Consider the following 72,089-nt stretch of genomic DNA (forward strand, 5'->3'; position numbering starts at 1 on the left):
CAAAAAACATGCAAAGCATTTTAGCCCTGTCCCCTCACAATTCTGGCTAAAATATAAATGACCTTTTGGACTAGTATTACCCAACGGTTTCCAAGATGAACATTGTGCTGATAACTCACTTCTCTATTAACCCCAGTGCTCCAATGGCATACTTTTTTTTTTTTTAAGTTACTTCTTGCTACCTCCAGCTGCTTTTTCTCACTTTAACCCCCTCAAGTAAACAACACATTTTCCCACTTTTTCTTGCTTTGACGGACTTATTCAGCTTAGGAGGGATTTTCCAACTTGAGGAATTAAACACACCATTTACACACCCTCTCAATGAATGATATCTCCCATAATCTGAATGAAATCACCTGTTGTTAGCCTGACGAGAATAAAAATTACTGTGTTTCATTAGATGCAAGGGGTTAAGGAAGACTTCTTGTTATGATGAGGTTAATGAAGAGTCTACCTGACCCCTCCAGTTCAGATGTCTATCTAAAGGTGAATAAATGCATCTGGAGATAGCACGAATAAAACACAAAATATGTCACCAGACTGAAGGGGATATGTGCAAGATAATAAGAAATCTGAGCACTTAATAGCACAGTACTTGAGCAAACATTTGCTGCTGCCCATTGAATACAATGACTTCTTTTTATTTCATGCTGGTGGCATTTCAGACAATTTTCTACAGCTTAGGAGAGGCTTTTCCAACTGAAAGGGCTCAATATAACTTTCAACAGTCCCTTCACAACCAGAGGTCCTTCCAAAGTTGAATAAAAATCATTTGGTGGTGACCAAGCCACAATATGAAACATGTCATCAGAGTGAAATTAATAACAGGGGTTATATAGAGAGATTAAAACTTCCATGCATAGTATCTCAAGTGATGTGTGTAGGTAGATAATGACTTGTTTTATGATGGTTAACTGTGTTGCCCCATGAGGAGTGTAGGAGTGTAGGAACCTGGGGCTAGCAAGTTGGTCCTGGCATTTAAGAGTGACCAGCCTCACTCATCCCTGGGTGGCATTAGGTGAGCAATAAACCCCAATCACCCCTTGGATATAAACCTGCCCAGGCTCAATCCGATTGGAGCACCTTAATTACTCACTACATCACAAGGCGCCATAATTTGGTTACCAGTATATGACTACCACCCAGCATAGTAAATGGTTTCCTGGTGTACAGGAAACCATTTGGCTTGTCACTCAGTGTAGATCACAGAAGAATGAGGAAATAATGAAGGAAAGAAAGACAAACGTGGAAGGAAGGAAAGAAGGAAGGAAGAGAGGAAAGGGCAGTTGCCTGAGAGCAGCCCTACAATTATCATCTTCTCAAATCAAAACTGTGTGGCACCAAAGATAACCTAAATAACTAATCCTGAAAACACACAGTCCTTAGAATGCAGACTCAACATATACATCAAGAAAAAAACAGCATACAATAGTTTGTTTCTGTCCATTCTGATCTTACAGACTAAACAAAGCAAAAACTTACAAAAATACCTGGATAAAGCATATTAATGAAATACTGCAACTGTACACTGATTTCCCCTCCAAAGTTCACCTAACTTTACATGTGAATTAAAATTCCTACCACAATTACTCTATGAAATTTTGACATCTTGGAGGTGTGTTTTGTGGTAGAAGGCGCAGGAGTTGTATTAAGTGTTGTGGAGGTTGAAGCATTGGTAAGGCAGACCACAGGAGTTAAGGGGTGGTTGTAGCACACTACCAATGTTTCTAAAATGGCATGTTACTTTTAACAAAGAGTACTTAACTGAGTCACTGTATAGACCAGTGCTTTTCAACCCGGTGACTCGGTCTAGCTCCAAGGTTAACTCAGTTGGCTGGGATGACCAAGATATGTATGATGATATAGCAGCAAACCTATACCTTCTTTATTCACTTCTTTTTCTTTCAGCCATTACCCAAATGGTGAACACTGATGTTCACATGTGTTTATATTTTACTATGCAAGAAGTGCTTGAAAGGGTACAACAAGGAAGAAAAGCCGCTGGTTCTTTGACAGCAGTGATAAGAAATGGGGATGTGAGCATGGAAGTTAAAAAGTTACCGCATGATAGTATTGTGATACCACCTCTAACATACAGATGTGAAGCGTGGACCTTCTTGGAGCAACACAAGTCAGACAAGAAAGCAGTGGAAATGAGTTATTTGAGAAGGCATGTGGAGTTACATGGAGGGACAGACTGGCAAATAAGGAAGTGATGGAGCATTGTGGTGTGGATTTGGATGTGACAGAAAGCATTAGGAGAAGTACATTGTGGTGGTTTGGCCATGTGGAGAGAATGGAGAGCGAGAGACTAGTGAGGTGAGTGCATGTAAGTGAGGTGGAGTGGGGGGAAAGGGAGGGGGAGGTCAAGGATAAGATGGAGGGATGGAAGGGAGAGGTATATGAGAGGGAGAAGGGTGAACTAGGGGGAGGGCAGTGAAATGGCGAGGAACAGGGCGACATGGAGGCGATTTGTTTGTGGCCACACCTTACAGGATTTAGGCGTCTGGCAACAGATAGATAGATACAGCAGAGAGACAGATGATCTGCTGAGAGAAACAATTCATTTATACAATGTGTGTTAATACTGTACGCTTCAAATAATTAATGCAGTAATACTTTATATAACTATTTATGCTACCGGTAGGTTGTGATTCTATTCTTCAGTATTTCTCACAAGTGACACCAGTGCATCACACTGTACTAAACCATCCCCTACTAAAACAGTAGTAGGCATGCCAATCAAATATTATAAATGGGGATTGTTGTATCAAATTCTTTTCCAAAATAATCAGAAACAAAGACAATATGCGAAAATGTGACACCTTCAAACTGACTATCAAGTATATGAGTGTTATCAAATTATGGGACGCAGCCTAGGTATATAGACAGACAGACAGACACACATATATATATATATATATATATATATATATATATATATATATATATAACTCTTGCTTCATGGAAGATAATGGACTGGTTAAAAGGTACACGCAGTCCTCAGTGTATATGAAGGAAATGCTATTTCCTACAAATTATTGGGGGGGGGGGGGGAATGAAGCTTATATCAAAGACTTCCTCTACAATCAAAGTTCAGTTAAAGGTATGAAACAGAATATGTGAATGATACACAACAAGAATGGATGGAGGCATTTCAGTGGCAGGGAAAAATATGGATATTAGTGTCAGGGTGGGCTGAAATGATACTAGCACAGTATAAATAAACACTTGTCTGTTTCAATGAAGGTGTCCATTCAACCACAACTTAAATATGGATGAAAGTATCTACTCAACCAACTTTACCATCATTTAACATCTCATTATCCCGTTGATATGATGACATGAATGATGAACTCCTGACAGTAATCAATTACAAGAACCAGGCCTTCAAATTATGGGTGAATATACGGACACAGGCTTCTAACATGCATACTGGGTATATTGTAGTATATGCAAAAATGTGATATGATTCCTTTCAATAGTTTTTGCACCAGTTGGTAGTACATATCCCTAACTCCTTCATTAAGGCGACATCATAGTTCTGACAATTTTTTTCAAGTTTGATGAGACTTTTTGAATTTCAGAGGTTAAAAGTCCTTTACCCTTTCAATACATGAGGTATCACCACAGCTGAACCTGGAGTTACTAAGAATAATGATTATTTTATATTAAAAAAAAAAAAAAAAAAAAAAAAAAAAAAAAGTACAAACAGAGGGGGAGCAGAGAAATAATAGTGTAAATCTGAAATCATACTGAAGTCCATCCCAACTAACAAAATTTCCAGCAAATGCAATTAAGCTAAATATTTCAATTCTAACTTCCTAAACCTACACTATTCCAAAATGTTTAACAAACATTTGTCACTGCTTACCATACCCAATATTGCACCTTCAATATCACAAGGTAAACATTTGACTTCCACTCCATACCTCCTTTTAGGTGTAGGGGGTTCAGTACATTTAAAAGTCGACGACCAGCCTAGTTCCCCTGATGATATTACATGAAACCTCCAGCCCTCCCTTGAGAACTGAACCTATGCAAAGCCACCACTTGGACTGGGGTTTTCTAATCACTAGCTCATGAGGTACCAACAGTAATATGATTTCCTGTACAGCCACACCTCCACAAAATGGTAGCCTGAAATGACACTTAATCCCTTCCACCTGATGACATATTTTCTTTAATTCCATGAATCCAGTGATGTATTTTTCATGCTATTCTTGCAATCTTTGGATGAATCTTTAATGCCTGGAAGATACCTCTGTGACTGCTAGGGTCAGATATACCCTTGATAAACCTGTTCAATATGAGATGCCATTTTTAAAGAGGGTACATTTAAATTATTCAAGAAGGGGGAAAAAAAATTGGATTCACAAGGTCATTCTTGCTACCACTCAAAAATTTTATTCAGTTTAGGAAAGTACTTTTCACCCAAATAAGTAAATATAAGCAGCCATTTCTAATCTGAATATAACTGTCCGGAAGAAAAAAAAAAATGTCACCTGGATCAAGGGGTTAATGAAACTTGGATATATTTGTACACAGGAACTAAACAGAGCCTACAAATTGATACAGTTGGTGTTTCTTCTCTATCATTATACTGTATTATGATTTTGAGTCTGGAGACATTCTAACCCCTTCAGCCTGAGGACATTCTTCTTCTTTCATATTTACTCATCCAAGGCAATTTCATTCAAATTATGAAGAATTACAGTAGTAGTGGGGGTTAAGTATGGCTATATCTTACCTGTCTAGTTCAAAAAGCCTCCCTTCAACCTACTAAATTTGCCTGGTTGTTGCAAGAATAAAGTAAGAAAAAAATCACTGGATTCAAAAGGCTGATGCAGAAGAAAAATTTTCATTTTTTTTTGCATTCTTGTATAGTACCTTTAACACCTTTACAGTATAGTATTACACATTTAACCCAACTTGTAAAACAGGCAGATACTTAAACAGTTTCACAACGAACACAGAACTCATCATTCTAAAACTGAGAAAAATGTATAATTACAAAATAAACAAGACTAGGAAGGGAGGCACAAGCCACATAAAACTATCATACAAAGTACCATATGCATATTCCTCAATTCAGAAGATGTATACATTTAATATGAAAATACATATAGAGTTACTGCAAATATTTACTTGAAAACCAATCACGTGCCTGCACAATCTAAAATCAATAAAAATTTCTCATAAAAATGTGGGTCACTTAATTCAATGCTAAATTTTGCAGACCTGCCCTGACATCCAGATACAAACATAATGACCAACTCCTTTTCATAACTTAAGATTTATTTCTGCAGCAAGGGTGAGAAAAGAGAGTAGAATCTTCCTATATCTCCTGATCCTTTCCACAAAAATAAATCTAACTTATGAAAGGAAAATTAACATGAGCTATTTTTGTTGCTACTGCAGGGAAGACATGGAAAGAAGAATGCATGAACTTCCCATGTCTGGTGATCTTCCTGCAAATAAGTGCAAGTAATGACAGGGACTTGATTGTAGGTCTGTTTGTGAATTCAGACCCTGTACAGTGAGTGGATGGATTTAACCTACAACATTATACCAGTATAGCTAATAAATAATTTCCTTTTTGTTTCCCTTTTCCTAGGCAGTAAATAATTTCTTTTTTGTTTCCCTTTTCCAAGTCCTTTAAAATCCAACCATAAAAATAGTAAACTGGATAAGGATCATGATAAACATAACAATAATGAAGTTTTCATAAACACTAAATTATTGGATATTAGATACTCTTCATAAAACAATACACTATTATCTCCACTGGCAAATGGGGCATACTTTAGATATATACCATGTGTATATACAGGCAACCCCCAAATTCATGGATCCAAAATTCACGGTCCCTTATATTACATGGATTTTCCCCCAGTAAAAATTTTTCCTGCGATCCAAGTACTGTATATGGAAAGCACTGGAAGGTATTCGCGGCATTGGTTATTTCCCGCACTCAGCCAGCTGTGTGGTGTTTCATGAGGGAAGACGCACCCATACAAACCCCGCACCTGGGCCCACGCCACTCTCCCTCTCTCCTGGGTGTACTGGATTACTGGAAGGGGTTCACCATCGCAGACTGCCTCTCGGTGATGCAGGAGAGCATGCAAGATTTGCGGCCTGAAACTGTGAATGGCTACTGGAAGTTGCTGTGGCTGGAGTGTGTCAGTGATTTTAAGGGGGTTTCCTCTTAGTGACCAGGTGGACCATGTCCTTGGGAGAACAGTGGAGCCGGCATGGCTCGTTGGGGGTGAAAGCTTCAACGACATGGAGGAGCAGGAGGTGAGGGAACTCATGGAGGCCATTAGGTGGGGCTCACAGACAATGAACTCATCAAACTGGTTTAAGTCAGTGAGTGACGAGGAGGAGGAACAGCACCCAGACAAACCCTGACAGGAGCAAGCCCTCACCCTGAAGACACTGGCGGAGGGAATAAGGATGATCACCCAGGTCAAGGACTTCTTGTACAGGAAGGACCCATCAATAGTGAGGGTGTTGAAAGTAAATAGTGCCATAGACGATGCTATTTCCCCCTATAAGAAGGTGTTCTCAGAGATGAGGCAGTCAAGGTCGCAGCTCCCAAAAACGATGTTCCTGACAAGGTGACTGCAGCCACCTGCTCCTGAGTCTTTGTTACCCTCCCCTGAGCCTGTACCTGTCCCTGTGCCTGTCTCTGTCCCAGACCATGATGACTCACCATCACCCGCATCTGTGCTTGACATGGACAACCCACCACCACTCGGCGCCAATGAAAGCAATGGAGATGATGGGGAGTCTATGCTAATGTAGACCCCTCATGCCATGTAGTTACACTTCTGATCATCTCATTGAGTCATCCGTCATCAGTAACTGTGTAGCTAATCATCTCCATGTTCATCACTGTCATAATCATCATCATAATCACTGAACAAGCTGTCAGGGTTCATCCACCACATCATCAGAGTCAATGGTTAGTTAACTCTGAATTTAATGGGTATGGTTACTGTATAAGAAACTGGGGTAAAATATTTACATGATGACTTCCCCAGTCCTGCGCTGTCTGATGTGCACACGTGATGCACACTGTCTTGGGAGGTGGAAGAGGTCATCAGGTAAATAATTTGTCTTAAATATTAGCCATACCCATTAAATGCTTATTTCTTATTAAAGTTTTTATACTGTACTGTACTTCAGTATATATTTATGATATTTTACGGTGTTTTCTGGTCCCAGATATGGTTTTTTAGGTCTGTGCACACTGCTGCAGTGCTGGTGGCTGTCAGCAACAACAAAATTGGCCTAATTCTTATTATCATACCCATTCACAGGTTAATTCTTATTGAAGAAATTGTATACTGCACTGTACAGTAGAACAATATACATTTGTGTTGTTTTAAGCTAGTTTTAGGTTCCTGTGATGGTTTCTAGGGGCTTCCGGGGGTTATAGGCTACCATACGGGCATTTTGGGGGGGTGCATCAAAATTACACAGAAATTCCAAATCCATGGGGGTCGTGTCCCCTTACCGCTGCGAAATTGGGGGGGTTGCCTGTGTATTATGGTTATTTCCTCTAATTCATGTCCTTTTTTAACACATTACACTTGTACTCCATACCAGCTGTGTCTATCAACTACACTACATACACTGCTTGTACTAGCTACAATTAACAATTAACAAAGAGAACTACCATGAAAATATCCATTAAATCTTTTTTTTTTCTCTCTGGCAGTACAGTGGCTAAGTTAGGGTTGGACAAAGAGAGTGAAGGGTGAGGAAACTGATGATGACAGAAATATAAATGGGGACATGGGACTAAATAAACCAATTAAAACATGACAATGAAAGGAACAGGCTTACTTACCAGGGCCCATATTCACGTCAGTTAAGAAGCTTCTCTGGCACCTCTTCCTTATCAATTTACTTCTGTATATGGCACATTAATGCTCTCTTGTACGGTATGTTATTCAGTGTAAGCTCTGTGGATATTATAAAGACAAATAACATACAAGGGCAGTGAGAAGATGTAGTATGCAATTAAACTGTTAAGGAAGAGCTGACAGAAAGCCACCTAAGCCACAGGGAATACACACCTAGGATATCAGGGTGGGTTGGGTGGAGCAAAAGGGAGGTAGAGTGAAGAGAGCTAGGGCAGGGGCCAAGGTAAATGTGAGAAGTCAACTGGGCCACCCAGACCAGCATCTGCTTCAAGGAGACTCATAATGACCGCCATGGCCGCCTCATCGGAGTCACTGGTTCCGTCCGTCTCAAGGTCACGTCCACTCACCACATCCATCAAGTCACCCTCATTAGACACTGTGGGCAGGATAATGTGTATAGAATAAGATGTAACATTTCTGATCTTATAATTATTCTTACTGCTTACAGACAGGGTTCAATAGGCCTGTACCACACCACCTTCTTGGATTCTGTTGGAGGACCAAAGGAGAACACTGTAACATTTCTGATCCTGTAATTCTTCTTACTCCCAAAAAACATGTTACAATAGATTCAATCCTCACACAAAGCCTTGGATGGATGTTACTGCTGCTTAACCCCAGTCATGCCTGACCCAGCAGATCTGTTGAGTGCAGGTAAGAAACTACCTCTACAGGGTCATCCCACAAGTTCCTTACATTGTCAATGTTGTGTCTACACCTTAGTGTGGCACTTGTTCTGTATTTGCCCATAATGTGGGCCTGTTCTACAAGAGAGGCACATTGTCACATGTGATTCCACCCAACCCAAGTCTAATGTGGTAACTGAGGAGGGCCAGATGGTGTCCTGATCTAAGCCTAGTTACAGCAGGTGAATTCCATCACCTCTATTAAGGATACCTCTGATGTGTGTTTGTTTGGAGATGGGTTTATGCTATGGTGTTCTGACTGAAGTGATGTTTTGCTCTGTCCGTGAAATGGGTATGTAGGTGTTTCTTCATTGCTATAGTCGCGGCACACGACTCTGAGGTTGTCATTATTGTACCCTGGCAACCTACCATTCAAAAGTGCATCCAATTTCATATCATATTATACACGAATCATATTATTATGCACGAATATATTATACACGAATATTATTACACACGAATCACATGCGTCTCATATTACACATGAAATCAGACACACTTTTGAATGGTAGGTTGCCAGGGCATGATAATAACAGCCTCAGAGTCGCGTGCTGTGACTATAGTGTTGGAGAGTCTGGAGACAGGATGTTGTTGAAGAGGGTCTGGTAATGGTTGCATTGTGACTGTTTTGTGTGTCTAGCTGTATTGTGTGGCTCTGTCATATAATGACAGGGGTGTTCTGTGTTAGCACAAGCTGCCATGTAGAACTGTGTGCCTCTCACATCAAGATATACTTTCTCAAAGTGTGAATGAGCTGTGGGAGTGGTAATGATGCAGGCAGTGATGAAACAACATAAGAGCATTGCTCTGCATGGTCTACATGATGTTGTACTGGGAATCAGACAGAATGGGGGCCCATGCTGGGGAGGCATAGGTCTTCACTGTATGTGGTCCCTGAAGGTAAATCCAGAGCCATGTCACTCCAAGTATCTTAGTGAGGGGTATCTGTGGCAGGTAGAATTTTATTAAATGTTTTTAACTCGTTAACTGCTCTATACAACCTGGGCTGTTCCAAGTGCGATTGCTCAATACAGCCCTGGCTGCACAGGTGAATTTCGAATATAGTGTCATGGTGACCAAGGCCAACCCATGCAAGCATGTTTGAGCCTTCAAAATTGAAACCAAATCCAAAAAAGAAAACGAAAACCATACATTCCAATAGAGAATCAGACACTTCGATTTCCATCCATGGCTTTACCAAGGTAAATATTGAGCTAATATTTTGTTACTATATACAGTACTTTGGCATGTGTTCTCTCAATTACTATGACAAAATATGGCCTTTGGGAAATTTCATTTTTACCCCTATCTCTGCGCACCACGGACACTGCCAAAAAAACCGCCATGCGCAGTTAACGGGTTATGTAAAACATATTTCTGGTTCTTATTTTCTGGATAAGAAATAATGTGATTTGTAGGATGTGGAGTAAAGAAATCCATGGACTACAGAACTCAAAATAAAGAAGTCTGTGGACAACAGATTTGAAGATGACATTTTTAGATGATACAGTCATATGAAGAGTCTATCTATCTATCTACTGCCAGATGCCATAATCCTGTATGGGGTGGCCATTTGACTTTGAGTTAATTGTTTTACGGGAAGGGGCACTAACCCTCCACCAACCCACTTGCTGACACGTAGGGAGCACATTTGGTTTGGTTATATGGTTACCACCCAGCGTTGTAAATGGTTTCTTGGCTTACAGGAAACCATTTGGCTTGTCACTCAATGTAAAGCCACCTGTAAAGGAAAGAAAAGCAATATGATGTGACAGGAAAGATGGGAAACTGGATAAAAAACAAGATGGAGAAAGATTATATATGTGAGTTAATTTGAAGGTGGGAGATGTGACAGGCTGTGAGGACGGTGGTTGGATGTGGTCAATGAGTGTGTAAGAGAGGTCTGGAAGCTAATAAAGCTAGGGAACTGACAAGGAATTGAGCTGGTTGGATGTGTTTTGTATGGACGAATGCATGACAAGGGTTTGCCATCCCCCCCGCCAACCCCCTTTTTTTTATGGGACAGTTGTTGGGTTGACTGTGTTTGATGGGTGGTTGTGAAGCTACGTGTGAAACATATGCCTGAGGTGTGGCCAGGATTCTGGGAGGGTGGTGTGCGAATGGGTGTGTGGCTCATTACATGGGGCAAGCTTGTTGACTAGCTCTCCCAATCCCATTCTTTTTTTTCCTTTTTTTGCTTTCTGGACCTACCTTACCCCACCTTCAGGTGGGAAAAAAGAAGGCAGCATGCTTATTATGATGATGAAGTTTCTGCTTCATAGCTGAGGGACTAAACATACAAAAAAACTGATACTGTATATGGCTCTACAACAATTTTATGATGAATGACATAAAACACTGAATGATGAATAGGTGGCAATTCATCTGCAGCTTAATAGTGAAACAAACTAGAGGTGAAACTACTTTTATACAGTATCTTATCAACTTATCAGCTCATACTTTAGTGATATATTTCTTTTCACAAAACAAAATATGGGGAAAAATATCTATCTGTTCTGTCTACTTAACACTCCTATAGCTGTCTCCCTCAAATATATTTTTCTTCCCTTTATACCATAAACATTCATAATCACACTCTGCAGGTGTTCCCTGCAAATACCGTTTTGTGGTGTCACATTCCCTATTCGATATTCAGCAATTTCATTAGTGCAGTAAAAGTCTTCTCTTTTGGCATCTTTGGGACCAAGCAAGTGCTGAAAGAGCAGAAACTGCCTGATGACCGGGAAAGCCTGCCAAAACATTTCTAGCAATCATGGTCGGTTACCCCAATGCAATCAGTGTCTAGCAAGTATTACTGGTCAACCCTATGTACTAAATATTCAATAATCAACTTATATTTAATGTACAGTATTTAATGATACAATACACATGAACTTACTTTAACCTAGGTGTATCTACATACGTACATCATAAAATACCACAAAAAAGTTTTCAAACTTTCGGAAGGTCCCTCTCACAAAGCCAGACACTCACGAGTCATGATGGCCGATGGCACACCACGCACAGGTACCAGTGGCGAGTCACCGACCCCGTTGCATGTGCCGATTGACTCAGCATATGTGCCGGAAGAGCAGAGAACTTTCATAATGCGACTATTTATGAAAGACCGGAAATACCCTAAGACCCAATGCCCAATAAGAGGACTTTTACTGTATAGATTATTCTTGTAATTGTAATGAAGACAGTGATGATGGTAAATATTAACAGACAGAATGACTAAAAAGCTTAAGAACATAAACTAAACACATTCTGACTCACCTGTCATTCTTATCCTAATGTTTTCTTAGCTGATATAAAACTGTGATTTACATTTACTGTTGTAATCTACATGATTTTATTACTGATGTTATTTACTGTGGTACGGTATTATGCTAGGTAAATAAGATAATGATGATAAAATATCAACAAGTGGAACAATTACAAGATTTAAGAAGGATGCCGGTGCTGGAGAGCGGTGTCTTCATGTGGTGACACTGACACAGTTGGACGGCTCTGCTGCCTTGTTATGTAACTGCCCTCTCAAATCCCTCCCTCTCCCATAACAGGGTGATAGTGGACTGAAGGGTGGGGTAAGCTCCAGCCTGCAATCTACTGGGCTCACATTCAGAAGAATCTAGAGTTAACACTACTACTACTAGCAAGGATGTGAGACTGTCTAGTGGGAAAGCCAAAACCATATTCACGTACCTGGCTGTCTGTGGTTGTTGTTGTGATTGAACTGTGGCTGCTGTGGAGTGGATGACGGGAGGCGGTGGTTGTTGGTGGTATTGTTAGGGGGTGTGGTGCTGGTGGTGGTGCTTGTGGTGTTGGCAGAGGGCTGTCCAGCACCTCGGCTAGTGTCACTGCCAGAGCACGTGCTGGTGTTGCTACTCAGGAGCACATTGTTTTTTGCTGTACTCTGATGGAACAAAGACAACATCATATCAAACTCAGTTGGATCTTTTTGCAAATCAGTTACTTCATTCAGTCAATCCAATCCATTCTTTGTGGAAAATTACTTCAGTCAATCCAATCCATTCTTTGTGGAAAATTACTGTGATACAAAGTTTTAATATGCCTGCCTTTCTTTCACTATATGATAAGATACATATTTTCCTGGGAGGTGGTACCATGAAAATGAAATGTGGATACAAGCTTGGTGATTTCTCACACACTCATCATTCTTAGGGAGGAAAATTACCAAGTCACCGGAGTCAAAATCCAAGCTGACATTCTCATGCTGTAATAAATCTTACTCCAGAAAGATTCCTTTTATTTTTATTTTTTTTAAAATAAGTTTCCAGTGGGTGCTGTGAAATAATTAGCTGGTTCTGGCAATGCTCTGGCTCCCTGTCCACAGAAAACATCTGATGTACCGTAGTCAACCTCAATATTTTGGGGATGATGCAAGGTATGATATGATTTTATTTAAACCCTAGGAAACCCCCCAAAAAATGCTCATTTTACAACACTATTTTCTGTAGAATGACAGAACAGCTGACTTCCAATTCGCTGCTACTCTGCTCTTAAAGCCTGGATTTTCTGACTGCATATATATATATATATATATATATATATATATATATATATATATATATATATATATATATATATACATACATATATATATATATATATATATATATATATATATATATATATATATATATATATATATATATATATATATAGGTGGGGGCACCCATCATCCACTCACTCAATGTAGAGTGATGCCATATGAGTGCTACACTGAGTGACAAGCCAAATGGTTTCCTGTACCCAGGAAACCATTTACTATGCTGGGTGGTAACCATATAACTGGGGTTTCAGGCAGGGTTAAGTGTCCCCCAGATTCCCCTATCCAAAATCACTTAATCATGGCAGTCATTTCAGAGAGCCTCGGAGGGCCCAATACTTGCCCAGGGCCCCAACCAAATGGGCAGACTCACGTGGCCATGTGGAATGTGAGCGGTGTGAATGAGGAAAGCAAGAGGGTGGAAGTGGTGAATGTGTTCAAGAGTGCGAGATATGCTGTGATGGCACTGTGTGAAACGAAGATGAAAGGGTGCAAAGTGGAGGAATGGGAGGGTGTGAAATGTGTAAGATAGGGAATGAATGGGAGAGGAAGATGTAAAGAAGGAGTTGCTTTGTTGATGAATAAGGTGTGGCAGAGTGGAATGACAGACTACAAATGTGTCAGCTTGAGGTGTATGTATGTCAAGTTCAAGTTTGAGAAGGTGAAAGTGGGAGTGATTGTAGCGTATGCACCATGTGAGGACAGGAGTGAGAGAAAGACAGGTTTTGGGATGAGCTGGGTGTAGTGGGAGAAATGCCCAGGAGCTATAAAGTGATAGTGATGGGGGATATGAATGGAAGAGTAGGCACTGGTCCTAAGGATGACAAAATGGGTTGTTATGGAGTACCAGGAGAAAATGATAATGGGAATCGACTAAAGGATTTGTGTCTGGAGAGGAGGCTGTGCATTTGTAATTCGTATTTCAAACACAAAGATGCACATAAATATACATGGTATAGAGGGAACGGGGATCGGGCTGAAAGAAGCCTGATTGATTACGTGCTCGTAGAGAGGTCGATGATGGGAATGGCTGCTGACACGAGGGCTGTGAAAGGATGATCATATGATTGTGGTATGCAAGATCAAGCTGAGAGGAGTGAGGTGGATCAAGAGAGAGAAGAGCAGTCTGGGTGAAAGACTGAAAGTTGAGAAGCTGAGGATCAAAGAAGTGGCAGATGATTACATGACCAAAGTAGAAGACGGGTTTGAATCAGTGAACTGGAATGAATTGGATCTGGACAGCCTGTGGAATGCATACAGGGACTGCTTAGTTAAGAATGCTATAGAAGTGTGTGGTGTGGCAAGAGTATTAACACAAAAGAAGGGTACGGCATGGTGGGATGAGGAGGTTAAGAGAGCGGTGGAGGAAAAGTGGAAGAAGTGGCTAAAGTGGTTACAGGATAGGGGTTCAGTTGAAATAAGAACTGAGTATATCGAGAGCAAGAAGCACGTAAAGAGACTAGTGAAGAAGAAAAAGAAGGAGGTAAATGATGATCTGGGAAGAAAAATGAATGCAAACTACTCTGAAAATAGGAAGTTATTCTGGAAAGAGGTGCAGAAATGTGGAAGTGAAAGCAGAAAGAAATGTGATAGTGTCAAGGATGCAGGTGGTAGGTTACTAACCCATGGAGATGAAGTAAGGACCAGATGGAAAGAATATATTGAAAGCCTGATGAATGGGAATAGAGAGAGCAGAGCAGCTGTAAACATGATTGGTTTTGGGGGTGTGCAGAGAAGGAATGCAGTGCCAGGAGACGTGACACTCGCACAGGTGAAGAGCGCTGTGAAACGGCTGAAACATGGGAAAGTAGCTGGAGTTGATGAGGTGTATGCACAGATGCTTAAATGTAGTGGAGAGATTGGAATGAAGTGCTTGTTGGAGATATGTAAGAAGGCATGGATGAGTGAAACTGTGCCTGCAGAGTGGAAAAAGGCTGTGATTGTACCCCTGTACAAAAATAAAGGTGAGTGAAGTGAGTGCAAGAATTATTGTGGCATTAGTTTACTGAGTGTGGTAGGGAAGGTATATGGAAGAATTGTTATAGGGAAAGTAAGAGAGATATCAGAAGTCCTAGTAAGTGATGAACAGGGTGCCTTTAGGAGTGGCAAAGGATGTGTGGATCAAGTACTTGCAGTGAGACAGATAGTAGAGAAGGCTTGTGAGATGAAGCATAAGGCATTTATGGCATTCATGGATCTGGAAAACGCATACGACAAAGTAGACAGAGAAGGATTGTGGAAAGTTTTGCACATGTATGGCGTAGATGGTAAGCTTCTAGGTGCTGTCAAAAGTTTTTATGATGGTAGCGAAGCATGTGTAAGGGTTAATGGGCATCTAAGTGAATGGTTCACGATCGGTGTGGGCATGCGACAAGGTTGTGTGATGTCCCCAAGGTTGTTCAATATATATATGGATGGGGTGATGAGAGAAGGAAAAACATGAGTAATGGAGAAAGGGATGGCGTTGGTAATGAATGATGACAGATGGAATATCTCAAATTTGTTGTATGCTGATGATGCAGTACTGCTTGCAAGTACTGGACAAGAACTTGGTAAGCTAGCGCAGAGTTTTGCTGATGTCTGTGAGTGTCGTGCCTTGAGAGTAAATGTAGAGAAGAGTAAAGCGATGGTTACTGAGAGAGAAGGTGACTCACAATATGATGTCACAGTGAATGGAGAGAGACTGGAATTGGTGAGAGAGCTCAAATACTTGGGTACAGTGACAGAAAAGAGAGGAAAATGTACAAAAGAAGTTGAAAGAAGAGTGACACAAGAAAGAAAAGTAGCTGGTGAAATGAAGGCCCTGATAAGGAACAGAGGCTTGAGTGCTGCAGCTGCATGAGGCTTACATGAGGGAGTGTTAGTGCCACCTCTAACATATGGATGTGAGACTATGGTGTGGCATGAAAATGAAAAGTCAAGAGTAAGAGCAGTGGAGATGGGACTGCTGAGGAATGTATGTGGAGTACAGAAAGTGGATAGGATACGAAATAATGTGATTCGTGAAAGGTGTGGAGTGAGGAAGTTGGTGGACACCAGAATCGAAGAGAGTGTCCTGAAATGGCATGGTCATGTGGAAAGAAGGGATAACAATAGAGTGGTGAAAAAGGTATACCTGAGCGAATTTGAAGAAGGAAGGAGGCGAAGTAGGCCAAGGAGAAGGTGGAGTGATATGGTCGATGAGTATTTGAGGAAGAGAGGTTTGGAAGTCGGTGAGGCTACGGAACTGACAAGAGATCGAGTTGGCTGGATGAATGTTGTGAGGACAAGTGCATGATCAGGGATTTTGGCACCCCTTGTGAGCATGGTAGCATCCAGATTGACTCAATCGGATACATTTGTGTGAAGTTGCAGAATGTATGGTGAATGTTTCTGGCATATCCGGTAAAGACAGGATTCCGGGGGCGAGAATGAGGAGTGAATGGAAGTGTGGCCTATTTGGATAAGTTTGTGGTGTCTATACTTTGCTACTCCTCATCCTGCCCTTGGGTGGGAAAGGAGGTCCGGATGATGATGATGATGTTATACTGTACGTATATATATATATATATATATATATATATATATATATATATATATATATATATATATATAAAAGTGTTCTATTCACAGGTAGTTTTAAAGACCTGTGCTTTGTTCCCTTAAGCCAACATGGCAGAGGTAAAAATGACACCATACTTCCCTTCTCACACTGGCAAATTATCATCGCCCAATGCCTTGCTCTCTCTTCGGAACCCTCTGACAGGGGACAGCCCTGACAGAACCACCATTAGGCTACTCTGTCCTGACATAAGTCTCTCATTCTCTATGACACTCCTCTTCCTCTTCCTTCACTCTCACTAAGATACTGATTCACTTTCCTCCATGCCATATATAGTCTGCCTGTTCCAACTCATGATCTCCTTCTCCAGGAAACAATATGCATACACAGTAGAACCAAACAGCTTACCCTGTGTGTGGTGATGTCTGGACGCAGGAGGGCAGCAAAGGATCTGTCTGATGCCCCTGATCCCAAGATGCCTTCAAAGGGAGAGACAGGACTGTTGGATTCTGAGTCACCTCGTCGCTGACTGTCCAGCACCTCGTCTGCAATCTGACGCCCAATCTTCCCTGCCTGCATGCCACTGCCACCACCCAGCAGCTGACTCCCACTGCTGGATGATGCTGCTCCACCTCAAAGGGAAGCCAGAGTATTATTGTTAATGCAGTGATTAACCAAAAATGCAATCACAGTTATTCTCTTCAATTCAATCATGTATTCTTTATTTCATTCTTGCTACCTCTTTTTAATAACCTGATGCAGTTAAGGAGAATTTTTTCAAACTGGGGATTTAATGCAACTTTTATTGCTACTGCACAATACATCTACTGACTGCTTCACTTTTCCCTATGATGAAATAAACAGTCTAGTAGAGGCGAGAATATGCCAAAACAATCACCATCATCCTGACATTTTTTTCCCCACCTCAGGATGGATGGGGTGAAGTAGGATCCAAAAACAAGGAGAATATGTATGAAAGTGGAAGAGATATCAACAGAATTTCCAGTAAAAGTGACCACAAAATCATTAACTAACACATTAATCATGTCCACAGAACTCTGACTATGCCTCACAAACCAGTTATAAGACCAAAGAAAACCTATGTAAGGATTAATATGGCTATACAGGAAAAACACTGGCACATAACACCACTAATACACACAGCAAACTCTCCTTCATAATTTTAGATTAGATATGATGTACAGGAAAAATTACAGTCTAATGCAAGCGTATTAGTAACAGGAGGAAAAATGTGAAGTGCAAACTGCCATAAAGGAAGTGTATGGCAAAGAGTGACCTGCAATAGTATGACTTAGAAAATAAGTAGATACTGGAGAAATATGACCTGCAAACATTGGTATAAAGGAAAACTAAGAAAAAACTTAAAAGTTCATGGAAAACTGTCACCAGCAGCTAAACAGTGGTAAACAGGATAACTATAAGAAAAAAAGAAAAAAAAAAGTGTGACCTACAAAGGGTGTTATGTGTGAGAAGTTGGAAGTTGGGGGGGGGAGGGAGAAAGCAAAGGGGAGTAATATACAGGAACACAGGGAAAAAGGCAAAAAGCAAACACACACACACACAAACACACAAAAATAAGCAAAATGATACATTATAAATGAAGACTGGGAAAAATATTTGAAGCAAACATTGGCATGATGGAACAATCAGGAAAAATTTGGAAAACCAAGTAAAAACAAAGTCTAAATATACCAAGTCAGTCCGCACGCAGGAAGGCGAGGCTTACATGTAATGTCACAACGCCCCTCTGTTTTCTGTGATATCGGAGCCTGGCTCCGATATCACAGAAAACAAATCAAGGGGAAGCTTGTATATGGATGTGACCCCAAAGTTCTACGTAATTCTCTTTTCTTTTCCCCCTTATTTTCTGTACCCCTACCACACCATTTTTCTTTATTAACTGTAAGTATACCACCCTTACTTAAAAATTTATATAAACAGTACCAACAGTCAAATCAGGTTATAGGGATATGTGCAACCTGAACTGTCTCAATGAAGACTGACTCTAGCCCCCGTAATGAACCCAGCAACTGAAGGCACTGTGACATCATGTGCGACTCCAACTAAATTCTTGCCGAAAGTGGACTGACTTTGTATATTTTGACTTTGAGTAAAAACATGCCCTGCATACAGTGATACATGGTACATCTAAAAGTATCCATCCATCCATCATCCAATCCTACAATGCCCCATGAGGAGCGTAGGAGCCCGGGGCTAGGAAAGTTGGTCCTGGCATTTAAGATGAGAGTGATTTATCTAATGAAAAACATGATTACAAGACTGATAAAAAGCAGAAGTAATGACTTGTGTGATCAGTAAACTCTGGTACCTATACAAAGGAATACTCACCTGGTGAGCTTAGGAACTCACTGAAGTTGCTGTAGGACTGAGATACAGATTCATTGGTCATGGTGCTCTCCACCACACCTGCCTCTGACCTGAAAACACAGAAGCAAATGTTAATCCACAGTTACCTAACCTCAAGTGTGATGTGAAGAGGTTAACCAGTCAGCAGTAAGTGAATACGTAATGATCTAGCAATTCACTTAATAACCATGTATTGGTGATATATTGCTTCCTCTGTCTCTAACTACATCTCATTCCACCACTCAATATTCCTCATTCATACAGCTAACATTTACATCAATCATATACAGGTGCTTGCTGACAGTATATTTACAAATGCTCCTGTAACTCATATCTGTTAATCTATACTGTCACCTACTGCCAAACATTCATTTCGATAATAATATAAATGAAACATTTTAACCACTTAATATTTTTCCAGACTGCAGTTAAAGCATCTTCTTTATGTTTCTTCCATGGATTATTTATATTTTACAAAGACTTTGCATTCTATTTTATTCTGCTCTTCTTTGAAACACAAATTCATAACTTATGTTTTCCACCTTTATCATCATCATCTAATCCTGTGTTTTCCCATGAGGAGCGTAGAAGCCCGGGCTAGGTAAGTTGGTCCTGACATTTAAGATGAGACTGACCAGCCTCACTTATTCCTGAGTGGCATTATGTATGCAATAAATCCCACCTACCCCTTGGATATAAACCGACACAGGCTCAATCCGGTTGGAGCGTCTTAATTACCCATTAACCCCTAAAACGCGGCTGTGTACGCGCGATCCCCCCCCCTGTGGTGGGGTTGTAGCGGGGTCTGAGTACCTGTGGAAAAATATTTGCCAAAAATCATAGATTAACCCTAGAGCATTAAAATTTTTATGGCATATATTACTTACATTCAGCTATCTCCTGAGCCACATGTTGAGCCTTCGTTGACTACCAAAGGACTTGTGAAGACTTGCAAAGTTGGGTAACAAAGTCTTCACTCTCACACCTCCAGAAACCCGGTTTTCTTTCTACCACAGCCTCAATCTGTCACAGTACACTTTATACAACAACGTACAGGTTGTTTGGAATCCGTATTTGTAAATAAGAACTGAAAATAAGGCAAAAATGGACGAAGCGCACGGCCGACTTGCAGCGCGGTGGCGATCTTCCCGTTAATATTGTCACATTTGCCTTTTCTCGGCAAAAAACACGTATACTCCTTTTTTTTCCATCATAGGACTTCGCAAACGTTTGCCTGTCACTATTACGGTCATAAAAATCAATGTCACTGCCAGTATTGTGGATTGGGACTGAGGAAGACCACCGCGGCGTGAGTTTATTCAGCCTTAAGGCAGGCACTTTATTCTCGCTCCTGTCGGCCACTCGCACTTCATTTCTATCGCTCACTTTCACTGTATCTGTTTTTTTTTTTGCCTTATTCATCAGTGTCACTGTCCAGTGTTATAAAAATAATATTTTATACACAAAAAACTTTCACTTTCAGAACATAGAATAGGAAAATATGCTTTTATCTTTTTACACTGGAGTGACTGTCACTCGCAATACTTATATGATTACTATGTACAATTATTTACAACAAAAAACACTGTAACTGTCAGTGCTTTTACAAGTACATACACTAATTTACACTCATCAGGCTGTCACTGTCAGCACGTAAAAGAAAACTAAACAATATTATCACTGTCACTCTCAGTATTTTTCCCAATATTTTTACCCTTATTTTCAAAATCTACTTTTTTTTTTTTTTTTTTTTTTTTTTAAATGCGAGGAAGAAGGAACCAAAGGCCATGGACTTAGGCTGTGGTAGTCGAAAAAACACGGGTAAGCACAGAGGGGAACTTTGCACTCTTTGCACTGCAAGGAGGTGCGCCTAAAAGTTCTTTCCTGCCTGGTAGTGTGGCTGCACACATGACACCTCCTCAGTGCTTTCCCCCTCTTTGCAGTGGCTGGCAGTGGCTCCAGGCGGTGTCGCTGAAGGTAGGCCATACACTGTAGGCGGTCTGGAGGTGTGTGAGGGTGGCGTTTTGGACCTGTAGAAAGCACCTGGCCGTAATGCTGAAGCAGCTGGTAGACACAAGTCTTGGAGAACCTTCTGAGAGAGTAGTTGGCTGGCTTCCTGTTCTTGATTTTATACAGGATGAAGGCGTTCAACATGTACATGTCAATCAAGTGCAAGAACACCTTCCTGTACCAACGACGATTTTTCCTCAGACAGTCAATCTCTCCAATCATCATATCCGACTTGTCCACCAGCCGCATATTGACGTTATAGTCAATGACAGCATCAGGCTTCATCACAGGCTCGCCAGTCCTTCTGTCGACCTTCCCTGTTGCCAGCATTTCACCCTTGTGTACTGTGGTGAGCATGTTCACGACTCTCTTATCATGCCACCTGATCGCAAGCATCTTGTCAGATTTCTTCAGGTGCACGTCTCCCCGCTTTGACTTTTCAGCCTCTGGGAAGGCAGGGTAATGTGCCCTGTTACTTCTGACAGTGCCACAGGAGCCGACGCCGTGTTCAGAAAGGTACTTGGTGAGTTTTGGAGCTGTATAGTAATTGTCCGTATACAGGACATGATTCTCGCCAAAGTACTTTTCCAAAAGCACTTTCACCACAGAACCAGAGAATCCAAGGGGGTCAGTCTTATCCAAGTCGACATTGCTGGCAGTGTAGATGACGAAGTCAAGGATGAACCCCGTCTTGCAGTCGCACAGCACGAAAAACTTGATTCCAAAGCGGTGGTGTTTGCTTGGAATGTACTGGACGAACCGAAGACGGCCCCTGAACAATACCAAAGACTCGTCAATCACAACTTTCTTGAAAGGGCGCAAGAACCTCATAAACTTATCTTTGATCATGTTCAGGATTCCCCTCACTTTCCATAATGGGTCAGTTTGGGAAGGCTCATCATTATTCGCGAAGTGAAGATAAGTCATCAGCTGCCTAAAACGATCGCGGCTCATGTATTTATTGAATATGGGTGTTGGGCACAGCTCGTCGGAACCCCAGTACTCTTCCAACTTATGCTTCCAGTTGTGCGGCATAAGCAACATCAAGGCAATAAATACAAAAAGCTCGCGGATCGTCAAAGGCACCCATGATGCCATCCGTGACGTGGATGGCGTCGCAGCCTCACCTTCTTCTTCGCGAACTGGCGCACACTGCCCCTCGTACCTGTTTGTCTCGGTACAGATGTGCTCCATAACCTCGTCGTCAAGGAAGGCCAACAGGTAGTCAACACATTCACCATCGTCGTCCACAGGGAAGTCAGCCTGAAGTCCACACTCACTTTCGTCAAAGGGCAGATCTTCAGGCACAAAATCTGATCCCTCTGACCACACGAAAGCATCTAAAGTTCCCTGCCTAGGCTGGGAGGTGCTTGGGGCGGCGGGGGGTGAGGCAGGTCGTGTGGGAGTGGGTGAGGCAGGCTGGGCAATAGTAGGTAAGGGAGAGGCTATCCCAGGCCGTGTTGGTGTTGTGGTGGTGGTGGTGGTGGTGGTGGGAGGGACATTATCGCTTGGGTCAAGGTCACCCGCGGTGGCGTGACTCCTGAGTTGCCTAGTGGGAGTTAGCCTAGGGGACTTAACTTTACTGACACGAACACTAGGCCTACGATAACCTCTCATACGTAACATTGCTCGTCTACTTCCCTTTCTCGGTGGTGATGGAGACTCCGATGACTCAGGAGACAGGACAGCAGACGAGGAGGACGAGAGAAGAGGGCTGGGAGAACGTGGTGGGCTTGCGGTGGTGTGGCGTGGCGTAGTGGACAATGGCGGTGCACTGGTGTCTCCGCTCCTCTTCCTTTTTTCTCCCTTTCCATATTCGAGGCCCCTTTTCACCGGGGCCTTCCCTGTTGAGGTGCTGGGCACAGTCACAGTTTCCTCCGGCACAGAAATTTTCACTTCAGGGCCTGAATCAGCACTCGATTGTGTCTCTGATTCAGCCAGGCTAGACAAAACACCCACGTCACTGCCATAGTCCATAGAGGCTTTCAACAGTTCTGATGCTATGGCCGAGTCACTTAGCCCCTTGGTAGTCACTGGTAAAGTTTTGAAGGGCGTAGAGGTAACAAAACCCTTTTTCGGAGGGCTAGAAGGCACGGAACTAGAAGAGCTAGAGCCTGACATGGTGTCACCGTGGCAGATTTGTGTGGACTGACGCTATTCTGGGGCAAACCGCACGAAAAAATGACAGTGTGACAACTGGGGAAACAAGCGTTTCCCAATAGCAAAAAGTGCTTGCGAGATGACGGCGCAGATTGACACGTATCAGCCATCCGTGCGTTGCCATATCGCACGACGAGGGAGGGCCGCGCATCGGTGCGTCCGTGGGTAAAAAAAATGAGACTTGGCAACAACCAAGGTCAGTAGTACAAAGGTCAAGTGTGCTAAAAGTAGCTCACGGGTGGCGGGACTGATAGACAATACCAGCTTGAGCCTGCTTGCCCGCGGTTATTCAAAATTAACTCAAATCGCAAACGCGACGACCCGCCGTTTTGCCCTTTGGGCCGACCGTCGCAAATGCGACGATCTGCGTTTTAGGGGTTAAACCTGAATGTGGGGGGGGGGGAAAAAAAAAAAAAAAGCTCTGTCTGCCCAAGACTGTATATAGCAGAGATGTCCAGGTAAAAGTTTCACTCTCATATCCCTCAAATTGATATTTCTTTTCAACAATCTTGAACAATGACTTCTTACAACAACGAATTATCTCAGTTTTGACAACAAACATTTATCATTAACATGCAAGCATGGGAAAATGCTTACACATCTCCCTTTCATCCCAAGTTCATACATCAACTGTACTTATGACAATACTGTAATCTATTCATAAAATGCTTTCCTTCACACATTAATATTTTGTAAAGTAAAAAACTGTATATATAAATATATAAACAAAAAATTACAATGAATCTACTGGTAGACAGAAAAACGAGGGCCCTGAGAAACATGCCAAATAAGAAATAACATACGTGACAACACTGGTCTTTGAGATGATATACTCAATGTCTTTAGTCCATGGGTTACGGAAGGTCCACCAGGAACTCTGCAACCGCACAAACGAACCATCTTTTGTGCGGAACCGGTACATCTGAAGAAGGTGGACAGGTTTATCAGCCGTCAATTCTGTACAATAATTCTCTCTTGACAATGAAATTTATCTTAAGCATCACCTCCATCATTATCAACACTGTTGTGTCTCATGCCTTGACAAAGGATGGCTCTGACAGAACCATCTCTAGGTTAATTTGCCCTCATATAGCTCTCAATTTGTCATTCATTTCTTTTCCTGTTTTCTCTTTCACTTACTTTCTATGTATCTTATACCTCATTACAAGTACATTTACTTAGAATGGTACAATAACTACTGTACTCTTCTATTAAACTTTTGTAATATGCCAGAACCACAGGTCTGAGAAAACATAATACTCCTCCTAAGTCAAATCATCTGACTTCAGTAAAGATGCAGGTCATCACATCTTTTTTTCTAAGACAATAAGAAAGAACCAAAGGCTGAAACTCTACAAAAGTTGTCCCTTCAAGAGGCCACACAGATGAAAGTCAAAATCAACATACATACATAAAAAAGATGCCATACTTCTTCTTAAGGAATACTTGTGGGGTAGGTCATGGTCCAGCTAATGTTTTCTGTGGCCTGGAAACTAAACAAAGTGCCCAGACCAGATAATTACTTTCCAACAATTACTGGAAACTGTTGGGGAAAAAAAGAAAATCTGAGATGTGTAATAAGATTTGTATAAATGTGTCTGTCTGGATTTTGATTCTATGTAAAATCATTTAAAAGTAAGATCATTAAGTGAAAATTGTTCTACAGTAGCTCTGTTGTGTAAAATCAAGGAAAGTTCCACATTATACATTAGTCAATCACTCTGAATTGCTGAATGTGAGACTAGTACCAGTGAAGCTATAATCAAATATATACTTGCCTATCAGGTAATAGTGTTTGTGAGGGGTGGGGATGGGAGGTGCAGCAGCCATCAGTTCCCCTAACCCTTCTCATCCCTTAACTTCATTCCCTGTCACACAGTTACCCTTATAAGTGAGTACAGTATTTGTCTACTGCTAGCACGTCTCACATATAGAAGTTTGAACAAATGGGTGAGTGTATAACGTGGAACAAATCAAATGTTGCCAAGCTTCCCCTAAAGGAATCCCCATTCTGAGGCTGACACAATACAGCTGATGTTTTCCATGGGTTGGATGATGGAACACATCATCCTAACCACAACCAACCCCAATGACTCATCAAAATTACTAACATGTGTGCTGCAGGTCTGTGATGACTGGAGTGTGGTACGATGTGTCTCGGCCAGCAGGGGAATGTCATCCTGGTGAAAGTACTCGTACATACTGGAGCCCAGCAACTCCTGTGGCAGCCAACCCACCAGCAATGATGCCCTGTGAGAAGGAGAAGCTAATGTTATCATAAATCATCATCATCATAACCACTTTTGTCCACCTCAGGATGGATGAGGCAGAGTTCAGAAAAAAAAAGAAAGAACATGCTTGAGGGAGAATTAATCAACAGCATGGCCAGTAGAATGGGCTAGATACTTATTCAGGTACCATTCAAACCCTTATAATTCCATATTAACTTTTGTAGAGTATGCATCTGAGGATAAAAGTTTGCCAAATATTTCATCTTCTTCCCTCAGCTGCTTAATTTTCCTCAGATAAGCTTCATATGCTGCTATACCCACAGATACGATGCATCAGGGAGAAAAGTAACAGACATGCCCTACCTGTAAGGTGACTATGCAATGGTAGGTGATCATTTATCCCTGGCTGGACAGGCCAAAAACTGACATATCTTCATTGCAAATGATATGCTGTACAGTAATATGAATATGGCACGGCCATGAAGAAGTGCTATGGAAAGGATACAGAGATGTAGTACAGTACTATCTCATTCTGCCACTGAGCAATGAAAACTACTGTATGCTGCATAAAGATGAAAATCTCTGCCAAGTTAAGGTGAAAGAACTATAGTACTGACTTTCTCACAAGACTCACCTCTGATCAATAAAAACAAATTTGCCATCACTGGTGTGCTTAGATATGAAGTCTATTGGCTGTGGCAGGAGTGTACGGCCAAACCGTGAGCCCTCGGCAGCTCCAGTTGAGAGCAATGGTTGGTGTACTCGACCCACAGCAACCTGCGCATACATAAATTGGTACATGCAATCCTTGGTATAAATCATGGATGTGTTCCAATGTATCACAAATGTTTCCATTAAAATCTATCTGTCAATGTATTGCCAGATGCCTTAATCCCGTAAAGGGTGGCCACAAACAAATCGCCTCCATGTCACCCTTTCCCCGCCATTTCACTGCCCTGCATCCAGCTCACACCCTCCTCTCATAAATACCTCTCCACTCCACTCCTCCATCTCATCCTTGGCCTCCCCCTCCCTTTCCCCCCTCCCATCTCACTCACATACACTCTCCTCATTAGTCTCTCCCTCTCCATCCTCTCCATATGTCCATTAAAATGCTACTGTAAATTAGGGGAAATAAGATATATCAGAATGAGAAATAGGTAATCGATGCAACTGCATACAGGGGTTGGGGGAATGAATATTCTGACCACCAACTTGCGGTGAAAGTCAAGGTTCAAGTGAAATGGAGGAGCAGAAGGAGGGAAGGGCAGGAGAACATAGTCCATACAAGCAGGGTAGGAGAAAAAAAAAAAAAAAAAAGAATATAAGAAAGAAGTGGAGGAGCGATTGGGTAAATATGATTTGGAGCAGATGGGGGAGGTGGAAGGTGTGTGTAAGATTTTCACAGGAGAAATCTGTGCACCATTTGAGGTGGTGTGTGGGGTCAAGAGAAGACAAACGGGGGTGCAAAGAACAGTATGGTGGAATGAAGAGGTGAGGCAAACTGTGGAGCAAAGAAGAAGCCATATAGTGAGTGGATGGGAAGCAGAGGCATGAAGGAAGTTCAGAGACGGAATAGAGAGTTATATGAATAGAGAAAGAGAGAGGTGATAAGATTAAAAAGTGAAGGTGGGGGCGCTCACCATCCACTCACTCGATGTAGTGCTGCTCTCAGGTGTCTGCCCTTTCCTCTCCTGCCTCTTTTCCTTTCTTCCTCCTCTGTCTTTCTTTACTTCATGCTTTCCTCGTCCTTCTGCCTACAGGTGACTTTACACTCCCTCCTTTGTCTTTCCTTCCTTCATTCTTTCCTGTTCCTTCTGCCTCTGGGTGACTCTACACTGGGTGACAAGCCAAATGGTTTCCTGTTCACCAGAATACCATTAACTACGCAGGGTGGTAACCATATAACCAAACTACGGTGCCAGGTGGTTTAGTGGGCAATTGCAGCACTCCAATCGGATTTTGCCGATGAAGGTTTATATCCAAGGGGTGGTTGGGGTTATTGCTCACATAATGCCACTCAGGGATGAGTGAGGCTGGTCACTCTCATCTTAAATGTCAGGACCAGCTTGCTAGCCCTGGGCACCTACCCTCCTCACTGGGCAACACAGGATTGGATGATGGATGGATGGATCAATAAGGAATTGGGAACTGAGCATGGAAGTAAAAAAGTCGCTGTATGATAGTACTGTGGTACCAATTCTAATGCATGGAAGTGAAGATTGGACCTTGTTGGAAGGACACAAGTCAAGAGTGAGACAAGCAGAAATGAGTTATCTGAGAGGAGTATGTGGGGTTCAATGGAGAGACAGACTGACAAATGAGGAAACGAAGAAGAGTTGTGGTATGGATGTGGATGTGGTAGAAAGCAATAGGAAAAATACACTGGGGTGGTTTGGACATGCGGAGAGGGTGGAAAGAGAGAGACTAACGAGAAGAGTGTATGTGAGTGAGGTGGAGGGAAGGAGAGTCCAAGGATGAGATGGAGGGATGGAGTGGAGAGGTATATGTGAGAAGGAGGGTGTGAGCTGGGAGCAAGGCAATGAAGTGGCACTGGACTGGGCAACATAGAGATGATTTGTTTGTGGCCACCCCTTACGGGATTGAGGAGTCTAGCAATAGATTGATAGAAAGAATTGTAACACACACACACACACACACACACAATGATTATGAAAACTTGGCAGAGAGGAATGGAAAAACACTAAAATGTACAAGCTGTACGAAAAAGTAAAAAAAAAAAAAAAAAAAAAAAAGAATAAAATAAAATATGCACCCCCACCTACCCCCCCATAAAACTAACAATAATAATAATAATAATAATAATAATAAAATAAATGTTACAATATAACACAGAATTTTGAAAATATGGCAAGACAAGGACTGGTACATGCTTTCCTCTTGTGTTAGTGTTTGAGGTGATGTGTGTTTTGTTTCTTTATTTGCATTTATACATAATTTCTTCTGTGTTCTTTGCATATGTGTATATCTGGTAACTTCTCTGTATATACTGGTGTATGTTTTTTCTCCATATAAGTATTCAGGCATACTGTACCGTATATTGTGTGCGTTCTCTATATGCCTATGTTTGCAACTGTTATCGTTGTTGTTTAACCCCAGTCCGTATGACTGAATAAAACTGTCAGCCACAGTTAAGCAACTGCTCCTGTGGAGCCGTCCTACAGATACAATACAGTACATATGCCATGCAGAGAACCAGCACCCTCCTGTCGTACAGTGCCTCACCAGGATAGGACCATGGACCAAGCTCCTTTCCCATGGTAAGGTGTTGGGAAATATGAGGAGGTCTGGCTCCTGGATGGAATGCTGCAGCTGTTGTGCTCCACCCTGGGTGCACATTGCCAACACTTGTAAGCTCCTCGTCAGTGCCAAATGTATGTTTGCTTTATGTATGTTTTTGTGTTTATGCTACTTTGTTTAAAAGTGTATGTTCATGTCTGCTGGAAGGTGTGACACTGAAGCCAAGTAAACTCACTAGACAGGAGAGATTGCAGGATTCTGAGTCACTGCCTGAGTCCTCTTCTAAAGGATCCTTGGTGGGTGCCCAAGACTTGAGGTAGCCGGTAAAGTGGATCACACTGTATTTCTTGTCTGTCAGGGGGAAAGTGAGAGAGCATGGGCATGGGCATAAATGAGATACAGTGCAGTGAATGAATATATGTGAGTAGATACATATGTCTGGCTGTCCAGTATGTTAAGACAGTAGCATGAAGCCTTTTATGATCACACACTCAGCTTGCTTCTGGTGTTCATGTCTCTGAAAATAATAAAAGTTACTGCAGATTATGATGCTGAAATGCTAATAAAGAATTAAGAATTGTCATTACCAGTGACACACTCTGGACTAAATGGAAGTCTGAAATATACCCTACCTCTCCTAGTGTGCTGTTTCTTAGAATGTGCATGATTACCTGTAACAAGTGATGGGTGGAGGGTTCACATTACCATGCTAATACAATGATGGGAGGGTATTCACGCCCTACAGTGTCCCCCTTAAACCTGCCCTTTACAATACAAAAGGAATTCATCATCATCATCATCATGACCTCTTTTCCCACCTATGGATAGGTTGAGGTATGGTCCAGAAAACATGGCAGAAGACCTATCAACAGCATGCCCTGTGAAATGGGTTAGATGCTCATTCAGTTACTATTCAAGCCCCCCAAATCCTAGCACAATCGCACAAGCCTAACCACCTATATCATGCACACACTACATGCATGGGCATACACACACACACATGCACACACACACACACACACACAAAATTTGACTTAATGAGAAAAAGAGACAGGATCCCACGAGCGTCGCTCATTTCCTGTATATCACAACTAGGTAAATATACACACACACACACACACACACACACACACACACACACACTCACATCACTATCTCTTACCTGAGCTCTGTGACTTTGACTTCTTTTTCTGACATCCAGTTGATGAATCAGCTTCTTCCTTCAGCACAGGGGCAGACTTGCACCTCATGCGACAGAAGAATGCTCGTCGAGACCCTGGACACAGTTTGGTCAGGCCTTGTGGCATATCCGTCTTCACAGGCAGCAAGGCTGGGAATGAGGAAAATATTGATACCAATGATCTGAAAAGTCTGTAACACTAGTTCCAAGTATTTTGCACATTTCAATCTATCTAGCTATCTATCTATTGCCAGACACCATAATCCCGTAAGGGGTGGCCACTGACTTCGAGTTATTTGTTTTACGGGGAGGGGCACAACACGTAATTTTCTGTAACTTTATTGTCATCTTCAGATGATTATACTCAGATTAGAATGCCTTCTTGCCAAAATTAATTAATAAAGGTTATGTGAATCTCATCCCGTTCAAAAAGCCTCTTCTAAACTGAGAAAATTGTCAAACCACTGACATTAAAAGCAGTCTACTGATACATCATCATAATCATCATCTACACATTCCAAGTACGGTAGCCAGAGTATTGAATCCAGAAGCAAGAGTAAGAAAGGATACAAATGAAACACAAGTGGACTCTTGATGTACTTCTTAAAAAAACAGCAGGAAGGAAAATTTACCTGCACATTTCTCACTTTCATTACCTTTTCGTATCAACAGTAGCAGTTTTGGAAAAGGAAAGATGCTGGTGTTAATGAAGAAAGAGACAGAATAACTGAATACTGCACACTCTCTTGGCATAAAGGATAAATATGTATATATTTTTTTCACGCCGTGTCCCCTTTTGTTAATGAGGGCTAAGGTGTTGCCCCTGGGTAGAGGACTTTGGCTTTCTGAAGCATGTAGCAGTTCATGACCAGATGCCCTTCGTGATGTCTACTAATGACCCCTGGGTAGACTATGAACCTCCGACACTTCAGTCAGAGTTCTGTAACCCACTGAGCCACGGCTGTAACAACCAGTTAAGTGACACGATAGCGCTACCTCTCCCTGCATGGCAGCTTACTCGGGCACGACACGAAATCACGACTTCGGTCTCAAGTCAGGTGCTCTACCACTGAGCCACCATGCCCCCCCCCCATAGATGAACAACTTAAATATATGCTGGGGAGGAACACATTCATGTGGTGTCACTGACATAATTGCTGCTCCTCTGCCCAGTTATACAAACATCTCTCAGCTCCCTCCCTATCCCCCCCAAAAGAAGCACGGTGGACTGCAGAATGGCAGCTTCAGTCTGCAGTCCACCGGTTTCAAACTTAGGTGAGCCTGGGGCTACATCATCCTCATCTTTACTAACAGGGTTGCTGAATAATACTGTCTGGAGATAACCAAAATACAATCTTAAGTGTGTTTAGTACCTGGGATTTAATTGGATTAATTAGCTACAATAATCATAAGATAACTATAGCATCATTAAAGTAAACTGTGCTCCAATAATAAATCAAAAGGGAAATATTATCTGATACTCAGTCTAATCAGCAAACCCATAATGGGGATAATGGATAGAAGGCCATGCCATACTGCACTTATTTACTTCTGTTTTATGATAAAATTTCAAAAAATTCATACTCAGTGTGTTCTAAAGCTATAGTAGAAACAAAAACTGTCCATGAATTAAAAAAGAAAAAAGTATGAATACATGTGAACATTTCTTAATGTACACAGAGTTGTACAGTATAGTGTAATGGAGTGCAAAAACGTACATTTCAAAGTTAATGGTATTCTTGTTGCTTCAAAATAACATTCAGTTTGTACATTCTCAGAAAATTTTCAAACACAGCATATGACAAACTAATGCAGGTATAAAACAGATGTGAAATGACGGAACTCACTCTTAGCATCAACGAGTCTCTCTCTGCGGCTGATGTCGGAGCAAGAAAGCTGCTCCTTCACCTTGGTCAGGTCTTTAGGGTGCAGGATATCAAACCAGCTCGTGCCCAGCAGCTCTCCCTGCAGACATACAGACACAAACAATAATTTTGCTAGGAATCTGATGAAAGTGTTGAAACAAACACTTTCAAGGTCTACTGTATGGCATACAGTATACAGATATCATATCAAACCTCCATAAACTGCCTGACAGGAAAAGGTTTTCCTAGGTAAGCTAATTTGAGAAGGGTGGGTGGTGAACTGAATGAAAGGAAGGCAATGATTGATTATGTGTGTGTGGATGAAAGGATGCGAAGATGTGTAATGGATGCAAGAGTTTACAGAGGTTGGGGGAGTGGACTTTCTGACCACTACTTGGTGGTGGCCAGAATTAAAATTCAAGTAAGATGGAGGAATAGAATAAGGGAAAGACGAGAGGAAGGAGTAGTTGCAAGGAGAGTGGAAAGGTTACCAGAGGATGAGAAAAAGGCAGAGTATAAGAGAGACGAGGAGGAACAATTGGGCTAATATGAATTGGGGCAGATGGGAGATGTGGAAGGTGCGTGTAGGATATTTACAGAAGAAATATGTGCAGCATGTGATGTGGTGTGTGGAAGGAAGAGAAGACGGAGGGGGGTACAAGGAACAGCGTGGTGGACTGAAGAGGTGAAACAGGCTGTGGCACAAAAGAAGAAAGCATACAATGAATGGATGAGAAATAGGGGTGTGGAAGAAGTTGAGAGGCGGAAGAGAGAGTTATATGTAGAAAGAAAGAGAGAGGTGAAAAGATTAGTAAGAGAGAGTAAGAAGAGAGTGGATGAGGAATTTGGAAGGAATTTGAGTGTAAAGTGGAGGGACTGTAAGAAAATGTTCCGGAGAGAGGCGAAAAGAGTAAGACAGGGTGGAAGTGAAGTTAGCAGGGGAGTGAAAGATAAAAATGGTAGATTACTAGTGGAGAAAGGAGAAAAAGTGAGCAGATGGACAGAACACTTTAAGGAATTGTTGAACGTAGAGGATGGAAGTAATGCGAGTATAAGTGGCTGGGGAATGGCTGGGAGAAGGAGGGAGGTGAGAAGACAGGAAGAAATCAGTAGGATAGAAGTTGTGGAAGCAATGAAGAAAGTTAAATCGGGGAAAGCCCCAGGAATTGATGGAGTGTGTGGTGAAATGCTGAAGCATGGGGGAGAGATAGTAGTAGAATGGATGTGGAAGATGTGCAGATTGGCCTGGGAGGAAGGTAGAGTCCCGGAGGATTGGAAGTCAGGTATAATTATTCCCTTGTACAAAGGAAAAGGGGAAAAAGAAGTGTGTGGTAATCATAGGGGCATTTGTCTTCTTAGTTTAACAGGAAAAGTGTATGGTAGGATACTTATTGACAGAGTTAGAGAAAGAACAGAGAAATTAGTTGGAGAAGAACAGGGAGGCTTTAGGAAGGGAAGAGGTTGTGTAGATCAGATATTCATTCTTAGATCTTTAGTGGAAAAGATTCTAGAGAAGGAAAAGAAGTTGTATGCAGCTTTCATGGATTTGGAGAAAGCATATGACAGGGTGGATAGACAAGGATTGTGGAAAGTATTAAGAATATATGGAGTAGATGGGAAGTTGTTGAATGCTGTGAAGAGTACGTACGATGGTGCAACGGCTGCAGTGCGTGTGGATGGTGAACTAAGTGAATTTTTCTCTTTGAAAGTTTGTTTGAAACAGGGATGTGTCATGTCTCCATGGTTGTTCTATCTGTACATGGATGGGGTAATAAAAGAGGTACAGTACAAGGTAGGGTAGTGGATGTTGGAGTGGCCCTGGTGAGAGAGGACAGTGTCTGGAAACTCCCTGTACTGTTGTTTGCAGATGATACTGTGTTGTTGAGTGAAGACGAAGGGGAGTTGCAAGGCTTGGTGGATGAGTTTGAGAGAGTGTGTAAGAAACGGAATCTAAAGGTGAATGTAGGGAAGAGTAAAGTGATAGTCTTTGAGAGAGGTGAAGTCAGTGAATGTACAGCGAGGTTGGATGGTGAGGAATTGGAAAATGTGAGTACGTTTAAGTACTTGGGTAGTGTGATGAGTAAGGATGGAGGTTTGGAGGGTGAAGTGCTTCAGAGGGTACAGCAGGGAAGAAAGGTTGCTGGTTCCTTGAAAGCAGTGATAAGAAACAGGGAAGTGAGCATGGAAGTGAAAAAGTTACTACATGACAGTATTGTGATACCAACTCTAACGTACGGAAGTGAAGCTTGGACGTTGTTGGAAGGACACAAGTCAAGAGTGAGAGCAGTGGAAATGAGTTATTTAAGAGGAGCCTGTGGAGTCACATGGAGAGACAGGCTGACGAATGAGGATATAAAGGAGCGTTGTGGTGTTGATGTGGATGTGATAGGAAGCGTTATGAGGAACACATTGAGGTGGTTTGGCCATGTGGAAAGGATGGAGGGTGAAAGACTGACGAAGAGAGTGTATGTGAGTGAGGTGGAGGGGGGAAGAGGGAGGGGGAGACTGAGGAAGAGATGGAGGGATGGGGTGGAGAGGTATATGAGAGAGGGGGGTGTGAGTTGGGAGCAGGGCAGTGAAATGGCGGGGGACAGGGCGACTTGGAGGCAATTTGTTTGTGGCCACCCCAAACGGGATTGAGGCGTCTGGCAATAGATAGATAGATAGATTCCAATGCATTACACTGGAACATAAATGGCACAATATGAAAATATATATATATATACAGTAGATATATATATATATATAATTTTTTTTTTTTTTTTTTTTTGAGAACTATTTGTTGTATAAGAAAAAAAAAAACTGCTGGATGTAAAACCACTGTTCTAAGTAAATTCCTAAACAGCATTTATCACAACCAAGCTTTTCATCTATAAGACTGAGAATATATTTACAGTACATAGGGCTTCTCACAGTGCAGAGAGGCAGTCAGTCTCATCTTTTCAAGCTGATTTTGAGTTTACAGCAAAGGAAGCACACAGACAGCCAGTTATGCATGATGTATAAAGTTTCACTGAATGTAATCAATGGAAGGTGAAACTGGTAAAAAATGAAAATATTCACTGAACAGTGTAAGCAGACAGCAATCTTTTCCACTTTCATTTTTGTCATAGTGATCCATGATCGCATGGGTCAGCCTTTTTCACCTGATGGCTGCTTTGTACATCTACTGATGTCACAAGCAATAAAATATATTCTTTACACTGCAGAGTAAAAGCATATTTACATTGTTATTTTGATTCTTTAGTAAAGTACAGAACCTGCACACTGTGATAATGACAAATAAAATTAAATGCATTGATTTACTTGAAAACATAATGGGTTATGCAGGATACATGAAAACAAGCCAAAACTTACAGAACTGCAGTACACAAAGACATGTTACCTGTGTATAGTGCAGCGTTTGGTAGACTGACTCTGAAACATAAAGTATCCTTCCCCGATCACATCCAACCACAAACAGGAACCCATCTGCTGCCTGCAACAAATGCAACATAATACATGACACCACACTTCATCTTAAGGGATCACCATATTTAGGTTGGCTATGGTACCACTGATGCCTTCTATGAAATGAAAGCTAAACCTCATGACAAAACCAGCTAATTACATCCTAACATTTGCTGGAAAATACTGGGGAAAAAATAAATCTAAGACAACAAACCAGTAAAAGTAAGCAAACAACCAGGAGCCTGAGAGATAAAAGAATGATGTATAAATGGAGGTAAATGAAAAAAAAAAACACTAAGGCGGAAGAGAACTGATAAAGGAACACAGCCAGAATGTGGGAGTGTGTTGGTGATGTTGCTCTTGGTGCTGCTGCTACTGCTGTGGCTCCAGGCTTACCTGGACATGAACCCTTTGCTCTCCTGCAGTCCATCATCCTCTTTTGGTAAAATTGTAGCTGAGGGGCAATACCATCATGTGAAGGCCCATCTCTTTAGATATGTACACTAATTTGAGGTAAAATCCCAGAAGTGTTAAAAAATTTTAATAAGACTATCACAAACCCGGTATACAAATCATTATTTTTATGCCTGAAGCTGGCCTAAAAAAAGGTTATTTCTACAGTCTGTACTGTAACCTAACACGATTGAATATTCAATCTCGATTCTCATACTAAAGTGATGGAAGCAGCACATGTTCAAAGCAGGCACTCTTTCATTTCCAACATCTTGAACCTTTCAATCAGATAACATCCAATTAATTCCTGTTATTAACTATCATGAAAGAAGGGTAATGGTAGACTGTGATGATATTAAGGATGCTTGGAGAGAGCATTACAAATGGTTGCTGAGCAGGGAAGGTTTGGAGATGTTGGATATGGTGTTTGGCCCTTTGCCTATGGCTGATGCTGGAAGCTGGAACCATGGGCAGAGAAGTCAACTGAGTGTGGGTGGGGGTGGGTGGGGGAGTGTCTGGTTTTGCTGCTGAAATGCTGAAGAACGCCTGATGTTTAGGGGTGGGTTTAGCTACTGATCTGACGAATTCTATTAATATGAGTGTGCTGTTCCAGATGACTGACTGAGGAGTGTACAGTGATTGTAAATGTGTATAACACCAACAACAACCACCCTAAACAAACTACTGACATCATTCATTATTCACCTGCAATATGAGATTCTTAAGCTCATCGTCCGAGAGAAAGGCAGGCTTGTAGTGACCCTCAGTGTAGGAGTTTAGTGAGCCGCGCAGCATCTTCATGTGTTGCACCGCCATACGTAAGACCGTTAATTTGTCAAGCTTGCGCGAGGTGCACACGGGAATAATGCTGCTCAGCTCCATGAGGTAGGTGTTCATCTTGTCACGCCGCCGTTTCTCAATCTCACTGTGGTTCTGTCTGTTTGTGTGGACAGGAAACTGAGGATGAGGGACTGTTCATATTGCATCAAGCCTATTTCAACACAATGCTACTGTAAGTTTTTCTGATCCAAGCATTTTTTTTTTTCATAGAACACAAAGTAACTTCTCTACACTGTACAACACAGTGGCAGGCTACATAATAATACTCACTTGAAAGAATTATATCATTTTTGCACAAGAAACATGAAAAAATTGATCAAAGTATGGATTTATCACTAACAGAAAAAAAATTAATGAATGACACAGTTGGTATCAGCTGACAAACTCTGGATGAAAAAGTTCACTACAATGATTCAATTGATTCTGCTCTCTTTATTGGAATGTGAAAGGTCTATTACAATAACTGGTTAAATATCGTTTCAATCATACCCACTTAACCTATCTTTATCTTTGTTAAACAAGGGTTTATGAAAAGTGATGCCTGCGACTTAGTCCATAATTAAAAGTATGATACACTAACTTAATAAAGATATATAAATATACACTACATGTACTGCATATAGTAAAAACTCACTGTATCAAACTTTACTTTCAACAGACACCTTAAGGGTACCAGAAGTTCTTCTGCTCTATCAAACACGCTGTATTGCATGCAATGCTTACCGTAGCTATCATTACTGGTTTTATACACTTACTAAGTATTATTAACACCCACTCTACCTTTCTGCATTACTTATGGCATGCTTGTGTCTAGCACCACAATTATTGATGAACATTATGTTTCAGATTTCCAGAATTTCTCTAGAACTCTTTCAGATGCCCAACATCACCACAGATTTCAATACAGTAAAATCCTTTTAAGGTGGATCCCTTTAAGGCAGACATCTGTTATGACAAACAAGTTCAGTGAGGCATTTCCTGTATAAGTAAATATAGCTCAAAGTAAGGCACAAAGTATCAGCTTAAAACCTTGCCACTGTTTGCTTTGTTGACTTTTCATTTGCTGCTAAATGAATAAAATGCTGTGTAAGCTTTTTAAATGCTGAAAAGTGACTTGGTATGTACGTAATCTGCTAAATTCTAGCATCCATATTATAAATCTGCTATATGATGGACAACCTGTTCTGACAGACACCCTTCCCCCCAAATTAGTCTACATGAAATTCAGGAAACCATTAAAAAAAAAAAAAAAAAAAAAAAAAAAAAAAAAGAGTTCAATTTTAGTGCAATACCGATATCATCAACCTCCCAATATTTCATCATCTTTACTTGGCAGATATTTTGTCATCTTGCAGCTAATTTGCCACAGATCAATGGAATAACAATACAGTACTAGGACACAATATCTCTTTGAACAGCACCATATCCATATTCTAGCAAAGGTTGTAGCTCAATGTTCAAAGTGGAGAGAAGGCAACTTTAGGACGGATTATGGTACAGTACACTAACGCCTTTCCAGATACTGCTCAGTGTGACAAATATATGACAAACGATTATAGCCAGCTACAAACAACTTATGCAAATCCCTGGGAATAATGGTGCTGGAGAAGAGTGTCTTGATGTGCTGGCACCAATATGACCGGCAAGTGGAGCCGCTAGATTAAACATGTCCCCCATTCCCTGTCCCTCAGAAGGGGGATGGTCAACTGCAGAAGATGGGTAACTTTGGCCTGCAGTCCACCAGGTTCATGGTCAGAAGAGCTTGAGGTTGCAACTAGTGCAACTACTCTTAACAATAATACATGAGATATATGGTACAGTATATAAGTGACCTTGATGTATTTGAACCAGAATGATTGTTTATCATAGTTCGTCTCCCTTAACTTGCCAGAAATTCTAATCTTTTTGTAGCTTTTTTTCATAGCTAAATGGCAAAGTACAACAATTCTATGGTTGTACATCCTGTCCATAACACTTCTTCATGACTAAGACCATATTCTGCAGTTAACCTCTTGTTGCAGCTCAATAATAGCCTAAACCAATACTATGGCTCTACATCCTCTTCACAACACTTCTCTGTGACAAGCACCAAATTCCAATGTTGATCTCTCATCACAGGTCACTGGTTAAACAAGACAATATTACACCTCTACATGCTTTCCACAGCACTTCACAACTAGCACCTCTGTTAATCTCTTGTAACAGCTCAGCCTTTAAAATGGAGAGAAGGCAACATTATGCAACACTAAACCAGACAGAATATAAATAGACGCACCTTTTACTCCACTCCCCACCTGTCCTGGGGATCTTGATGGAGTCTGTGTCATCATCGTTGCTGTCACTGTTGGAGGCACAGAAAGGTTTAGTTATGGTACCAGTCAGTAGGAGTCAACGGGAATTATCACTGCAAAATCTTTGTGAACAGTTACTCTACTTAACTGATATCCCTTTAATACAAAAAATGGCACAGTGCAGGTTAACATGGAAATTCAAACCACTACGCATATTCATACACGTACCGTACATAGGTCTACTGCTACTACTGAAGCTGACATACAATAGTAATTACTTTCATTCACTGCAAATACCGAATATAAAATTTGCTTTACACTTTAGACTACTTTCTAGATGACTTATATTCTAGAAAGATATTCAACTGAAAGTTATATTCAATAAGCAGAGGCTATTAAAAATTGCAAAGAGAGGTAAGGAGGGGAGGTGAAGATGTCCAGGAGCCTCCTCACTCAATAACTCACATGAAGGAGCCACGACGCTTCTTGGAGCCATTGTCAGAGGAGAATGATGCAATGGAGCTGCACTCAGAGCGATACTTGTAGTCATAGTTACCTAGTCCGAACATCTTGACGTGCTAACACCACCTGCAAAAAAAAGAAAAAAAGAAAGAAAAAGAAAAAAGACTATAGTATAATTATTTTATCAATATACAGTAGTTATAATCACACACTGTTTGCAAGATGATGTGTACAATACAGAGAATACAGTAATGGGTTACTGAAATGTACCAGTATGGCATGTTTGTTAGTAATGGGTCAGGTCAGGTTGTTATTTCCCTCTTGTTATGGCATCTATGATAGAATCTGGTTAAGTCAGGCATGGTTAGGTTGGGTTATGGTAGGCTACCTCCACCTGTTACGGCATCTACATTAAAATAAGGTAAAGTCAGGTCTGGTCAGATATTTTTTTAGGTCTTAAGGTATGGGTTAGGTTGTTTCCCTCTGTTATTGCTCTACATTAAATTAGCCTGTCAAGTCTGGTTGGGTTATTTCCCTCTGTTATGGTATTTACAATAAAATTAGGTTAGGTTATCTCCCTCTGTTATGATACGACAAAATTTGGTTAGGTCTGGTTCTGTTTTGGTGAGGCTAGGTTACCTCCCTCTGTTATGGCATCCAAGTTAAAATAAGGCTGTCAGGTCTGGTTACACTGGGTCTGGGCATCTGCTCATTAAGGCATCTACATTAAAATTAGGTTGTCAAGTTCGGTTCTATTAGGGTAGGTTCTGCAATTTTGGTAGGTCAGTTTTGGTTGGTTGCTGTTGATTCCACAGGACTAAGCCGGTCTACTGTTATGGTGGTACAAATCTAAACTGGCGGTTAGGGTGTGGCGCGACCCTCTGTACAGTGTTGCTGTGTTTCCCAAACCCGCGATGTGAAACGGCTGCTATATATGTAAAAGGCATCACAAGTAAGATAAACACATATGAGCATAATGTTAACGTGGATATTATAATATATGAAAGAACAGTAAACTTATTATGCATGAAATATTTATACAGCAATACAGAACATGGCATAAATATTTTACAGCGTTGCTAAAAAACAATGTTGTCACTTTTATTGGCTTTCATCGTATTTCTGGGGTGGGTAATAATGTCACAATTATGATTATAAGATAATGTGCAGGAATATAAGTAAAAATATGCCAATTTCTTAGTAAAAGAAAAAATAATACATTAAACCCTCATGAGCGGCAACACTCACACACATCCAGACTAACCCAGCCAGAGCCTCCTCATGTCACTTTTCTTTGTGTCCTTACCTCCTGGGTGGTGTGGAAATAAAGTCAAATTTACAATATGTACAATATAATGTAAAAGAAAATAACCAAAATGTATCCTGAAACACCATAGATGAGAGAGAGAGAGAGAGAAAGAGAGAGAAGAGGGGGGAAGGCAGGCCAGAGGAGGTGTTGAGGGATGGAGGGAAGGAAGGAGGGAGAGAGTGATTGAATGAAAAATCATGGCACCGCACCAGCGAGGTCATCTGGCGACAAATGTAAAACAATAAAAAATATTTTTAAATATAATTAGATATAATAAAAAATAAAGAAATGAAAGCATAAGTTTATAAGTCACTCAGAAACAAAATTCCCCAGGGCAACGCACATCTCCCTCAGGAGAGAGAGAGAGAGAGAGGGGGGGGGGCATCCCGCGTATGGAAAATGTGGCAACACTGTACAGAGCTTCGTGCCCCACCCTAGCCGCCAGTTTAGATTTGTCCTACCATAGCAATCATCCAATTTCATTAAGTGCTGTATGAAAAAGCCAGAAAATATGAATCCTAGATGGTGCGAGAGATAAATAATACAGAGCCACGAACTACCCAAATAAATAGATCTCTAAGGGTAACTGGAGATAGTGATGAGACCTATAATCCCATCAAGGCACCAAAAGAGAATGAATGTTTGTTCATTCCCCTTTATTAGTCACTGGAGAACTGGGAAAGTCTCTTGGAAGGGTGTGTAAGACTGGGAATATTCTTTCTCTCGTCATGTTAACACTGACAAATATATGATGAGATAGTTCTGCTTTCCCTGTATTAATGGTGCTTTATTTTTACATTAGGGGCCAAACAGCTGATGAGGAAAAGCTCCGTGACTGGTTGAGTTTGTTAAAGATCTGCTTACAAGAGCCTCTGTCACTGACAAAGCAGAAATTCCAATATCAGCTTATGCAGCATAGTTATGATGGGCACAAATTACATGCAGGGAAAGGAACTGATAAAAATTGGTAGTGAATACCAGACTTTGGAGTGTGTTATGGTGCCTTAATAGTGCATAATCTAAGGTATTGAATTTAAGTTAGGTGCCACAGCTTACAAACAAGTCAGTGAATTCAGCACCAACATTTTAAAATAAGAAGTCCCTTTGATATATCAGTCAGACCACCCAATTAAGGCATGAACACAAAAACATTAACCAAAGATGGCAAAACCACTGTAACTGAGGTGTTCTGTAAATTTACCTTTGAATTCATCTACCTTATCATCATATGATTTAATTCTGCTGAGGGAAACCTAAGCTGGTCAAGGCTAATACTTTAAGACCTACCATAAAGCAAATTAGCACCATTGTTCTATAATCATGATGTATGGTACAGTACACTTGGTACTGTACAAGGTTACTCATTCCTCCATGTTCTTTACTCATATCAGTATACATCAGGTTAAAATAAACATGAAATTATCCAGTGATCTGACTAACTTTTACCCCTCCAAGAAAAACTGACCCTCAATATATAATACATTTTCTAAATGGAGATGTCCTACCGTAGTGACAGATCCATACACAAGAGTACCTCAGTACCAATGATCTACCATCCTTCCAGCCCATACATCTCGCTCATCGTTACCTCAGGTGGTAAGAAACGTGAAGCATAGAGAGGAGGAGGTAGTATAGTGACGTATAAGTAATATTAGAAGACTTTCCCATCACATATTGGCTACTGCTCCCACTTCCACTAAACACATTACTTACACTATCGTACCCCAAACTTGAAGTTATCGTTTTTGTATTTAAACTCGTTAATATATTTTTATACTTAACTGAAAACGTACATTTTAAAGTTATCAAATTTGTAAGAGAGCCACGTTATACACGGTAAAAAGACAAATCTACCTAAGCTTTTATTCATTCCTCCCCCCCCCCTTCCTTTCAATGCTAGGTATTAAATTTTCTAGTACTTACCCGTGTGTACTTAATTAATGTTTATCCAGCTAACTTATCTAGAGATTATATCATTAAAGCTAGCTGAATAATTATATATAAGAAAACATTACTTCAACATTAACATAAAACAAGGGTCAAACGATATTCAGATTGGTAATTATCGTACATACGAATAACCAGCAGCACCAATCCGTAAACACTTACGTAACACTTCTCTTTTGCAGTTTTTTTTTACTCAACTAAGATGTTAGCTTTAAACAAATCATGAGAAAATAATAAAATCGTAGATGATAACACTGTGCATGATATTTTTTGTTTTAATTTACTAGATATAATAATGCCCATGATGAAACATTTTAATCGCCATATTATGTTAAGTTTGTCCATATTTCCAATATATTGATACATTTAATCCATGACTGGACTGTATCCCCCAGTTCAGTGTTAAATTGGCCGCTTGAGATTATGCGAGTCTATTTTCTCCACCCACATGCTGCAGAGTGGTTCGGAAATTTCATATTTACCTGTTTTGGTGTGGAAAGATGGCGACTAAACGTCTCGTTGCACATTGACAACTACAATGTTACCAAGATGTTTAATCATCATAAATAATTGAAAAGTATTACAGTTTCGTAAATGCATTACTTAAAAAAAAAAAAAATAACAGGCTACCATAAAACCCACACCTACACCTAAATTTATGTAGAATGCAAATAGAAGTCGAGGTTCTGGGGGTTGTTGACAAACAGGCACCGTCCCAGTCATTTCAGCCGAGCTTGATTGCTGAATATTTCTTTATACTCTTCGCCTCCGAGGCTGGGAAGGTAAGGTATAAAAGAAATCAAAATATCTGTACTTAACCATGAGTAGTTCATACATATCTTAACGAAAGAAGAGTATCAATAAGGAGTAAAATGTTAGGAAATAACTTTGCAAATTTCAGCTGGGCAGTAGTACCTTACTGGAAGAGCTATGTGGTTCCTAAACGTTAGACCATTTCCTGTGAAGATAATACCCCGGTTCTGAAGGGAACACTTTGCGTATATTTCCTGTTCCTCATTAGAACATAAGAAGGGATAATGCAGTAGGCTAGTTGGCCCATGCCAGGCAGCTCCTACAAGAGTGACTAAACAAAAAAGTTAGAATAGGACAAGGATAGCAAAGAAGAAGGCTCTCCCCCGCTCTCCAGCAGAAACTGGCAGGAAAAAATTTATAGTTTTCGGAGTTCTCACTCTCATTCACTCATTGCCAGACGCCATGTATCCCAGACGGGGTGGCCAATGGCTTAGAGTTAATGTTTTACAGGGAGGGGCACTAATCCTCCACCAACCCCACTTGACACGTAGGGATGCCAACAGCTTCTGGTGTTCCTAGGCGGTCACCCATCCAAGTACTAACCAGACCCAACGTTGCTTAACTTCGCTGATCGGACGGGAAGCGGTGTACTCAACGTGGTATGGCCGTTATCGGAGTTAAGTTTATAAAAATGTCCAGTAGCTGTAGTAATCTGGTAAAAATAACAAGTAACCTGTGAAAGATGCATTTCAGTTGAAAGTATGGAAAGGTCATGTGTATTTGGTAAAGATTTATTATAATAATAATTTGTAATAATTGTGTTAAACCATATTACACAGAGTTTATAGGTTGTAGGTGGTGGCAATAACCATCCACCCACATAATGTAGTGCTGCCTGCTTCTTTCTTCACCTTTATCACTCTGTGTCATTGTCTGCCCTCCTGTCCTCTTGATTTTTCCTTTTACTCCTGCCACTTTTAATTACTCTTCCCTCCACTTTACATGGCTCTACAATGAACCTAGTGGTTTTCTGGAACCCAGGAATCCATTTACAACTCAGGATGGTGACCATTACCAGATAACAGGGTGGCGTGGAGCTTGCTATGGTTCCCCCTGCTAACTGGGTGGAGCACTGCAAATGCAGAGTTCATCCAGGAGCCAAACCTCCAGAATTTTCCCCACATCGCAATGCACTGTCAGCCACAAGGGAACATCAGTTCAGTGCATGCGACTTCTCTGCTGGGGAGATTGCTTGTCTGCAGTTAATGGGTCTGCTTGACCATACACTTTGAGGTTGATCAACAGCAGTGTGGGATTTGTCCTTAATGGTTGATTTTCAATCCTTGACCATTTCGGGCTGAAAATGTTACTTTGTTCGGTTAAGTTTCATATACAGTCCATTAATCTGTTCAAAACACATTTCCTGTTATTAAATTTTAATAGCTAACCAATTTTCTGGTTACTTACAGGGTTACATCAAACCAAGAGACTCACCAAGCTAGAGCAATATGCCAGCCGAGAACCTAGAAGAGCAAGGTCTGGAGAAGAACCCCGACTTGAACCTGGCCCAGCTTAAATTCAAACTGACACTGGATGACTTCAAAAATGATGCCAAGATCAAGGAGGAGCTCATGCAGGCTATTGAGAAAGACAGTGAGTATCTGCTCGCATTCCTCCACCTCTACGACAGGCACGTAGCACCCGTCTAGCAGCAAACTCTCATCCCTTTTCTGTCCAACTCTCTAATGCGAGAGTTAACCATTACTCCCAGTCCTTCATTTATGCAACAGGTCAACTCTGGAACTGTCTCCCTCTGTCTGTATTTTTTGCTTCCTATGATCTCCAGTCTTTCAAACGCAGTGTCCAGGCATCTCGAAATGATCGGATCTTGAATTTGACTCTTGTATTTTGTTTTTCTCTTGGAAGGAACAATATTGCAGGCTCACGGCCTTTGGTTCCTTCTTCCTCACAAAAAAAAAAAAAAAAACAGTCCCATCCTTCCTCTCAACTCTTCAGAGTATGTAAACATTACCCTATTTTAATACGGTACAGTGTATATCAGTAAAACCATACATTGTACAGTTAACCCTCATTAATCTGATTACTTTTTATTTTACATTAATCGTGTAAATCTCCAGTCAGTTGAATGTAACTTGAGATTTTTTTTTTTAACTAGAGAATTTATGTATAGCCTTTTGTAATTCTTTCAAGAAGTCTTTTCAAAGTTGAATAGAATTCTCTGAAGGTAACAACATAAAAAAAAGAAATAAAAGCTTTAAAAGTTTACCGTAAGTTTTATATTGCCTGTTTTATGTTCCTGTTTCCTGTGAAGGTCAAGTAAATTTCAGAAAAATGGCGTGTTGAAGTTCCAGTGCTATCTAGCCTATACAGCTGTGGTGCTTGATTGGATGTCTTTTTTTTATTATTATTATTATTTATTTTTTTCCACCACCACCACCACCACCATCATCATCTGGATCTCCTTTCCCATCCTAGGTAAATTACAGAAAAAATACTCATTAAAGATCCATTGTTACCTATATAGGAAGTCTGCCAGTTATCCTGAATTAACAGTGTGGTACCATTTGTCTGGAGACAATTATGGTATTTTACAACACATCTATGACTTAAAACGAAAACCCTCCATATTGTATTTTTTATGTTATTTGAAGGCATGTTACCCTCTTTGCATGGGTTGGTCAGTCATGTTCATGTATTAACTGTGCAGAATTTTCATATTTCACTTTCGCTTTTCTTTACTCCTTCTTTATCAGTATTCTGGATATGTTAGGGTTACATAGTATTATCTATCTATTGCCAGACACCATAATCCCGTAAGGGGTGGCCATTTGACTTTGAGTTATTTGTTTTACGGGGAGGGGCACTAACCCTCCACCAACCCACTTGTTGACACGTAGGGAGCACGTATGGCTTGGTTATATGGTTACCACCCAGCATTGTAAATGGTTTCTTGGCTTACAGGAAACCATTTGGCTTGTCACTCAGTGTAAAGCCACCTGTAAAGGAAAGAAAAGCAAAAAGAAGTGACAAGAAAGATGGGAGAAAGAGGAAGAGAGGAGGACAGGCACAGAAATAGAATGATAAAGGCTAAGGAAGAAGTAGGCAGCACTACATCAAGTGAGTGGATGATGGTCGCCACCACCTACCACCATAAACTTCAGAATATTTGCACTCTTCATGCACTACCTTAACACCCTTTGTTATAATAATGATGATACAGTAATGAAGATGATAATGATGATGATGATAATAATAATAATAAATAGTACCCCCATTTCTGAGGCAACTTGGGATTCAGGCACATCCCTAATGAGCAGAAGCATCAGCCCAGTAAATTTCACTATTAGCTAGGCACATTATAATGCATTTGCACTTACTTTAAACTGACACTTTTGAGCTCAGTCAGTGACTAAATATAGTCAGTTAGGACGGTTGATTTCACTGGTAACCAAGGATGTTCACCTCTGCTTCATAACTCTCTTTGAATTGATTGCAACCACATCTTAGGACAGGTACTAAAATTGTAGGAGTTGCCAAGTTCTATTAGGTAAAAGCAAACCAAACAAAGGAGACTCATTCCTATCTCATAATTCAGATTCATCATATTTCATGCAACTGTGACATAGTATTGAAGCTATGGGAGTGGCCCAGTACAAATAATTAAAAACGAACTAACTATAGTAGTTTTTTTCAGATATGGCACCTTTCTATGAGGAGTGCTGCCGTGACTTAGGATGGACAATGGACACCCGACTTTTAGACCGTATGAAAAAGGAAAATGAGAGTGAGCTGCGCACAATGAATGAGGCCATCGAGGAGGCTGAGAAGTCTATGGGGGAGACTGAAATAAGGGAGGCTAACTTGAAAAAAGCTGAATACTTATCTCGTATTGGTGACAAGGTGGGTCGTGGTACTGTGCTTCTAGTGGAGATGCACTTGCTAATATAGTCAGCCAAATCATCAGTGAGGATTGTTTGTAGTGAGAATAATTGTTAATTAATTTTTTTGTCTTTATAGATTTTTATTCCAGCCTTTCAAACCTTATTTTGATACACTGAAAGACGTTATATAGATACTGAAAATGCATTGATTATGAATTTATGAGTACTGGTATGTATGCTATATGGTTGAAAGCATTACAGTTTATGCCAGGTGTTTTGCTGAAAAATGATTGTTAGATGATAACTCCAAGTCCAGTCCCTGTATTTGGTAGAGCAGAGTTATAGTTGACAGTCACTGAAATCCACCCAGGAACAATGGAAAATGAACTATAACATTGCAGCTTTTTTAAATTGTGAATTCATTCCCAGCTTGGAGTATAAGCAAAATATTCTGTAGGTCATGGAGATGAGAAAGGGTGCAAATTATATGCAACCATGAAGATGTACTCATTGCACATCAGTCATTTATCTACGGTATTGTACAGGAAGGTGGTTACATATACAGTACCAAGAAAGCAAACAGTAGCAGATTTATTGGTCTCATGCTGTCCTGTATTCATGCAAAAATAAATTATACCTTATATGGGTATATGGCCCTGACTCTTTAACATAATCCATTTTCTCCTCCAGGAAGAAGCAATCAAGGCATTTGCTAAGACATATGACAAGACAGTATCCCTGGGCCAGCGACTTGACCTGGTCTTCCACAACATACGCCTCGGCTTGTTCTATCTCGACCATTCCCTTATCACACGCAACCTCGACAAAGCCAAAAGGTGTGTTTTGATCAGAGAAACTGTGATGTGATTCTTGCCCATCTTCTATGGTAAATACACTCAACCCCCTGCTATCGCGCCTAATTGGTCACAGGAAACGCGCGTGATAGCTGAATACGTGACAGCTGAACTGAACAACCAAGGGGAAAATTTCTAATTGGTTTTTCGGTGGTCCATTTTTCTAACTTTTAACCACTTTATGCCTACGATTTCCTACCAATCTCTCCTCTAACATGAAATAAAGCATTATTATATTAATAATAACAGTATAATGAATAAATAAACAACATAAAAGGCCATCAAACTTTTATAAGGATTACGGCTTGGGTGGTTTGATGGGTTCCGAGGCTTGGGAGTGGCTTAGTTGCCGCCAGATCTGTTTGGCTGTCTCCATTTCTTTAGTGTCCACAGCTAAAGGGAGTATCACATGGTACCTTATATCAAGAATGGCTGAGGAACATTTAAGTGGAACAAAACTTGGATGTTATCACACACGTTCCTCACACTGTCATCAGAGCCCTGTCTCAGTTGTAAACACGTGATTACTTTATTGACATCACAGTTTTTTCAGCATAAGAAATATTAACTCTTTATAAGGGTTTCAAAACGATTGGTATTGATTGTAAAATACAATATTAATAAGTATTCAGTGTTTGGCTAAATTTCAATGCTGTAGTACGATATATTTTTCGAGCCGAATGGGTTTTGGTCACTGTTTTGCCCGTCGTGTCCTCAGCAGGAATCCGTTCAGATGCATTCCAAATGTCTGTGCTATAATCCTGAATTTTACCACGTTACCATTCCGATTAACCATTGTATCCTCTGCAAACCTCGTATGAAGTGCTGTGTGAATAAGTTTCGCTTAGCCTGTCTTCTAACTCGACGCGTGATAGCGGTCTTGGGGTGCGTGATAGCATGTATGGTTGTGCATTTGATGTGTGCATGATAGCAGATAAGCGTGATAGCTGAATGCGTGATAGCAGGGGGTTGAGTGTAATTTAAAAGTGTCCTTGTATACTCTCATCTTAAATGTCAGGACCAACTTGCCTAGCCTTGGATTCCTACAAGCTCCTCATGGGGCGACATAGGATTGGATGATGGATGGACGGATGAAGTGCCATCTTGTTGTGAATGCTTTTACATCCATCCATCCGTGTTGTTATTCGCCATAATTTAAGTGCAGAAAAAATAAATAAGAGAGAAAAGTAAGCTATAGCTACTTTGTTTCTCGTGATTAGGAAAAGGCCTTTGACAGCGTCCCTAGGGAGGTGGTGAGTGAGCAATGAGAAAGGAATAACGAACTGGTACTGGAAGAGAGAATAAGATTAGAGGCCCTGGAGAAAATGGAAGTTGCTAAAACATTAAAACTGAAGTTGAGACAAATAGAAGAGAATTTGAGTGTGGAACTAAATGGGAAAAAACACTAGAGGAAATGTGGAAAGTTGTAAAGAAGGGAACTGCAAAGAATGGTCATAGATATGGTGCCAAAGTGTGTGAGAGTTAGTTAGAGGGCATTGTTGGTAGAGGCAGACCTTATATGGTGTGGAAGAAGAGAGTGGAACCAGTGGAGCACCTGAGGGGGGGAGGTGGGGGGGGGGGCCTGTTTGAAACTGTCCCCCGGGCCCCCAATTGAGGGGGGGCCCATAAAAGCCTTAAAAATTTATAAGCTTTTTATTAATATTTAAATATATGTATTTATCATCCTGACGATCCTGGCTGAGATATTAGATAAGTTTTGAGAATTGGGAGGGGGGGGCCCCACAAAGAACCTAGCCCCCTGGGTCCCCAAGTCTCTAGGTACGTCCCTGAGTGGAACAATACACTGCAGAAAGTGTGAAGGGGAAGAAGATTGTGAGAGTGAGAAAGATGTGCAAGGATAAGGTTGCCTGGAGGCATTTTTTGTCACAGCCATCCTGCCCAGGGGTTCACAAAAGGGAGCAAAGCATTGGAGATTATGATGATGACCAAAGTCCCCCATTGTTATGCTAATCTTGGCACTAAAATTCCTCTGTGCAGTCCTCTTGCAGCTGCCACATGCAAACCTCAGTTTCTTATCAGAGCCTACATAGCACCAGCTACTTTCTTCACCTCTGACACTCAGATTTCCATTTCCTTTGCATTTATCCTTCTTTTCTATCTCTGCGCCCAGGTACTTAAACTGTTACCAATTCCAAATCTGTCTCCATTCAACTTGACATCACTCAACAGCCATCACTTTACACTGTTTTCTACAATTACTTTTAAGTCATGATGCTCAGTGACATCCACAAAGTTCTGCCCCAGTCTACCAAGCTCTTGTCCACTATTTGCAAGCAACACAGTGCAGCATATATCATATGCATTCACCAGGCTGTTGATATTCCAGCATTTACCATCCATTACCAACATTCCCTCTCTCATGTCTTGAGTTCTTACCTCTCATAACCCTATCATGTTTCACTTTAGCACTGATCTTGTAGTAATGCTTAAAAAGTAAAAAAAATGAGTAAGTAAGTAATCCCTATTCAGATGAAAGCAAACAACAGAGAATTAAGTTTCTTCATGGTAGTCAGCATGATTATTTATCACCAAAACATGTTTTCAGATTAACTGGTCCTTCCTTTCACAGCCTGATTGAGGAGGGTGGTGACTGGGATCGTCGTAACCGGCTAAAAGTGTATGAGGGTGTTTACAGTATGGCTGTCAGGGACTTCAAGAAAGCTGCCAACCTCTTCCTTGACACCATCAGCACCTTCACATCATATGAACTCATGGACTATACCAGGTAATGAGGAGCTTGGATGTTCAGTGTTAGACAGTTGATTGTGTTACAGTACTTTGACCCTTGAATAAGGTGGCATATTCTTGTATTAACCAGTATTGGAAAACATACATACATACATATTCTATATCCTGTTTTGCCTCATTAGGAACATAGGAGCCTGGGGCAAGGCAAGTCAATCCTGACATTTAAGATGAGAGTGACCAGCCTCACTCATCCCTGAGTGGCATTATGTGAGCAATAAACCTCAGCCATACCTTGGATATAAACCTACACAGGCTCAATCCGATTGGAGCGCACTAATTACCCACTAAACCACCACGCGTCAGAAGTTGATAATATGGTTACCACCCAGCATAGTAAATGGTTTCCTGGTGTACAGGAAACCACTTGGCATGTCAGTCAGTGCAGAGTCACCCATAGACAGAAGGAAAAGGAAAGAATGAAGGAAAGACAGACAGAAGAGGAAGGAAGGAAGAGAGGAAAGGGCAGTCACCTGAGAGCAGCACCACATTGAGTAAGTGGATGGTGAGTGCCCCCCACCTACCATCCATTGGAAAACAGAACTTGAAATTAGTTTTCTTACAGCTTTCATTTTCCAGTTTTGCTTTTTCACAGCATTTAAAGTACAGTACAGTACTGGCATTTGATCATTGTGTTACCCTTTTTCCTGACACAGGTTTGTTGGGTACACAGTGCTGGTGTGTATGATTGCACTTCCCCGTAATGACCTGAGGACCAAAGTAGTGAAGGGTTCAGAGATACAGGAAGTCCTTCACTCATCCCAGGATCTCAAGTCTTATCTCCTCTCCTTGTATGAGTGTCAGTACCAGACATTCTTTCAGAAACTTGGTAAGTACACAAACATCACCCACAGTACAGTACTGTGTTTGTTTCACTTTACTTTGGCATAAAATATCCATCTGTCTGTCTTGAATACTGAGTTGTAACAGCAGATTAATACTTGCATAAAGTGCTGGTCATCAACCCCTTGATGCCGGACTCCCTGCACCCAATCTCCTTCCGACAACCGGGCTTATTTTCGTAATTTGGATTTTCCAAAAAATATTTTTTCTTTCGTACATATCATTTACAAATCATACAAACACACAATAAAGCATGTACTTACCCTCTGCTGGTGTACTGTATATCTCTGTTAGTGCATGGGTGGCTGACTGCAGTCATTACATGTGTACCCTGCCCCTCCTGGCTATCCCCTGCCCCACCTCTGTCCCAGCTATCCTCTCCCCGCACCCTCAGGCGCACGAGAGAGCGTGCCACACCATTCTCAGTGAATTTGGTGCAATTTTAAGCTCCAACATGCCTGCGAAGTGTGATGTGAACTGACGCCTGTTGACCACACTTCATCAGACGTGAACTGGCGTCAGGAGGTTAAGAAGTGCTATGGAAAAGTTGTGTAGGCCCATGTTATTATTTTTTTTTGTCCGTGAGATATGGGAAATAAGCTGCAAATGTTGAAAGATTTGAGCCAAATTATAGTGAAGGAACTACAGTAGACAGCAAAGTTTTGATGTTATATAACTGGTAAATAAAATTGTTTGTTGTCTCTATGTAATTGATTAATCCCTTGAGTATGGTAACACAGTTTTAATCTGTTCATGCTACCATTTTTTTTTTTTTTTTTTTTTTTTTTTTTAATGACATGATATAGTGAAGGTGGTTAATGAAGACTATATCTGTCCCCTCCAGTTCAGAAAGTATCTCCTAAGCTAAGTAACCTTTTCGAAAGATACCAAGAAAAAATGAAAAGTAGGTGTTTGGAACGAAGTGATTAAGAATTCTGAGTAGCACTTATTTATCCCCATACTTCTCTTAGCCTTACGTTTATTCACTGGTCCACTCACTCCCTAATCTCCTCAACATAGCATGGGTGGAAGGTGAACTTCAACATGACCGGCTTTTGGCTCCCCATTACCGGTATTATGTACGTGAGATGCGCATCCTAGCCTACACACAGCTCCTTGAATCTTACCGCTCCCTCACACTGCAGTACATGGCCACAGCATTTGGTGTCTCCACTGAATTTATTGACAGGTGAGTGTGGGCTTGTTAATTTTGACAGTTTACCATGGAACGTAAGATGTTCTACAAGGAAGTGAATAAATTTCATGTCCATACTACATTTCCTTCTCTAACATTGTTTTTGAAATGCGTAGTCAAGTACATAAATATGGATGGTTTCACCTTTGCATTTTCTTGAAGTCTTAAATGATGACTGAATGGATTTGAGGCTCATTTACTTGGGCACTCTTTTCGTATTTAATTTGTAAGGATGAGACTGAATGTATATAAAACGAAAGTGATTAGAGTCGGCAGTGGTACTTTCAAAGCAGAGAGATTTTGGCCATGTGCAGTTTGCCACAAGGTTGTGGAAATTAACTCCAACTTGGACATGGTTTGTGATAAGTGAGTGCATAAGAAATGTAGCGGTATTAGAGGTAGACAGCCTAATAATGCTGATTTTCTGTGTAGGATGTGCTGGGGAGAGCATGCAGAGCAGAGAGGCATGAAAGGTGTAACCTTGCTGGAGAGTTCCTTGAGTGTTTGGAGGAGTTTTGTTATTTGGGGGACATGGTATGTGCTGGAAGTGGGGCTGGAGCTAGGTCAGTGGCCAGGAGGAGTGGTTGGAAGAAGTTCAGGGAGCTGTTGCTGCTCCTGACATTGAGAGGGCTCTTCCTCAGTGCTGAGGGGTCTTTGCATGCAACATGTGTTAGGAGTGTAATGCTGTATGGTACTGAGACTTGGGCAGTAAAGGAAGAGGATATTTGTAGGCTCAGATGAAGAGAGATGATAATCGTTAAATGGATGTGTAGTGTGTCGGGCCTGGGGGGTTTAGGATTGTGAATGGATATTTGAGAGGAAGGATTGGACTTGAATGTATTAGTGTTTTGATTAGAAGATATAGATTGGGCTGGTTTGGACATATGCAGAGGATGAAGGATGACAGATGGATGGGAGGGTAGGATTGTGAGAGGTAGACCAAAAAAAACCCGGGTCAGGGTCATCGAGTGTGACCTCAGGGATAAGACTAAATAGAGCGGCTGCTAAAGATCAAGCAGTGTGAGGAGCTCCCATTAGGTGACCAAGGCCTTCAAGGATGGGATAATGGATGGATTAAATTTGTATGTGGTTTTTGTACACTGTACAGTATACATCATTATGCTGTAATTATACATTTTGGTTATGGTTAAATGTTGCAGTAAAGATCAAGGGTGGAATGAGCACAGATTATTTTAGTAGTAATGTAACAGGTGAACTGAACTACTTTTGAAGAAAAAAGGAAAGAAAAAATACCATATTCATGTTAAAGTGATAGACTGAGTTTCTCTATTTTTACATTGCAGGGAGCTGTCTCGATATATTGCAGCTGGCCGCCTGCATTGTAAGATTGACAAGGTTGGAGGTATTGTGGAAACCAACAGACCAGACTCCAAAAACTGGCAGTACCAAGCAGTTATCAAACATGGAGATATTCTTCTTAACCGTGTCCAGAAGCTCTCCAGGGTCATCAATATTTAATTTGTTAGGGTATAGATTGTCTGCTATATCAGTCTGTCAGTGATCGGGATTTTCATTTTGTAACAAACAAGAACTTTCTCTGTCTGTTATTCTTAGGAAGGTAATTGCCTAAATTGTCTCTACACATACTGTTTGCTAATTTAACAAAGGTTCGCTGTTTGTATAAAAGTATATAAATGAATGAATAAAAAAAAATAAATTGTCCCGGTACTTCATATGTCCAGTACATGAGTGTTGGAGGTAGAAAATAGTGAAAAGTATTGTATTTTGATTTTTAACTTGTTCCACTTTACTGCCATACATAATGTTATGACATTCTTGAATATGGGAGGTACAACTAACCAGTGATTGAATGGTGCTGTTAGTAAATGTTGTGCATCCACCCATCTGCCCAATTACTGTCTGATGGTTTACACAAAACTGTATAACACAGTGGGAAGGGGAAAAAAATTAAGATAAAAAAATTGACCAAAATGGATTATTTCACTTTATAAATAACAGTCTTGCTTACTGTATGCTCATGATAATCAGTCTACTTCATCCATGATTTTTCAGTACCCTTCCTCCTTCTATTCACTTCATTCTTATATATGAAAGAATCACCACATGATTTCAGCCAGATTATATATTCATGTTGTCATTGTTGATAAATTGCTATTGGTCTAGTTAAGTAAACTGAAGTTAACAGTGAACTATATTAATGGGAATATATGTTTGCTGAAAGGAAGGAAGGGACTGGCATGTATTGATGTGATGAGGAGAGGTAGATTGAGGTGGTTTGGGCATGTTGAAAGGATGGAGGATGACAATTGGGTGCAGAAGGTGAGAAGTGGGAATGTCAGGGGTCAGGTTGCGAATGGCAGACCAAAAGAAGGCCTAGCAGAAGGTCATAGTGTGTGGTGTCAAGGATAAGTAACTGAATAAGGAGACTGCCAGAGATTGAGCAGCATGGAGAGCTGCCATTAGCTAACCAAGGCCAATACATGCATGCATGTTGGAGCCTTTATGTATGATACAACATTTGTGCAACTTGTGTTCCTAATAGATATTTTTTCAGAGTACAGTATGCAGGTGACCCTCAAAAGAAATCAGGTCAGTGTGTTGGCTAGCATTTCACTGTTGATATACTCTATCACCATCATCATCATTCCAACCCACATTCCCACATAAAGATGGGATGAGGTATAATCTGGAAACATGATATAAAAGTGGTAGAGTTATCAAGTGCATCTCCAGTGAAATGGACCAAACAACTAAGCCTTTTGAATCCTGGCTTTTGTCCTATGATTCTCACTACATACAGTAATTCATTAAACTATTTTTGTACCCTGTCAGTTCATATTCCACCCCTCACTTTCTCACACACTCTTTTCCCATAGCCATCAACGTATTTCTAGCCCTATCAAGCCTTCTTCCATGTTCAAGCTCAATTGCATGGAACTGTTGTAGTTCCATGTGCATTTGTTTTATTCCATTGATATTCCATGTCATTGTCTTGAGTGGAATGTAACTGGTCACTGTCATCCTCTGTCCACTGAGTTCCAAATGCTGCAAAAGTTAGGTCTGTGAACATGTCCATTGCTTCTACTGCTTTGGTGAGTGCTATGGCATCTGAGTTTGGTTGCTATGGTGACTTGTTTACCATACTTCACACTTACGACACTGACATGGAATATCAGTGGAATAAGCAGAGGTACATGAAACTACAACAGTTTGTGCTAGAAAACTGCATTGATATTGTCTGTCTCCAAGACATCAAACTGTCAGAGGACAACACACTACACCTGTCTGGTCACCAGCAATTCATTCAATAGTTTTGAGAGATTATGTATCAGCTACACCTATACCAGACATAGAGGTCTCGTCACCTGCGTCAAGAACATGTTACCAACCAACCTAAACCCCATCGTCTTTCTTGGTGATGATAGTCAAACATCAGTGTGTGCATTGGTGTGTGTGTGTGTGTGTGTGATCACATCCTTGTTACACAGATAAATATTTATGCTGTTAAGTGAAGCTAGGGAGATACAAGGAATGAAGGTAAGTGAGAGGGAAGGAGGGAGGGATTAAAGACAGGTCTATGGGTAGGTAGGGAGAGGTTGGAAAGGCAATATAGTAGAGTCAAAGGAATAAAAAACATGGTGAGTGTAACTGGAATAACTTCTTTGACTGTACATAAAGGAATAAAGTGTAGATTCCTTAGATTTCATTTTGCCTGCTCTCTAAAAATTCCATAACAATGTTCATCTTCTCCATTTCCTTCCCTCTTTTCTACCTCCCACCTCTTTGCCCATTCCCTCTCTTTCCCCCAATACCAACCCCCTTCCCCTTCTCTCTATCCCCTTTTCTTCCATTCCCCTGCCTATCACCTCTTTCCCCCTCCTGCACTCCCCCAACACCTCATTAATCCTTCCCATCACCATCCCTCATCAGTGTGTGTGTGTGTGTGTGTGTTTCTAGTATTATTGGCTAAGAAAATTCACTCATCATTTTTCATCAATTCTCTGTCTCTGTCTGTCTCTCTCTGTGTAGAGATGAGGCATGAAATTCTTGCCTTTATGTTGGGGTCTGTCAGGGTTTTTATCCGAGGATTTTAAGATTCATTAGGCGAAATAAAATGCTGGAGATGAGGTGCTGCGAAAATTCCAGATCCACACAGAATGCGATCCCCGAACTAGATGTAACGTAGTCAGTGTCAACAAAGCTGTTGAACAAAGAGGGTATGTGTTTGTACAGTATGCAGTGTTTTCCAACGTAATTTAAACACTTCAAAGCATCATTGGTGTTGAAAAGGGAGGGTGTAGACTACTCTGTGTATTCCTCCAGTATATTTCGTCATGAGTGGTACGATACAATATATTTTTAACTCTCAGTGCAATGACTCCTTGTTTTAATCTTGCGTCCTTGAATGCAAGACCTGGGGGGGGGGGGATAGGTTTACAACTGAAGAGTTGAGAGGAAGGATGAGACTGGAATGTACTGATGTTGTGATGAGTAGGGTAGATTGAGATGGTTTGGGCGTGTGCAGAGGATGGAGGATGACAACTGGGTGTGGAGGGTGAGAGATGAGAATGAAGAGTTGAGAGGAAAGGGGGGACTGCAATGTACTTGTGTTGTGATGAGGAGGGGTAGAGTGAGATGGTTTGAGCATGAGGGGATGGAGGATGACAACTGGTTGTGGAGGGTGAGAGATGTGAATGAAGAGTTGAGAGGAAGGATAGGACTGGAATGTATTGGTGTTATGGTGAGGAGGGGTAGACTGCAATGGTTTGAGTTTGTAAAGAGGATGGAAGATGACGACTGAGTGTGGAGAGTGAGATGTGATGAAATGGTTTGAGCATGTGGAGGGGATGGCAGATGACAACTGAGCGTCGAGGGTGAGAGGTGTGAGTGAAGAGTTGAGAGGAAGGATGGGACTGAAATTACCATCTTGTTTAAATTAATAACATACTTAATAATGGAGAAACTGGAGAAGGAAAACAGTAGATTTATAAATGAAAACTTCAAAATAGGTATACTGTATTTTGCAGATGATGAGCTACTATTAGCAAATTCAGTTGAGACAGCAAAACTTAATCCAGAAGCAGTGCTTGACATCAGTAAGGAGTGTGGCCTAGAAATAAACAAATGTAAAAGCAGCACAGTAATGTTCAGTATGAGAGAACAGCCACAAGGAATACCAGTGACAGACTCAATAAAATACTTTGGCATAATGATTGACAACAAAGGACACAAAGAGAGAGAGAAAAAAAAAAAACATTGAAAAGACCCCCAAACTAGCTAACATCACCTACTCCATCATAGCAAGGAGATGCAACAAAATAATTGTAGGAAAAACATACTGGAAGCATGTTGCACTATCCTCAGTACTATATGGCGTGACTGTTATAAATTACGCAGATACAAAAATTACAGAGAACTGAAAACAGTGTGTACAGGCAAATATTAGGTGTCCCAAAATATGCAGTAAACTGTACACTTGGGGGAGAAATAGGAGCTTCCCTAGTAAAATGCAAAATAATGAAGACTACAATACATAAAAAATATAACAAATGGCAAAAATTACCTATTAAAATTTGTTCTAGAAGTAATGACAGCAATATACAAACTGGACAAATGTGATGCACAGGTATATAGGAACAGTAGGCATCAATAACAGAGAATTAGACAGGATAGAGAAAGATGAATTAAAGGAGAAAACTAACAGCTGGGACACAAGAATGTGAGAAGAGGAGGTAGGAAATAAGACCAGCTTAAGGATTTACAAAGAATGGAAAAAGCAGATTAAAGACGAGCCAATATATGACAACCACCCATAGCCATTATTCTATATAAAGCTAGAATAAACTGCCTACCACTAAATGACAAAAAAGACATACCATAATGGGAATACAGAATGTCAATTATGTGGAGCAGAGGTGGAGGATTTAGAACACTTTTTACTGTCATGTACAGGGTATACTAATGAAAGAGAGAAACTTGCAGAATTAAAACAGCCATAAATAGAAGATAAGAGTAATATCATTGGAGATTATCTGTTTCGTAATAAAAATATAGAATGTAAGGAATATACAATTTCTGGAGGGTAAGGGCAAATAACATAAAGCAACTAAACAACTGCAATAAAATAATGCTGCTAAAGGAAGCATATTGGCTCCCACATCTGTCTTATCTGATCTGATCTGAGTGTATTGGTGTTGTGATGAGGATGGATAGCCTGAGATGTTTTGGGCATGTGAAGAGGTTGGAAGATGACAGCTGGATGTGGAGGGTGAGAGGTGTGAATGAAGAGCTGAGGGGAAGGATGATACTGGAATGTATTGGTGTTGTGATGAGGAGAGGTAGAGTGAGATGGTGTGGTCATGTAGAGGATGAAGGATAGCAACTGGGTGTGGAGGGTGAGGTGTAAATGATGAGTTTAGAGGAAGGATGGGACTGGAGTGTATTGGTGTTGTGGAGATGAGGGATAGACTGAGATGGTTTGGGCATATGGAGGGGATGGAGGATGACAACTGGGTGTGGGAAATAGTCCATGGTCCACTATTCATCTTACGGATGCAAAAATAGGTACAGGAAGTCACAGAAGAGAGGTGACATTATATTTCAAAGTTAAGAAATATATCGTGTTGTTAATTCTATAAGATTACTGACTGCAGAGAGAGAGAGAGAGAGAGAGATTTGTAACATATATAGGTAAGCAGACAAATAGATGCATTGACAGATAGATATTTGATGTAGGCTATATAGATAATGACACGTTTACCTTCTAGCCTATTATGTGCTTATATACTTTACAATGGCAAATTATATATTATTTTCATACATATGCTCTTTCCATCAACCTCAATTTTATCTTTAAATTAAACTGACATAAGCAGCCTATGACGTTTTATTCATACTCTTGGCTAAATGTGACCCATATATTTCGTAGGCTAAGCAGAAAAAAATCATAGGCTAAATATACTTTTGTATTATGATACATATGTATAAAAAGAAGCAGCACTGAGACTGAGAAAGCAAGAACTATAGTGGAGGCGACGAGTGCTGGTGTTTCAATATGGCAACCATAGGTTACATCCTCATTGCGGAAACAGGGGTCAAATTCTTTCGCTACCCGTACATTGCATCATCAATATATTGCATAAAGAATGACCTGAAAAGATGACAGAATTTTTCCAAATAATTACGGCAATATATTTTTATTATTAAGCTATAATTAATTAATTGAAGATTTTATTGAACTCGTACTCTTTATTTTCTTCGCCTGCCGACTCCCGATGGAGGCGCCATGTTGTAGGTGAGAGGATTCCCGTATTTACTGACTCTTTTCCTTGTTTTTGTGCATATAAAGCTGGTGTGAGTACTGATACGAATTACAAGAGTTCTGGGAAGTAAATTGGTGTTATTTGTGTTTGGTACGTCTCTGTCAGGCTTGGTGGTGGACGCTTTCATGTGGTACTCACCTGGTTGGCCATCCCGAGTTTCAGCAATCAGGTTTTAACATCAAGACATCATAAACGTGCGGCCCAGAGCTGCTGGCACGCAAGCCCACATATGAACATAATGAAAATACTACATGTATAATGGGCGGAAATGTGTGCCATATGCATATCTGCTTATCTATGCCAGGCCAAGGTACCGGTATAAGAATTGTGAAACTGTGTTGCTGAAAATTGTACAGGTTGTTAGTCGGGTAATAGATCGTTCGGTACTGTATTATAGGGTGTTTGGTGTGTGTACTGTAGCAGTGTAGGAGAATAATACTTCTCCAAGGGACAGGTGGAGACCCCTTTTGAAAGATTCAGTAAGATGGTAGTAGTGCTAACAACACTGGCAGAGTTCCAGTGATCAGTATAGCTTACACTAAAAATCTACCTCTACATTCTGCTGCTGTGTGGGGTTTGGCTGTGTTATACCTAGCTATGACCTCCAGTGCAAGTTAAGGCGGCATCATACTGGGCCAAAAGTGGCTAACATGTGAGCAGTTTTTGAGGCGAAACGACTAACAGAGTCGAGTTGCCGTCACGCTCGTGTTTTTGTGAGCCGAAACGGCTAGCAGTGTCGTCTGCCTTGGCGCCTTGTGGTCATTTGCAAATAAACCACCATGGCATACCCACTCCCTTTTCCTCAGTTTCTGCAACTGCCTCGTGTACCTCAGCAGTTCCAGAGCCACAAGGCAGTCTGCTAGAGTTTTCCGTGCCGCAGGATCCATATCGAATGCTGGTCACAATCTGAAACAAAGCAGCCTCCTCGGCTGGTCACCTGAGTGTCCAAATACTGATTTATTGTATAACTATCTATATACCAAGGCTGCTTCCCCCAAAGAAAGGGAGGTAACCGAGACAAGACAACGGACTCTAAAATTACTCATCCCCAGACACAGTTATTCGTATCTTAGCCCCAAGGAAAGAAGGGACAGATTCTCACTGTATGACTGTCGACTGCGCAGTGCAATCAGTGACATCTGCAGCAGTGCCCGACAGCAGAGCTGGTTTACCCCAGCCACATCATAATGGACCCATCCCCTTACCCGCACCTGACCTGATCAGCTGGTCAGACTTAATGCTGGAGAATTTTCCTTCAGGGAATAAAAACCATAGGAATTGTATTAATTGATAATTTTAGTCAAAGTTTCCTCATATGATAAAAAAATATTTTCATACCAGTTACAAAATCAACATAGGTTCTTTTGAGTTTTAATCCTACGAACAAGCTGTCAGCGAAAATTGTTATCCATTTCGGCTCACAAGCGAAATCTTGCTCACCTTGGGTCAATTTGGCTAGCAGCTCACAAAACTGTCCCACATGTATGATGTAAGCCACTTTTGGCCCAGTGTGACACCACCTTTACTAGAGAGATACTGAAGAGGTCCGATGGGGCAGTGACACATAGGTTGTGGAAGATTCTCCAACACTATAAGGTTAGCTCTAAGCAGCCTGCCTTGCACAGAATATAAAATAAGTCTTCAGACGATCAGCATTACTCAGAGGGGGACTTCCACAAATCATCTGCCACCAGGTATCTCTCACTGTTAACAGCTTCTCTGTCCCAAGTACCGGTACATGGTAAATTTCCGTTATTTTTGTCTGTTTATGTGAGAACCTGTGAGGCAAAATACCATCATAAACTATTGAAGTACCGGTAATGATAAAGCTTCATAACAAAATTATAATAGAGGAGAATACATTGCTCTCGTTGTTTTATTTCCCCGAAAACGAAGCCTAAATTTTGAAAACCTGGCACATGTATATCTCTTTTCCCCCTTTTTAATGAAGCTGCTACAGAGCTGAGTTAATTCTTGCCTCCTGAAATGTTTGTTATATCTATCTATCTGTTGCCAGATGCCTTAATCCCGTAAGGGGTGGCTACAAACAAGTCACATCCATGTCACCCTGTCCCCCACCATTTCACTGCCCTGCTCCCAGCTAACCCCCCCTCCTGTCTCATATACCTCTCCACTCCATCCCTCCATCTCATCCTTGGCCTCCCCCTCCCTTTCCCCCTTCCACCTTACTCACTTAAATTCTCCTCGTCAGTTTCTCACTTCATCCTCTCCACATGCCCAAACCACCTCAGTGTGTTTCTCCTAATGCTTCCTATCACATCCACACCACAGTGCACCTTCACTTCCTCATTTGTCAGTCTCTCTTCATGTGTCTCCACATGCTCCTCTCAAATAACTCATTTCCACTGCTGTTAGGTGTTTTGTTTGTGTCAGTTTCTCTAATGGCAGAAATTTATTCTATCTGTCTATTGCCAGACACCACAATCCCGCAAAGGGTGGCCATTTGACACCAAGTTAGTTGTTTTACAGGGAGGGGCACCAACCCTCCACCAACCCACTTGTTGACACGTAGGGAGCACGTATGGTTTGGTTATATGGTTACCACCCAGCGTTGTAAATGGTTTCTTGGCTTACAGGAAACCATTTGGCTTGTCACTTAATGTAAAGCCAACTGTAAAGGAAAGAAAAGGAATAAGAAGTGACAGGAAAGAGGAGAAATAGGAAGAGAGGAGGGCAGGCACAGAAAAAGAATGATAAAAGCTAAGGAAGTAGGCAGCACTACATCAAGTGAGTGGATGATGGTTGCCACCACCTACCACAAAGAAATTTATTGATGTATTAAATTATTTTACATCAGTCATCCGAGCTGAGAGACAGTCTCCATTCCAAGATTTGATCATGACTTATCCCCCTAGGAAAACCTGCTACCACCACTTTCAAATATTTCATATTAGGTCTTGGAATGGGGACTGTCTCGGAGCTCTGATGGCTGATGTAGAATTATTTAATACATCATCATTAGGTTTCCGTCAAAAGAGAGATTGACACAAAACAATTGCTTGGCTAAAGCTACAGTATATATCGAACATTTCGGGAAGCAAGATTTAGCTCAGCTTTGTAGCAGCTTCATTAAAAATGACGAAAAAAAATATATTTGCCAGGTTTTCTAAATTCGGGCTTCATTTTCGGGAAAATAAAACAACGAGAGCAATGTACTCTCTTCTGTTATATTTTTGTTAAGAAGCTTTTTCAATACCATACTTCAATAGTGTATGGTGGTACCGTATTTTGCCACACAGGTTCTCACATAAACAGAAAAATCACGGTAATTTAACATGTACTCGGGGTGGACAAGCTGTTAACAGTGGTAGCCTCTAGCGGTAAGCAGCTTCACAAGTCCCCCATTCAGAGAGGCCTGTTTGTTTTGTCCAATGACATACTGATTCAAGAAGTCGTAAGTCGCCTAAGTAGCCTGTGTTCCAGACTGTGGACCCAAACTCTAGCAGAGGTCTAATATGAGTTTTGTAGAGGGTTATCATGAAATTGCTTGAATGACACAGTGTGGATCTAAGTAGTTGTCAGCCAACCTGCTGCTTTTTTAACTGTAGTTTTTATGTGGGCATGAATCTTCAAAAGAGTTATAACTAGAATTCTCAGATCTCTTTGACTGTCTGCCATGGATAAGTCTGAAGTATATGTAAATGATAATACTGAAAAGACCCTACAGTGTTCCAGCCAACAGTTCCTCACTGGCATTGCAGTACCACACACTTGCTGGGAAGTTCAGACCCCATGATTCAGCTACCCTGTATACTAAGTCTGTGTCTTTTTGACAAAAGTTTACATCCAGAGCTAAGGAGGAGGTAGAATCATGCTGTACCCTCAGGTATATCTTAAGATCATCAGCAAAGAATTTACACTATGATTTACTGTACAATAGTAGGTGATTGTCATAAATGAGAAAGAGCAAAGGACCTAGGACAGAGCCTTGTGGGGCGCTGCCTTGCACCTCTCTTGAGGAACTGCAAATGCCAGACACGGACACTTTCATGATTTGGCCAGTCAAGAAGTCTGAGATCCAATTAAGCAAGGAACCCCCAACCCCCCACAGTCGCAGTTAGTCAATGAGGACAGTGAGGCTAACAACATCAAAGGCCTTGCTGAGATCAAACAGTGACAAATCCTGAGTCTTGCCACAGAGTTACACTTTTGTACATTAATAGGAGTTAATAGACTGCTCAGCCCTGACAAATCCATATTGGTCATTCAACATAATTCTGTTAGAAATGAAGAATGCATATAAGGCCTTAGCTATAATTCTTTTCAAGTTAGCACCAATATTACTGTGAAATGTATCATCCTAGTTATATAAATGTCCCACAGTCTCCTCCCTGACCTCCAAAAGGAGGATGGTGGACAGCAGGACAACTTTGGCAGGCAAATCATAGCATTTCTGCATGGCTTGTTAATATTCTACCATTAATCAGTTTCAAGAGCAAAGTGAGAAATACATAATTGGAGAGAGAGTTAAATCTTTGGCATGATTGGGGAATTCTTCTGGCCTTTAATTCCTCCTTCCTTGAAAAAAACAAAAAAAACAGATGGTGCTCACTGGCCAGTGAATGGTTAGCTGCCATCCTTTAATGACAGGATGTACTTCTTCATTCCCTAATTCTTGGAGAGAAGCCAGTATCCACCTAGTTCCAAAGAAAGGAAGTTCACATGACCCCTCTGATTACAGACCAATAGCTATCACATCTTTTCTTGGTAATTTGAGATTGTAATTAATAAGCACGTAGTTAAACATCTTGAATTCAGCAACTAATTGGTGATAGACAGTATGGTTTTCGCCATGGAAGATCTACCATTGATATACTGTACTGTACTCTGTCACCTGACTCGTACCATCCATCAGTCAGTTGATCAGCATTGAGAAACTCTTGCAGTAGCCATAGATATTTCTGAAACTTATCCACTGTTTCAGCCTGTTAAGGTGGGAAAATGAAAAGATAATTTTAAATTGTGTGTACAGTACAGTTAAACCTTCTCCCTAATCTGTGCTTAACATTTCTAAGCCCTGTCCAAGTCAAGTCCCTCATTCAGCTTATGTTTGGACCTCTCCTCCCCAGATTAGTTTCCCTCCAAACTTCAACCCACAACAGTTCAAGTCCAGCTGTTACAGATCCTTTTAATGGAGTACACCTGTAGCCTTGTGTATGAAGTGAATAGATTTTTTTTTTCCTATATCTGTTTTTCCTTCACTGTTCATCTTCAGAAAAAATAGTGTTGAGTCATTTTTTGCAACAGTCAGCATTCCTGCATCATCCCTGATTGGCTTGTTACTGACCATTTGTTGATTTTGCCTTATACGTTTGTCACTTTTATAATTTCTTCCTCCCACATCATTTTATTGTCATTATTACTATTTAATTTCTTCCTCCCATATGATTTTACTTGTCAGCTATTTCCTTCAGTCTTATATATTTTTTTCCCCAAGTCCTTTATTTGGCCACCAGGTACAACTCCCTGTCTGTCTGTAAAGCTGGGGTCAATAACGGATTGATAAATGGCTATGTAGATGAATAGGTAGATTGCCAGATAAATTAATGGACAGTTTGATAGATAGACAGACTGATAGATACACAGGGAAATTTTTATGCTGCTATTCTCCCCTTTGTAATTTGGACCTTTGAACCTGTGGCAAGCTTTTCATTAACCATCTTGGTATACAAGGGCACTGTATCATCTGGGTAACCACACTGAACTCTGCTAGGTACTCATTTTGCCTCTCTCTCTCTCTCTCTCTCTCTCTCTCTCTCTCTCTCTCTCTGTGCTGGTGCTAACAGGCTGGCATTCCTAACCACTGTGCTACCCATACAAGAAAGATGTATTGAAGGGGTTAAGGGTGGACCAACATGTGCCTCTGATTGCAGTACATAAAGAGAAGAAAGTAAAATAAAAAAAGGCCCTGGTGATAGGAATAAATGATTACATGGCAAAGGTAGGAGAGAAGAATGACAGAAAAGGTATAAAGAACCATTTTGTGACAAACTGGTGTGGATTTTTTTTTTTTTTTTTTTTTTTTTTATATATATATATAAATGCAAGGAAGAGGGAACCAAAGGCTGGAAGCTCCAAGAAAAAATATAAAAAAATAACAAATTCAAGCTCTGTTAATTTTGAGATGCCTGGACACACTGCATTAAAAGCTTAGGGGATACTTTCTTGGGGGTGGCACTCATCACCTGTCAGCTCAACTGCCTTGTAATACAAACATCCCTCAACTCCCTCTCTGTTTCTGAAAGGAGGGCTGCTTCAGCCAGTAGTCCACTGGGTACACATTTCAGATGAACCTGGGTCTACAATTACTACTATAACTACTGAGGTAGGCCCTGGGAAAGTTTATTTCAGTACACACAAGATCATTATATGCTTATACCAGTTATGTGTACTATGGCCATACCAAAAAGAACAAATACTGATCACCACTTCTTCAGTTTATGGTCTCTGGTGGCCAGTGGGATATCAAGGAGGGGAGGGGGTGCTTCAGACCATGGTTGGCTATCCTTATCTCATTCTAGTAGTTCAGTTACTCCTCTAGGAGCTGCCTAGCATGGGCCAACCGGCCTACTGCAGTTATCCTCTCTTATGTTCTTATGTTCTTATTAAATGAAATTGATTTAATCATGTGATTAAATCGTTGATTTTTTTGCTTAAAAAAAAATAATAATGATTTTTTATTTTTTATATTTTTTTTATCTAAAAGTTAACAAAAATAAAATCTGAAGGTTTATAAAAGTTGTGTATAACTGTGTTGGCATTCATTTATTCAGATACTTAAGTATTAAGTTAGCAGATTTTGGAGAATGGTGCCATTAGAAATTGTTACATTGTATGACAGAAAAAACATTTTTACATTTATGTAACTAAGTATTGAAATTATTGGTACATCTGAAATAGTGAGCCATAAATAAAAAACCAAAGCCTTAACACTAGGTAGGCTATGCTTGGTCACTTAAGGCCATGTCATAATAATATCAGATTAAGATTTTTCTGTGTGGCAGTATAATCAGCTTTGGAATATGCTGTCTTGATTACCCCTGGCAACTCAGCTTTAACCAGTAGTGTACAGACAGGACTGGAACAGTTATGTAGGCTATCTGGATTCTGGGCAGTGGCTTTCAGCCTGAACCATCAGTGGATAGACAGGACATGAGGTTAACAGTATTCATTATACTGCTTTTGACATATATGCTATGTAATAAACAGAAAAATAAAAAAATGAGATGAATAAAAAACCATTGATTTTTTTATTTTTTTATAAAAAAAAAAAAAAAATCACAACCCTGCTTCAAACTGTGCACTGTAGTCTATTAGCCCTGTTGCTTCTATATAATTTTTTGACACTTGGAGCTCTAGCAAGTTTAAGTGTTGCAAATGGTTGTGACACATAAGGGTCTACTTCCCAGGGGTGATTGGAGTTTATCATCATCATCATTGTTTCTGAACCTCCAAGATAGGGGAGGACCATGACAGAAGTGCCTCCAGCCTACTTTATCCTCACACACCATTCTCGAAATTGCAAACACTCTTCTTCCTCCTCCCATTCTTTCTTCGTTGTACTGTTCCACCCTTTTCTTCCACTCCACATAAGGTCTGCCTCTATCTGCACCACCCTCTATATCACTTAAACACACACACTTTCTTTGGTACCCAATCTGTATGTATTCTTTTGTATGTGAAGGGATACCTTGCATTGCCTGGGTAAAACCCTATGATTATGCATTACCTGGGACTCTGGATTGCCACTCCCTGTGGTAGAAGGCCCTTGGGTTCCCATTTTATCCTTGGGCCCATTTCCCCAGGGTTATATTGTATTCTCCATGGAACTATTCCTGCCATGGACCTATTTTCCCACTGCCCACCCATCCCACTAGTCTGTCTGTCCATCTGACCTGCAGTAGCTAATAATATGTTTATAGAAGTAAAAAATTCAGTGGTAGTTGGCTACCATCTTTCCACCATGTTGACTTGAATATTTCTGATTAATTATAATCTTGGCCATCAGAGGAGCCACTTTAGCTTATGTAATGTACACGTTTAAAATTTTTAAACGTCGTAAGACGTTACATGTGTTATAGCTGTTAAAAGAGTTCTATATGCATCCCCCTGATTTCCATAGAGGACAGATAGACAGGCAAACACTCTCTCTCTCTCTCTCTCTTTCTCTCTGTGCAAAGACATGAAACTCTATGTCAAAGCCCCGCTGCATTTACCGTGTAATATAAAATATGGATGTGTGTTAATTAGTGCCCCTCCCTGTAAAACAATTAACTCTAAGCCCTTGACCACCCCATTTGGGATACATGGCGTCTGGCAATGGATGGATGGATGGTTAATTAACAGCATTTCTTACTGCTCTGCCCGCCTCCCTCAAACCACCAGTCTTTTTGGTCTTAAAACCTTCCTTGGGTCATAAGGATTCCAAGTATGTAGGTTAAGGCCAGGTAAAATGAAAATTGAGGGAGTAGATTGTGAACAGACTGACAGACAGACAGAAAGTGCCCTTTTTATAGTAGATGTGTCCATTGTATCTCATTCCTCCTTAACCACTCAACAGTTCCACACGGTCACCTCATCCTTTTTTTTTTTTTTTTTTTTTTTTTTTTTTTTTTTTTTTTTAACATAATTCTGCTGGTCACTGTCACCTTACCTGTATAAACTTGAATAGCCTATAGCCCTGTACCTCTGTTCTCCAGATGGGGCAGTAGGACTGGATGATGGATGGGTTATCATGGACCAAGTTACTGAAGGTCTGAAAGATGTGTTAATGACTGTGTGGCTCATTTAACTAGGCATGCTGCTGGTAGTTCATTTTTATTACTTTTTCTTTGTTCTTATTCTTCATCATTGTATCATTATGCAGGACATATTCAAGATGGTATCTGTTGAGGCAGGTAATTCCTCATTAGCTTACTACACATTTAGCATCCACTGATCATTCCAGCACATGTGGATCATTTCTCCACAATCTTAAGTCATTTCCTTACCCTTATCCTGAAACTCTCCAGCAGAATCTCATCCCATGTCTTCCTTACTCTGCATCTGGGCATTCTTCCCTCCATTATTCAAAACTGAATGCTCCTCATACAGCATCCCATTATGTCCTAACCATCTTAACCTACCAGCGTGCAACCCTTATACAAGATCTCATACTACAGTATATCTCTCACTGCACACTATCCTCGGTTCTGTTAATGCTGCACTGTTCTCCATCTGATATGCTTACTTCTGTCCATTCATCAACTTAATAATGAATCAGCTTCAAAGAAAATAACTTTAAACAAAAACTGACACTGATATAAAGAGAATGGACACGTCAAGCAGTATCATCAGCCAGACATTGCTTCCACAGAGCATTAATGAGTTATCAATACATAACATACATTAAAACAGTCATTTACAAGGAGTGTCAGCTGTCATACTGCAGTTGCTGTTTACGATGATGATACATACACTGTACAGTATTGGAAGAACACAGTCCTTAAATCTTAACCCTTTGTACCCAGGGATATCATTCCTAAACTGAATTAAATAGTTGGATACCTGTATTGGCTGGAATAAGGGATAAAATTCAGTCTTACAAAGAGTTCCCTAGTACTGATTGCTTCAAACTTCTTCAGCTTGAAAGCATTGTTTGAAAATGCATAAAACTGCTTGGTATAACCCAGAACAAGATTATGAAAAAGCATTTTGCTGTAAAAAAAAAAAAAAATACCTAAGGAAGTAAACTGCAACCACCCAAAATAAGTTAGCTCTAATGGTGTGGCACTGCTTGGATGGTGTAGGGCTACAGAACACACGTCATAAACCCGCAGAGTTTAAGCAGCGTATGGTACAGGAATCACACTGCCTGAGAATAACTAAAAGCCAGGTGTTATTTTTTTATAAAGCATCGTAACCAGTATACAAAATATGTCTCCATATCTGCTAACTATTGTCACTGCTTAGGTTTTCACCTTTCTGTAATATTCCTCAACAGTAGGCTCTCACATTATGCATTTTGGAACTGACAGCCTTTGCTAAATTCAAATAATAAAAAGAAATAAGAAAAGCACAGAAATACCAGTAGCAGCTTGCACATCAGTCCACCAAGGGACAGACTCAGACATGGTGAGAGAGACTGAAAGCCGTAAAATGGAATTATTAGGTACTAGTCGGGAGCAAAATTTTGTTTCTTCGCACTCATGATAACTTTGATCATGGGTAATTGATTTTTTCTCTCTCTCTAATAATGAAAATCCCATGGCATATGGAGTCCTGTACTGCCCACTGTCTCAGCTCCAAAGTTATTGACATACACTTTCAGCCCTACAGCATACAAAGAGTTAAAAAAAATGATAATAATAATAATAATTGCTTGGGTTATTCCAGGAAATGATCCTGGACAGAGATAACTGTCCTTGAACTGAGGTATGAACTGTTTCCAAGTCTACACCTGAGGGCAAATTCATTGCTGAACAAAATAATCTGGCATTAAAGGGAGAGAAAAGATATCCTTGGATGGAATGAGTTATGTTCTATACTCTTTTCACTATAACTTGGCCTGAAATTGTCATCTTTTAGCACAAATGTTATTACCATAAAAGAAGATTAGCTCAGGAAAGTTAGTCACATGAAGAAGTGCTGTAAAAGGAAACCGATATTTTCTGTCATTGAACTGTAGGAAATCACCTTTAAAAAAAAAAAAAAAAAAAAAAGTTAACAGACCAATAGTCTGCTTACAAGAAACAGGCAAAACATTTGCAGGCATTAACTATAGGAGATACAGTATATGTGGAACAGATTTAGTCTGTTATATCTCACCCCCACCATATATATATATATATAGATATATAGATATATATTATACAGTACAGTACTGTATATGCATTTGTACATATACAGTAAAGTATTGTATATGTATTAGTACATGTACAGTAAAGTATATGGATTAGAACAGTACCAGCAGGAATGTGGAATCAGATACAGTAATATAATGAAGCTACTGGTAATACATGTTTAGTGATACCATAAATTACTGTACAATACTATAGTTTGTAACAGATGACTTCACAAGAGATATAACTTAAAGGGAAGCTGCGTGATGTAGAGAAAAATTTTGTGGAGTGGCAGCATCCAAGCTGTAGAAATAAAACATTTTAGAATTGTTCGGGCATAATAACTACAAGGGAATGTGTGGAGTTTTTTTATTTATTGTAGGAAGAAATGCTAATTCAGTTGCTAGAATGAGATGTTGGTGGAAAGAATTTAGGGAACTGTTGCCTCTGCTGACTATGATGGGGCTTTTCTTTTCATACCCACAGAAGTAGAAAACACGTGTTAAGTATTGTATGGCAGTGAGATATGGCCGGGGAAAGAAGAGAATACATACACTGGTAAGCACAGAAGTGAAGATATTCAGATGGAGAATAGTGCAGCATTAACAGAACCGAGGATAGTGTGCAGTGAGAGATCTATCAGAGATTTTGTATAAGGGTTGCACACTGGTAGGTTAAGATGGTTAGGACATAATGGGACGCTGATTGAGGAGCATTCACAGTTTTGAATAATGTTGCACACTGGTAGGTTAAGATGGTTAGGACATGATGGGATGCTGATTGAGAAGCATTCACAGTTTTGAATAATGGAGGAAAGAATGCCCAGATGCAGAGTGAGGAAGACATGGGATGAGATCCTGCTGGGAGAGCTTTAGGATAAGGGTAAGGAAATGGCTTAAGAATGTGGAGAAAAAATCCACATATGCTAGAATGATCAGTGGTTGCTGAGTGGGTAGTAAGCTAATGAAGAATTACCAACCTATATAGATATCAGCTTGAATTTGTCCAGCATAAGGATACAGTGATGAAGAGTAAGAACAAGGTAGA

The 72,089-nt window shown here is 40.6% G+C and overlaps 2 protein-coding genes and 1 non-coding gene across 3 annotated transcripts; 1 reads left to right on the plus strand and 2 right to left on the minus strand.

Moving 5' to 3' along the window:
* Positions 1–8,140: 8,140 nt before the first annotated feature.
* On the minus strand, positions 8,141–39,435 carry cyc (basic helix-loop-helix ARNT-like protein cyc). Its single transcript, XM_080270052.1, has 14 exons — positions 39,332–39,435; positions 38,851–38,916; positions 36,441–36,672; positions 35,218–35,310; positions 31,815–31,932; positions 29,950–30,117; positions 29,023–29,138; positions 26,161–26,303; positions 25,407–25,545; positions 24,099–24,217; positions 19,108–19,196; positions 17,146–17,369; positions 12,329–12,539; positions 8,141–8,310 (listed from the first exon to the last, which is right to left on the minus strand). The coding sequence occupies exons 1-14, from the start codon at positions 39,433–39,435 to the stop codon at positions 8,141–8,143; spliced, it is 1,992 nt and encodes a 663-aa protein (XP_080126178.1).
* A 3,827-nt stretch (positions 39,436–43,262) lies between these two features.
* Positions 43,263–54,578, plus strand: Rpn7 (regulatory particle non-ATPase 7). The gene is made up of 8 exons (XM_080270053.1): positions 43,263–43,366; positions 44,807–44,990; positions 47,053–47,258; positions 47,930–48,075; positions 50,684–50,839; positions 51,516–51,688; positions 52,723–52,891; positions 54,202–54,578. Exons 2-8 carry the CDS (start codon positions 44,846–44,848, stop codon positions 54,374–54,376), a joined length of 1,170 nt encoding a protein of 389 aa, XP_080126179.1. The 5' UTR covers positions 43,263–43,366; positions 44,807–44,845; the 3' UTR covers positions 54,377–54,578.
* Positions 43,892–44,010, minus strand: LOC145396907 (5S ribosomal RNA). The gene has a single exon (XR_013896865.1). It is a non-coding gene; the product is annotated as a 5S ribosomal RNA (ribosomal RNA).
* Positions 54,579–72,089: the final 17,511 nt, after the last annotated feature.

Source organism: Coenobita brevimanus, chromosome 39 (assembly GCF_032717465.1).
Source record: "Coenobita brevimanus isolate Jiangsu-jjx chromosome 39, ASM3271746v2, whole genome shotgun sequence".
NCBI classification, from domain to species: Eukaryota; Metazoa; Arthropoda; class Malacostraca; order Decapoda; family Coenobitidae; genus Coenobita; species Coenobita brevimanus.

Bases quoted from the DNA above. Each gene is read 5' to 3' on its own strand.
- cyc (XM_080270052.1), bottom strand. From the start codon at position 39,435: ATGTTCGGACTAGGTAACTATGACTACAAGTATCGCTCTGAGTGCAGC. The intron at 35,311-36,440 runs GTGAATAATGAA...CATTTGTTGCAG, and splicing joins TTAAGAATCTCATATTGCAG to GCAGCAGATGGGTTCCTGTT. The intron at 24,218-25,406 runs GTTAGTAATTTT...CACCTTCTTCAG, and splicing joins CACAGACCTGCAGCACACAT to ATGTACCGGTTCCGCACAAA.
- Rpn7 (XM_080270053.1), top strand. From the start codon at position 44,846: ATGCCAGCCGAGAACCTAGAAGAGCAAGGTCTGGAGAAGAACCCCGAC. The intron at 48,076-50,683 runs GTGTGTTTTGAT...TTCCTTTCACAG, and splicing joins AACCTCGACAAAGCCAAAAG to CCTGATTGAGGAGGGTGGTG. The intron at 51,689-52,722 runs GTAAGTACACAA...TCCTCAACATAG, and splicing joins GACATTCTTTCAGAAACTTG to CATGGGTGGAAGGTGAACTT.